Raw genomic sequence first — 64007 nt, forward strand, 5'->3', positions numbered from 1 at the left:
GGGATGCTCTGTGACTAGCAGGGATGTGCTGTGAATTAGAAGGGATGCCCTGTGACTAGAAGGGATGCTCTGTGACTAGCAGGGATGCTCTGTGACTAGAAGGGATGCCCTATGACTAGGACCGGTGCTCTGTGACTAGCAGGGATGCCCTGTGACTAGGAGCGGTGCTCTGTGACTAGCAGGGATGCCCTGTGACTAGGAGCGGTGCTAATTCACAGCGCATCCCTGCTAGTCACAGAGCACCCCTGCTAGTCACAGAGCATCCCTGCTAGTCACATCATAATAGGCTGGGACAGCAGCTATGTGAAATGGAGAATTTTGTTATTTACTTTGTGACAGGGTCAGCAGAATTCCAGATGAGGTAAATGTGGAATGTTCAGCCTATTATGATGTGGAACTAATTTCACGCTCCATATTTCCTGGGACATGTTTTTCCGTAACCCTCGATGACGTCACTTCCGGTTGACGACTCGAACTTCCGGTTTGACGCTATAAACAAGCGTTCATAGAAAATAAATAAAGGGAATCTTCGAAATAAACAAGAACATGTCTACATGCTGCTTTCAAGCTGGGAGGATATACAGAATGTTTTAGAGGGACTGCAATTAGAAACGGACGACCACTTCCGGTCCGCGATAACCGGAAGTCATCATCAAAAGGGATATTTAAGAGAGCCCAATCATCTACACCTCCAGGCCTTGATAAAGGTACACGGAGTACCGAAACGCGTTGGCAGGAGGGAGTTAGAACCACTGCAGCACCAGGATTGTGGAGAATCAATGGACCTGTGGATTTGAGGGACCCGGACTACCTCTCCGCAATTTTTTACACCTATGCCCATGACCTGCATAATTCTGGTAAAGCAGCCACCTTATATTATAAATACCGGGATTGGACTTATATGTATTATATATGTCATGCATCTGTGATTTCTTGGTGACATAGGGCCTGATTCAGACCCACTCGCGAGCGGCTGTCCGCTCGCAAGTGGGTCGATGTTATGGACTGAGCATGCGCACGACGGAGGGAGCTCCATCGTGCGCATGCGCCAGACGCGACGAGCGAAGGAAAGTCCTTCGCTCGTTGTGTCCGATCAAAGGGGGCGTGCTGTCAATGTTGATTGACAGCATGCCCCCTTTGGTGGGCGTGCCGGGGGCGTGCCTCCCTGACGGGGGCGTTCCCACGGGAACGCCTCCCGTCAGAAGCCGGCCCACTGACATCACTAGTGATGTCAGTGGGAGTGATTTTGGCTCTGATAGAGCCAAAAACCCCCCCGGAGCTTGCGGTTGAAAACCTCAACCGCAGGCTCCGGCTCGCAAATTCGATGGTCGCGATGGTCTCGACCATCGCGGCCATCACAATGCACGCTCGTATAGCCTGTGGGTGGTGACCCACAGCTATACGAGCGTCCAGGAGGACGCTCCATGAAAATGGAGTCCGGCCCTCATTCAGAGCGTGCGCTCTGCTCAGAGCGTACGGCTCTGAATGAGGGCCATAGTTATTTACATCAGAGTTACCAAGCTGAAGTTTTTATGTGTCATATGTATTGTGTTTTATACTTATATGTTCCATGTCAATAAATAGTGTACACCCTATGATTGTTTTCAATGTACCAGACATAGTTACATAAGTAATTCTACCATCTTTATCATCATCTATCATGATAAAGATAGATGATGATAAAGAGGTAAAAGAGGTAGGTTGGTTAAAGAGGTAGCGCTTGTGTCAGTTTTTCAATCAATTTTTTAGTTCAAAGAATGTAAAAGTAGTTGATGGTAAACCCGTAGACCCTGATAGTCCTTTGTCCTATCTCCACATGGCAATGTGTCAGGGTTTGTTATATCAGGTGACTAAGAAGGGGGAAGATATTGGGGAACAACTAATAGTTCCCAAAGCCTACAGAAGAACAGTGTTGGATCTGGCCCATGGTCATATAACGGCAGGCCATCTAGGGGTAGAGAAAACCACTGAGCGAATAATGCAGAGGTTTTTCTGGCTCGGGCTTCATAAAGAGATATCTGACTTTTGCGCATCCTGCCCTGAGTGTCAGTATCATGCTCCCAGACCACGTTTTAAGGGTCCACTAGTTCCATTGCCTATTATAGAGGTGCCGATAGTGAGAGAGCACCTGAAACAGGCTCAACAGGCACAGCAGAGGGTATACAACCGCAATGCTCGGCTACGCAGCTTTGCTCCTGGGGACAGAGTGTTAGTGTTGGTTCCCACTGTGGAAAATAAACTTTTGGCTAAATGGCAAGGCCCCTTTGAAATCTTAGAAAGAGTGGGACAGGTCAATTACAAAGTTTACCAGCCGGGGAAAAGAAAGCCGGAACAGATATACCATATAAATCTATTAAAGCCCTGGAAAGATAGAACGGTACTGTCGGCCGACCGAGCCCCTCCAGTAAATCTAAAGCCCTATAGGTTGCCAGGAGCACAAAGAGAATCGGTGTCGAAAGAAATTAAAAATATGCTAGAGTTAGGGGTTATTGAAGAATCACATAGTGAATGGTCAAGTCCCATTGGGTTGATTCCAAACCCCGACGGGAGTATGCGTTTCTGCAATGACTTCCGAAAGTTGAACAGTGTTTCAAAATTCAATGCCTACCCAATGCCACAGTGGAGAAGGAGGCGTTGGCCATAAAGTGGATGTCCGAAAATAAGGACAGTAATGCGAGAATTACGAGATGGTTCTTGGCGTTACAAACTTTTAAATTTTCAGTGGAACACAGGCCAGGGGGCCTGTTGTCTAAAGCAGACGCGTGGTCACGCGTTCATTGTTTGGTGGCTTCAGTTGTTCCACCCCATAGGTCGAAACAAAGGGGGGGGGATATGTGATAGGATCACTGGTAAAGTGGTCTGTGACAGGGACATTTATCCCAGATTCCTGTCTTATGTGTTTTAAATCCCCAGGAGAAAGTCTGCAGTGTAGCAGGCTTGAGTCTCGGCTTTTTGAAAAGCCGGTTTGGGACCTGGGGGTTGTGGGTGAGAGGAGAGGGAGGGCTCCACCCACGGCCACTCCAGGTTTTGGTTCTCGCAGCCTGGTAACAGGCTTGTCAGGGTTTCCACCTGAGAGTGGCCAATATAAGCCTAGTGTGTTTAGGGCTGATTGTCTCACCTGGGAGAGCAGACAGGGAGTTTGCTCAGAGACACTAGAAAAACCCTATTTGTAAGTACTGTGCTGTGCTTTGTTGCTGGTGGGGGCATTAGGCCCTGCCAGGTTCTGGTAGTGAGGGAACTACCTGTGAAGTTAGTGCCCCGACAGGGCTAGGATTTATGTTTATGTTTTCTTTGTGTTATTTCTGACATTGTACAATAAAGACTGGCGCGGACGACCAGCTTGTACTCGCATCCAGACTGGTGTGCTGCTTCCCTGCTGCTGTGTGTGTGTGTAAGGAAGGAGTCCCCTACCCAGGAGAGGGACCTCCTAATCTGACTGTGTCACAATATATATATTACACACCTGACAACGAGCGTAAAACCCCTGGAAACAAATGACCATGAGACCCCTGACAACGAGCAGGTAATTTAAAAGTAATTAGAAGCCTTACTGTGGGGCATAAAATGGTGTCAGGGGGCGAATATGTAAGCGGCACTTTGGTAATAGGCATTACAGTGTGTGGCATAATGTGTAATGGGCATTATGGTGTGTAGGACCGCTAGCATCTGTCTCCTCCGAGGCGGCGGACATTTTTGGAGGGCCTTTTTCTGGCGATTTCATGCGGATGGCTAGTCCGCATGGAATCTGCAACCACAGTGCCCCACAAGCCCCCGCGCCCCCAAGCCACCGCAGGGGCTGCGGGGGTGGTAGTTACGCTACTGCTGACACTTGCTGTTTGCTGTGGAGACCCGGAGATTCGGCTGCTCTATTGTGCGGCTGGACACGCTGCCACTGTCCCAGTGGAAACTGGGCACATCAGGAGATCTACAAGATCGTGCACACCTGACTATTGTGGAGCCCTGGAGACATAGACATTGTACAGATGATACATTGTTGCAGTTACGGTTGAGGCTGGGCACAACACATGAGTTACAGGACTGTACTTATCTGACAGAAAGTTGAGGCCTGGTACCTCGGTTTGGAAAAGTGCCTCCCTTTGTCTCCCCCTGTCCATTTATTGTGTGCACAGCGTATGATTATACCTCAAAGCCAGCATCGCTATTACGGATGTCCACAGAACTCCACATAACCTTGATTGAGTTCTATTGAACTAGCTACGGGACTTCAAATATATTGCATCAATTGATGTAAAATTACATTCTTCGAGTGTCACACAATACAATCCTTATACTGGTAATACCAGGTTTTTTAGGATCCACCTCTTTTCGGTTTTATTATACATTGTAGTGTATTATTGATTTATTTAGTTTATATTAATTTTCTGTAGCTAATTAATTATTGTTTTATATGTGATATTCTATGACCGGTCATATTGTTGTTTCAGGATATTAAATTTCCTTTTATATTTTGATAAATTATATTGTGTTTTATTTTCAGTCAGGTCTTCTTTTCATCCCAATTAGCGCAGATAATACAATTATTAGTTTTGTGTTCCACCTGTTTTTCAGGTATATATTGTGCCTTCACATGCACATATCATTTTCTGCTGCTGTATTCAATTTATTCTAAATGTACATTCTTATTTTTTATTACTGTTTAAATTAATTATTTTTAAGTTTATTAGTGCTTGGGTATTTTTTGTTTCAGTTAATCTTTTTCCCTGCAGACATGTTATCTTTAGAATATTCACTTCAAAAGGAGTCTCACACTGGGATTTTCACACCTATACAATAGGAATGGCTGCTAACACCTTTCCACAAGCCTGCTTTGCCCTGGAATAATTTTTAAGTGTGACTCTAAAGCTGCGTACACACGTTCCGATAAAGTGCACGATTTAAACGATAACGATAAGGATCTTATCATTATCGTTCAAATCGTTCACTTTAATGCCCCTGCAAACGACCAAACGATGGTCGATGCGAGGGCACGAATGGTCGTTATTGACCATCGTCCGTCGCCCGGGAAAACCGGCATACATGGTCGATTTCAACCATGTTAGCCTGTTTACTATAGGGACCCGCGATTAACGATCGCGAGTCCCTATAGTAAACAGGTTATAGGTTAATGCATGCGTTGGATGTTCGATAACGATCATCTAACACATGCAGAACAATCAGATAACGATCATTATCGTTATCTGATCGTCGTGCAGTCGTCCCGTGTGTACGCACTTTAAGGGGTAAATTTACTAAGATGGGAGTTCTATTCAGAAGTGATGTTGCCCATAGCAACCAATCAGATTCTACTTCTCATTTATCTAGCACCTTATAGAAGATAACACCTGGAATCTGATTGGTTGCTATGGGCAACATCACTTCTTAATTGAACTCCCATCTTAGTAAATTTACCCCTAAAGCTGCATACACATACAACGATTTTGTTACCAACGATTTTGTGAACGATTTTATGAACGATTTTCTGTCAGATTTTTTAAAATGTAATAAACGATTTTTTTGAACTACAAACGATTTTTGCATATTCCCTTAATGAAAATCGTTCAGTTGACAAGTCTGACTGAACTACAAACTACAAACGTGAACGCGCATGAACGATAATCATTCATCCTTTGACTCAGAAAGTGGACAATTTTTCCAAACGATTATCGTTAAACGATATTGTTTAACGATAAACGTTCAAAAAATCGTTGTGTGTGTATGCAGCTTAAATCATCAACTGAAAAGACAAGTTAGGTTATTTAGATAGTCCTTGTTCAAAATGTAACTGGACAAAGCAATAGCCAAATTAAATTAGACTGTTCATGAATCCCATTATAACTTCTGGATCACACACAAAATTGAGAAAAAGAAAAAAAAAATTGCTTGATCTTCTCTCATCATCAAATGCAATTAATTGATGACCCAATGTATTTTTCAACACCTCCAGCTTTATGCTTTCACTTCACCCACCACGAGCAGCAGTTCCTATTGATCCAGCATAGGTTTCCCTTCTTAAATCTCTTGGCATTTTCAAAAATCTCAACGGGGCAGTCGTGGGAAGCGAGGACGAAAATCTCTTTTCCGCTGTAACCACCTAATTTCCTTGCCTTCAGGCTCACCAGTTTCATATAGGAGAGAAATAGAAGTGGTACCTAACAAACGGCTCTGTGCTAGGAAGAAAAGATCTGTAAATTCTTGCTCTGTGACTGACATCCCCAGAGCCCCCACACTCAATATAAAGAAAACTACATGCCCTCCCCAGAGTCCCCACACTCAATATAAAGAAAACTACATGCCCTCCCCAGAGCCCCCACACTCAATATAAAGAAAACTACAGGCCCTCTGGTATGACCAATCAGGTTCGTCCTTTGTAATGCCAGATCTATAAGAAACAAGACTGCTACAATTGCTGACCTTATTGAATCTTCAGATCTTACCTGTATTACAGAGACCTGGCTAGACGAAAATGCAGCACCTATCTTGGAAGCTGCAATTCCAACTAATTATTCTGTCATTCACAACCCAAGACTTAACCGCAGGGAAGGGGTAGTGGACATCTGCTTTAAAAAAAACACTTAAACTTAGGGTCCACCCAATGGAAATTACTCACTCATTTCAGTGCATCGCTGCTCGGAGTTCTACAGAATTGGGATTCAGAGTACTTCTCATTTACCGCCCCCCCCTGGAGATGGAAAGTTATTTCTACAAGTATTTGCAGATATTGTTGCTGGACTAGTTCTGGAGCATCAAAAATTGCTAATCCTTGGGGATTTCAATGAATGGGCTGATGATGAGCTCTCACGCCTTGGCCAAGACCTCCTGTGCACAATGAATGCTCTGGGCCTAACACAAGTCATTCCTTCTGCTACACATATAAGTGGTCACACTCCTGATCTTGTCTTCCAGATTGGATTAGAAGTCTCTGACCTAAATATAAACCCAGTCACGTGGTCAGACCGCAACTCAATTCGCTTCTCAGTCGCAACCCCTCTAAATAGAACTTTTCCCATGGAGTTGACAAGGTATCGTCCAAGGAGAGGCATGACCCCCCAGGTTCTTGCAGCAAACCTGGATTTCTCTGTGGTAATGGAGGCCTGTGAAGATCCTTCTTCCCTAGTCCATTACTATAACAGGGATGTGACAGCTGCAATGGATATTTTCGCCCCTGTGCATATACGACCGCGCATACCACACCATCAAGCTCCTTGGTTTGACAGTAGTGTTTGTGAAGTCAAGAAAAGGGGTCATAGACTTAAAAGACGATGGAGGAAGACGAACCTGGTAGAGGATAAGTTAACACTAAGCAAACATATTTGAGAATATCAGTAAACAATCACCCATAAGAAAACAGAGTTCCTTTCAAATGAGATCAAGGCAGCAAACAGTAGTCCAACTGCACTTTTCCATACAGTGAAGATGCTTTGCAAACCAGAATGCCTGCAGCTTGATGAAACCCTCACCCAGTCAAGATGCAATGAGTTTGCAAAATTCTTTGCAGATAAAGTATCCTCCATCTGGGGCTGGAATCCCCCACAGTGCCATCAAAGGAGTGCCAAACTACCAAGCTTGCCAAGGTAAGCCATCTGTCTTCATGGAACAGCTTTGACATAATGGATGTAAAAGACATTGCTAAAATTATCAGAATGTTGTGACCCACCACCTCTGATCTGGACCCTGCCTCAACCAAACTTCTCATAGGGTGTATGGACATGATTGGCCCTGTAATTGCAAATATAGTTCAATGCTCTTTGCAGACAGGTGTTTTCCAGAACCACTAAAGGAAGCAATTATTAGGCCCCTTCTTAAAAGACCTAGTTCAGACTCCGACTGCATGACCAACTACAGACCGGTATCAAACCTTCCTTTTCTAGGAAAGGTCATTGAGAAAGTGGTGGCAATGCAACTGGAAACCTGCCTGTCTACCCTTGATATTTATCATTCTAGTCAGGATTCAGGAGAAGACATAGCACTGAAACAGCCCTGGTATGAGTGCTAAATGATCTTCTGATGGCAAGAGACAGAGGTGACTGTTCAATCTTAATCCTTCTGGATCTCTCTGCAGCATTTGATACCGTGGACCATGGGATTCTAATTGAGCGCCTGAAAAATTTCTGTGGACTGGATGGCACAGTCCTTAGTTGTTTCAAATCATTTGTGACCGGCAGGTCGTAGAGAGTTTCTATAGGAGTAAACGCTTCATCACCAGTACCACTTCCATGTGGCCTCCCACAGGGTTCTATACTATCTATCTCCCATGCTTTTTGCAGTATACATGCTACCACTGGGTAAAATAATCAGACGTCATGGCCTGGTCTACCACTGCTATGCAGATGATACACAACTGTACCTGTCCTTTGCTCCAGGTACTAAGAACCCAATAACAACTCTAAATGACTACCTAGCTGAGCTCCAGGAGTGGATGAGTGCCAGTTGGCTGTGACTGAATCCTGATAAAACAGAGGACCTTATGATAGGTCATAGGACAAGGCCACAGCAAAGCCATCCAACAGGACTTACGCTTGGAGGCTCAGAGTTACAAAACACTGAACATGTGTGGAATCTTGGTGTTGTCCTGGATAGTGGCTTGACACTTAAACATCAGATATCAGCCACAATCAAATCCTCATTCTTTCATCTGAGGAATATAGCCAGAATTAAACACTTAATTCCCTCAGTCATACATGCATTTATATCATCACGCCTAGACTACTGCAACGCCCTCTATCTTGGTCTCCCAGCAAAAGAATTGCATCGCTTGCAGATTGTACAAAATGCAGCTGCCAGGCTATTAACCAATCAGCCCCGTTCCAGCCACATAACACCCATTCTCTACTCCCTTCACTGGCTGCCTGTCAGATGGCGAATTGTTTTCAAGATTGGCTTACTAATTATCAAAGCCCTATATAACCAGGGCTCAAGTTACCTGAAGCAGCTTCTGATTCCTTAATGTCCCACTTGATTACTGCGATCCATTGATGAAAGACTATTAACAGTACCTAGAATCTCCCAGATTTCGACTGGGGGTCGAGCTTTCAGTTTTGTGGCTCCGACTCTATAGGACTCACTTCCCCGCACAGTTCGAGAGGCCTCCACTCTACAGTCCTTCAAAAATAGACTCAAGATTCACCTATTCACCCAAGCATGTCCATTGTTAAGCTTGTTAAGCTTGTTTTGTATTTTGTACCGTAAGCAAATATAAAGCACTTTGAGTCCTTTTAGGAGAAAAGCGCTATATAAATAACATTATTATTATTATTAATAATGATGGCGGCTGGGTTGGACTACCACATGCAGGTGCATGGGATTCTTCCATTTGTGTAGGGTAGTAAGTAGGTAAAAATTTGCTAAATATGGAGACTTTAGTTGAGTTTGGCATAAAAACTGATGCCAATGTGACAGGTTACAGTTTCAGATTGGCCATTTGTAAAATTGTTTTCTAAGTGGAAGGAGATATTTATTAAGCTATATATATATATATAGATATATATATACACATACAGTCAGGTGCATAAATATTGGGACATTGACAGAATTTTCATATTTGGGCCTCTATTCACCACCACAATGGCTTTGAAATGAAACAAACAAGATGTGCTTTAACTTCAGACTTTCAGATTTAATTTGAGGGTAATTACATCCAAATCAGGTGAACGGTGTAGGAATTACAACGGTTTCTATATGTGCCTGCCACTTTTTAAGGGGCCAAAAGTAATGAGACAAACTAAACAATTCTAAATCTAACTTTCACTTTTAACTTTCACTTTTTAATGCTTTGAGCTGGACAGTGTACTGAAACAGCAAAAGTGCATTTGAAACTTGAGACTTGGAATGAAGCAAGTCACAGAAAAAACTGTTGTGCTGTGTGACTGCTGCTGCAAGGCTGAGGGCTGTGCTCTAATTGGCTCTCTGAGACAGTGAGAGCCAATCAAAGAGATCACTATGCCATGTTGCTTAGCATGAGCCTATAGAGGGGAGGGAGGGCCTGATTCAGAGCCGGACGCTCTGACAAGAGCGCTCGCTCTGAATCAGGGCCGTCCTACCTATTATTAGAGTGGCCTCCTGGCCTCTCGCATAACTGTGGGTGACCACCCACAGCTTATGCGAGCGGCCAAAAAGATGGTCGCGATGGTCAAGACCATCGGGCTTGCGACGAGACCCTGCGGTAGGGTCTCGCTGCCGCAAGCCCAGGAGTGCTTTTGGCTCTATCAGAGCCAAAAGCACTCCCACTGACATCAATAGTGATGTCAGTGGGGCCGGCCCCAGACGGTAGGCGTTCCCATGGGAACGCCTCCGTCTGGGCAGCAACACCCCCGGCACGCCCACCAAAGGGGGCGTGCTGTCACTCACCATCGACAGCACGCTCCCTTTGGTGCGAGACCCATAACGACGTCTATTCGGGTCTCGCGCATGCGCACGACGGAGCTCCCTCCGTTGTGTGCATGCGCACTAGGGCACCATCGACCCGCTTGTGAGCGCTCAGCGCTCGCGAGCGGGTCTGAATCAGGCCCGGAGTCAGGATAGAGCAGGGTAATATCTAAGGCAGACAGGAGTGAGAGACAGCCTTCAAATAACACAGGTAGGTGCCCTGATGCAGACACAGTGGCCAGGAGGGAGCCAGGAGAGACAAAGCTATCAGGAATAAAAAAAAACAACAACAATGGCACACCATTGAATTATTTCCATTTGATGGTGGCAAACATTGGACCATCAAATGGTAAAAATATTATCATCGTAACAAAAATATTGATGTTAGTAACTATTAGATTCTGATGTACATCCATACGCTGAAGCTGAGGGGTGGACTCCGGCCATTAATCCTCCACCATGAAGTGCTCCCTCTCCAGCATGATGTTTCTGCTCAGCCACACGCCCCCAGTGAACAGAAGGCACCTGCCATGGAAGTCAGCACCGTTCTCAGACAGGGGCACCATGGCAAGGAAGCTCACAGGAAATACAGGGTATATTGTGCAAAGAGGACATTGCTCATCACCATGTTCGGCAGCTGGGGAGGGGTGCGCTTGGAGGCAGTGGAAAATGCACAGGTCCTTCTGCCCTTCTCAGCACATCCCAGTAGCCAGGCCCCAGCAGTGTCGGACTGGAGCATAAAGGGCCCACCGGGGGAATGCAATGGTAGGGGCCCATACTTTGGGGTGTGGTCAGTTGCTACAGGGGATGAGGCCAGCCCCCACAGAGGTTTGGACAGACATTAGAGACCATGTAACTGACCCTCTAATGGAGTAACAATGCTTAATTCAAGTGCACAGTCTGGAACCCACCGGGGCTTTCCCCTGTACCCCTGTGGGCCAGTCCAACCCTGGGCCCCAACCAGCTGCAGGGCAGCAGCAGTGGGGGTTGTGGTAACACTTGTGAGATGTAGGAGGCAGGAGTGAGAAGCAGTGGGTTGTGGTGAGATGCAGGGGCCTGGGGAAATTACTCTCATGCGAAGCCGGGGCGGGTTGCTAGTATTAAAATTAAAAATGTGATGGCGTTCAAACACACTGGCACGTTTGCGTTTCGATGAGCCCCCCCTGTCACCACCCCCAAACGGTCACTTCCTGTCAATCACTCTGCGATGGGTCTGCATAGTCCCGATCGCAGTGGAGTCTTCGCACACGTGCACTGCGATGCATGCGCAGAGCGCAACAATCAGATGTTAGCGCGCGTAATCGCAGATGCGGTTGGTAATGAATCAGGCCCACTGCCCACCTACACTATTCTTTCCATACCAGGCCAGCAGTTTCCTCTTGCTCTCTCATCCATCATCCTCTGCTTACTTTATGACGGTGAGAATATAGAAGCATAAGCGATTAGGCATACTTAACTTTTACATTAGTGTTTGACACTTTAATATTTACAATTGAGAGTACATACTGTTGAAAATGTAGGATATAGACATCAAATGTTGTCAAGCTAGTTGATTGTATTACTTGAAACTACAGTATATACCAGTAAATGTTCATGCTGATTTCATTTGTTGCACTGTTTGATAAAATACCATCTGCCAAAGGATTGATATAAAAAAAGGATTATAGTTTTTACACACAGGGTATTGCCTGTCCATGTATTGCACTGCTCAAGCAACAAAAATCTGTTTCAGGACTAAAAGCTAAGTAGTCCTACTTGGCTACACACATGCACTCATTCAATAAGAAAAGTTTTTTGCATATGATGTGGTTTTGATTTAAATAACCAAGTGAACATCATTACTGCATCATCGGTCCCAGTCCGTTATCATCATCTCCAGTTCTCATTCTAACCCGCTGTTTAATAAACACATTTAATTCCTGTCCTTGCCTTTTGGCCCATCATCCTCTACAGTTCCTTTACCTCCTCACAGTAATACATGAGGAAGCCCTGGCTCAAGCCACCCAGTTTCATCCACGCCTCCCAAGTCTCCTCTTCAGCCTCTCATGCCTGTTCCAACCAACCTCAACCCTCAGGCGTGACAGTTTGTACTGGCCCCATGGATCCAGCTGAGCATCAAGCACAAGCGGCTGGATTTACACCTGATCTTGTTGCTCGCCTCGAACACCTAGAGGCATCACAGGGTCAAGTGGTTCAGTTCCTCCAAGAACATCCAATCCACTCTTAGAGGCTCAGGAGCTGCCGCTACATCTATTCCGATCCCTCTGGTTTCAGATTACTCAGCGGCACCTCATCAGCACATTCCTAATCCTGCAAAATTTGATGGGAACCCCAAAAGTTGCAGGGGTTTCTTGAATCAATGCGAAATCCAGTTTGCGCTCCAACCCAGCAATTTTCCTTCAGACCATACCTTTGTGGCATATATCATCTCCCTATTATCAGGATCTGCCTTCGACTGGTCTTCACCCTTATGAGAAAGATCTGATCCCATCCTAACATCTTACAAAGAATTCATCACAGCATTCCGCCATATCTTCGACAGTCTGGGAGAGTGTCATCTGCATCTGTGGACCTTCTACTTATGCACCAGGGTTCAAATTCTGTAGGCCAGTATCTGGTGCAGTTTCAAATACAGACATGAGAACTCTCTTGGAATAACGGAGCATTCTATGCAGCCTTTTGGAATGGCTTATCAGATAAAATTAAAGATGTTTTTGTTACCCGTGATCTTCCAGAAAAGTTAGAGAACTTGATCTCTCTGTTCCCCAAGGTGGACGTACGAATGAGCCATTGAGAGAGGGAGATTCGTTTATCCTAAGCCTCGGGCGACAGTCTTGCCTCAGTCAGTTTCTCCTCCGAAAGAGGAACCGATGCAAATCAACCATTTTTGCCTATCACATGAAGAACACCGGAGACGACAGTCCAAGAATCTCTGTCTCATCAGCTTAACAATTGTCCCAAGCATCCAGGAAACTCCCGCTCCTATCTCGGCAAGGAGAGGCTAAGTTAGGAGTAGTTCATTCCTCTCCAAATAAAACCGATTGCATTCTCTCAGTTTCTCTTCACGTGGAAAAGTGCTTTAGCAAATTTCTGCTCTGTTGATTTCAGGCGCAGCTGGCAACTTTGTCACATCTGAATTAATCCAGCGATGGGCATTACCAACCGAGAGTCTGCTTCATCCTATGTACCTCACAGAGGTTGTTGGAAACCGATCCAGTTCTTCAATTCATCAACTTTGGTCTCAAACCGATCCAGCTCTTCAATTCAACATCATCGGTCTCAAAACCGACCCTGTTCTTCATTTAGCATCAACGGGCTCAAACCGGCACTACTTATCAATTCAGCATCATCATCCCAATCCGATTCTGCTCATCTTTCCAGTATCATCAACTCCAGTTATATTCTATTCAGCTCATCATCAGTACATCATCAGTCCCAGTCCGATATCATCATCTCCAGTTCTCATTCCAACCTGCTGTTTAATAAAGACATTTCAATGGGACCATTATCCTCTACAGTTCCTTTACCTCCTCATACTAATATATAAGGAAGTCCTGGTTCAAGCCACCCAGTTTCATCCACGCCTCCCAAGTCTCCTCTTCAACCTCCCACACCTGTTTCGACCAACCTCAACCCTCAGACATGACAGTCAAGATCAGCAGCGGCTCCTACTTTCTTGAATGAGGGGGCTACCTGTGCTGCACTGCAGTCCGGAGAGGAGGTAAAATTTGCCACTGATCACAATTATTCTTTTTAGTTTGTTTCAAAAAAACATACATCTAATACTCTATATATGCTATCTTAGCATAGTAGAGTACAGTAGAAGTATCCTGTATGGAATCCAGCCCATACTTTGTCCAGATTTAAATTATACAGATAGATTTTAGATGTGAGAGGGGTGTGTCAAAACTCAAATCTAAATTGCAGTGTAAAATAAAGCTCCCCAATATTTTTGTGGGCCACATGCAAAAGCAGCCAGTATTTACCCTGTTCTTGCACCCATTGCACAACATGGTTTATTCCAGATACAAAGTTACATGCATTTTTTGCTTTGCTTTTAACTCACAGTCAGCCCCATAATGTGATATCTATACACTCACACCCACACATCATAATAACACCAGAAAGTGTGGGTACCAGCAATTAAACAAATAATAATGTAATTGTAGGTAAGTTGGCAGTGTCTGTGTGGGCAGTTTATAATAAAAAACAAAAATAAGACAATAAAACATATATATTTATATATATATATATATATATATATATATATATATATATATATATATATTGTGAGAATGGGAGAACACAGCGTCAAAAGATAACACAACCCCTTACTAAATTCAGTGAAAAGTAGAAAAATATATTTCAATTATAAATTTATATAAAGATGTAAGAAATATATCCAGTTCTAAAAAGTGCAACAGTGGTAGTCTGTTGTTAATGAAAATGTATAAAAATTGGATCTGTATTGGAGTGCCTTATGTGCTAGTACAACTGGTTTTCTGTTTTTATTTATTTAAGCAATGTGGTCACAGGCCACTTGCACCCCAGTCCTGGGAATGGCAAGTGCATGTCTGCACCCCAAATCTAGGAGTGGCGAGTGCAGTGGATTTCTGACTTTATATATATATAAATTATATATATATATATATATATATATATATATAATTATAGTGCATGTAAAGTATTAAAAATTAGTATTCAGAGTGCTGTGCATCAAAAAATAATAATATCAGCATAGTGTAATGCGTGAGTAAAACAGGTATTAGTATTACATTCATACCATAAAGTGCATAGCGCAAGAAAAAAAACAATTGTTAGCCTCCAATATTTAGTATACAATAGTAATGTCCCATAAATAAAAGTAGGAACTATGTGAACCATGGACATAAGATATTTACATTTTTGAAACGATAATTTATTTAAGACAAATTAAAAGCACACAAGGTAGGGTTACCATTCAGTAATCAAGTACTGAACATGATATTTTTTTAGAAACAAAAACTATAAGTAAATATGCATAAATTACGAAAAGGTAAGAGGATGCTCTTCTTACCTTTCATGAACTTACTATCGCTATACCAGATAAGCCTCATAGTCTTATTTTATGTAATGGTTTTTTTTGTAATTTATGCATATTTATTTATAATTTTTGTTTCTAAAAAAAACATCATGTTCAGTACCAGACTAACCCTACCTTGTGTGCTTTTAATTTGTCTTAAATAAATTATTAAGAAATTACTTGTTTGAGCACTCAAGTGGGTCTTTTCACTGGTGTGACAATGTCCCATCATTTTGACGGGCTGCTAACTAGTAATAATAATATAGTAAATAAAAATGTTATGTTCCTTTTGCCAGCAAAATTGGTAAAATGTGTCTTGTGATAAAAGTATTAAGTACCCTTGGTCATTAATGGGTTAAACATCTTGCTTCTGTATTCGTGCAGAGCACAGAGTTATACCATATTAGATCCAGGACTGGTAATACTATTAGGCAAATCTATGTGATCCCCTAGAGTGCCAGTGGTTATGGGGCATCTAAATCACTGAATTAGTGACATATTGTCACTAATCAATTGCTGTTAAAACCGACATGTTTTTACCTGTGAAGCTTTTGGCTGTTGCTCCTCCACTGGGCTATGGTGATGTTGCCCATCGCCAGTCAACACGGGGGGGATGCATGTGCTATGCCGAGGATAGACTTGTAATCCTGAGAGGAGGGAGGTGCCAGATACCGATTAGGAGGGGAAGGTCACATACACTCCCTGCTTGGATCAGCATGTTTTATTGGAATACTTAGGTTATATGTAGGTGTATGACCATATGCCCATTTGTTCTGAAGCTCACATGTAGTTTGTGCTGTTCTGCCTTGAACCATCCTTCATAAATTACCATGACAAACCTTAAACGATAGCTTTACTTGTAACTAAAAAACATTTGGATGGAGAATGATAAAATAAGTTGTTTTTGTATTTCAACTCTGTTGGCTAATCCAGTGAAGGAAAGTGTAGTGTGGTATAGGAACTAATGGTAGTGGCCATAGTATGTAAATAAATAAACTGAAGGATACAGATTAAACAGTAATCTAACTTCACTATCAACTGTCCTTAGTTTCCAGTGATAGGGCCTGATTCAGGAAGGATCGCAGTTGCTAATGTGCTCACAATTGGACAAGTGTGGCGTTCTGTGTATGCATATCCACCGTAGTGCGCGTGCGTGAACTAGCTATTGCTATCGGGACTGCGATTGCAAAGGCTAAGCAGACTCATCGGAGAGTGATTGACAGGAAGCACCGTTTGTGGATGGTGATGGGGGGGGTGGTCGGGGAAACGCAGATGTGCCAGTGCGTTCGCACACCGTTGCAGGGGTGTGCATAAATTAGCCACTGCACTGCCATACGCAGTCTGAGGTCTCATAGCGTGCGTGGTTGTTAGCAATTCCTGAGTAAAGTCAGGGCTTGTGCAAGTGTGCGTGAGGCTGCGATGGTACTCTATTGTACCGATGGTTTTGCTATTCTGCTAAGTATTACGGATGTGTGCAATGTAAAGTGGGCGTCCTTATGTAGTGCTGAATTTGCATTGCGATCAATGGATTAGCATGCTATCGCAGTTGAACTACGTGTGTACACAGCATTGCGATCCGTAGTGAATCAGACCCATAGTGTACAGTTATTAAGATGTCTTCATGGAATTCTTTATATTTATAAGTATACTGTTTCTGTATATTAGATGGAATTCTTGCTATCCATTTTTATGTTATTATCTCAACTACATGAGTTGATATTTGGTACACAACACACACCTTTCTTCTGTGGGCCGGGCACTGCTGATTCCTTTCCCTATGCCAAGCAGTCACATAGGGCCTGATTCAGACCCACTCGCGAGCGGGTCGATGTTCTGCACTGAGCATGCGCACGACGGAGGGAGCTCCGTCGTGCGCATGCGCCAGACGCGACGAGCGAAGGACTTTCCTTCGCTCGTTGTGTCTGATCAAAGGGGGCGTGCTGTCGATGTTGATTGACAGCACGCCCCCTTTGGTGGGCGTGCCGGGGGCGTGCCTCCCTGACGGGGGCGTTCCTAAGGGAACGCCTACCGTCAGAAGCCGGCCCACTGACATCACTAGTGATGTCAGTGGGAGTGATTTTGGCTCTGATAGAGCCAAAATCACTCCGGGCCTTGCGGTTGAAAACCTCAACCGCAGGCTCCGGCTCGCAGTTTCGATGGTCGCGATGGTCACGACCATCGCGGCCATCAAACTGCACGCTCGTATAGGCTGTGGGTGGTGACCCACAGCTATACGAGCGTCCAGAAGGACGCTCCATAGTTATGGAGGACGGCCCTCATTCAGAGCGTGCGCTCTGCTCAGAGCGTACGGCTCTGAATGAGGGCCATAGTCTTTTGATACTCACATCTAAGGGGTATATTTACTAAAGTGCAGGTTTTTAGAAGTGGAGGTGTTGTCCATAGCAACCAATCAGATTCTACTTAACATTTATCCAGCACCTTCTACAAGATAATAGCTAGAATCTGATTGGTTGCTAGGGGCAAAATCTCCACTTCTTAAAACCCACACTTCAGTAAATATCCCCCCTAGAGGCTATACAAAACCTCACTTTCTACATATTACCAATGGGGTGAATAAAAGCACAAATAGTAAATGTCAGCCACAGCGATTGTCTTTAGGAATTAAAGATATTGCAGATAACAACTAAATTACATTTTAAGGTTTTATTATTTTAACTTTAATTATATAATTTTTTGCATCTTTCAGGTTCAATCAAAGGCAAAATACTGCTACAAAAATAGGAGTGAAGTGCATGCTCTGAACAGGGGACATAAAGCATGAGGCAACAGGGGCACAAGGCAATTTAAGGAGAAAAACAGGCGATAGATTAAAGCAAGAATTCAGGCAATATGGCAGAAGGTGTAGAAGTCATAAGAGGTAAAGACATGTTAAGATGGGGAAGCACTGGATAAGGATCTAATAAAAGGGATGCAGGAAAGGGGAGCGCATATCAGTGAGGCTTGGTTTGGAGGCTGTAATAGGAATTTAGGTAGAATATTCTACTGCAATGGAAAATTAAGCTTGCAAATATACTGAACAGGATCATCACATTCCTTAAAAGCATACTCAATAGGGAGAGAGAAGAGAAAGAAATAGTACATGAGTGAAATAGTGGAGCATTGTAAGAAACAGGAAGGAAGGATAGTAATAAAACAATTGGTAGATGGATTTCAACAGTCATAGTCCATTGTGTTATTTTACTGGGATTGATGGAATCTCCAATATTAAAGCTGGCGATACATTCAACGATTTACGTTGCCCAATTTGGTCAGTTTACAGCAAGGCGGTGCTCTTGTGGCAGATGTGACTTTAATCCGCATGATATAAATGTGATCTAATTACAGAAGGTAATATAAAGCAGATGACCACATTGGTGTACGTGTGTGGTCATCAACATCTGCATTGGCCACCCATGATCAATTTATTCAGCTCTGCTCCTGAACGATTGAATTTGCCCTTCCAGTTACGTGGTCAATTTAAGGATGCAGTTGTTGGGGGGAAGCGCTAAACCATCAGATTGTGACATGTGTCGCCAGCAAAAATGAGATGGAGAAAGAATGACGGTATTAGACACAGGGAGAGTATGAGAGACAAGAAAAAGGAAGAGAGAAAAGCCCTTTTTATGTAAACATTAGGGGTAGAGAGGTAGAGAAGGACGGACAGGTAGAAGAGACTTTGTGAGAGTGTAAAAAGGAACACTTTTCATCTCATGTCAGAAAATACGAGATGAGGAATGCGAGCGAAACATCAAGAAACAGCACGACAGCCACCACACGAGGGTCAGCATCCTGCAGAAGAGGAAGATTAATATCAGCCAGAGAAACAAGGACAGAAAATGTGTACAAAGAAGAAATTTGTAAAAACAGACCACAGATACCAGATTGATATGGAAATCTTACCATTTGCATACAAGATTTTTTGGGGGGCTCAATTGTCCCCCCTGCATCCACAGGTTCTTCCATGCATTCTATGCTAGGTGAAGGTTCAGTTAGTCCTATTTCAGGGGTGAATTCAATGGGTCCTTGCTCCTCTGAGTGGTCAAACATGTGTGTGGGGGTTCCCACCTGAGAAGGACTATCTTCTTCCTGGATGGGGGGGCATGGAGTCCCTTCTCTCAGATGGCAGCATGAAAGACTTGGCGGGGTGTTAGGGTGGCTGGGAGGCAAGCTTGGTTCTGGGGTTTGGTCAGACAAAGGTGTCCCATCATTACAAATCTCAGTGGGACACTGCCTAAGCCACGGTATGTCACCCTCAGCAATGTGTTCCTCCTCATCCTGCACACACTGTGAGCCTGCCGAAATATGGTAAGAAACGTGGTTATGTGTTTGTGTCAAAAACAAACAAACAAATGAAACATTTTCCTTATCATTACAGTCATACGACAACTGAACTACATCTAATTTTATGTAATGAATGTTCAGACTGGACCTACCACCAGAGGCTATAAATTTACTAATGTAAGGTGCACCTTACCTACTAGTTGTGTCCTTTATTGTCTAAATGACCCATTCTTTATGTCCCTCACCTAATGGCGTGATATCTTCCTCCCTGGTTAAATGTTGGAGAGCCTAGGATCCAATAGACCAAGCTGAGGTTTCCAGCACTTGTAGAATGCAACAGCTGATCCTCTTTTGTAATAATATTGCATAAACTTATAGCCTAGCCTGGGCTATGACTCTCACACAGACACATTCAACACTAAACTGAAAATCACAAACCATTATGATACTCTATGTACTATTTCTAAGACTACTCTTCTGGACCTCTGCAGATGCAGAACTCACCCTTCCCAAGGCGGTCACAGCCACTTCTCCAAAGCTAATACCCTGGAAAAGTTTGAAAAGATAACTTCCATATCTCAGTGAGGCTTGCATAGATGTGTGTGATACATTAAAATGGGAATTAGGCTAATTCAGAGGATATTAGACCCACGTGAATTCAGTCTTTCATTAATAATATATTTAATGTATTTCCCTACTTTTAATTTGTTTGTCCGGCCTCAATTTGTAATATTTATAAGTCACTCTAACCCTGATTTTTTTATATTAAGATATAAATGTACAATCTATTGTGTGATATTTAACAACTGTGGGCCTGATTCAGAGATGTACGCTAATGCTATCGCACCTGATCCCGTACGCAGCTGCTGTGCGAAAATATGCAAATGCTGCAGACCCTGAGGAATGTATTGAGACGCCCACCTGTGGCTTTGCAAATCCAAGCATTGGACGCAGCATCGGTCGCAGATCCTTCGATAATCGGACTTCTGAATAGCCAGAATAGCTGCATGTACTGAGATGCCGGAGCCACTTTAAATGCAAATGAGATCACAGACGCAGACTTTGATGTCCTGAAAATGCACGCAACACGCCTGCGTTCTTTGCCGCCACTTCTCGTTACCTTCCCTAAACGCTCCCTAACTGTCAATCAAACTGAGAGTAAATAGACAAAGCAAGAAACTATGGTAATGTATCTTGAAGCATGCGCCGTGCAACTTGGGATGCATTCGCAGATTGCTATTAATCACTGAACTGCGTAAACATCAGAACACTGTACTTCACTAAATCAGACCCTTTGTAAAAAGAGGATAATAAGATTCAATATTTTCATAAGATGCCACGTTAAGAATGCATGGATTAATCAGACAGAGGGGCATAGTTACTAATTATTCTGTCTTAGACCTGGTAATTAGAAATTATTATCACGAAGGACCTCTCCTGGTAATTTGAGTGAAATATAGCCCATAGCTTACTATAGGGTAATGCCATCTGGAGATGGCATTATATTATTGAGGCCAAGCTCCGGAATGCGAAGGTAAATCCGGCAGCGCAGCAGCCCCCATAGAAACCTATGGGGGCCAGGGCTGCTATCGGAAATAGAGATGTAGCATTGGATCACTCTGCTTGAGTATTTTTAATGCAGCTGAAGCCAGTGAAGCTGCGTACAAGGACGCAGCCACTGGCTTCAGCAAGCCCAAGAATCTGGACCAACATGGCCCCATTTTCTTGGTTGCTGTCTGACACCACCCCCGATCCGCCCCCAAATGGCTGCAGCTTGATTGACATCCGGGCAGTGCGACTTAGCTTGCAATAGGAGATCTGCACATGCGCAGTACAGATCCTGCGCATACGCAGATCTTCAAACATCGTAGTTGTGTGGAATCAGACCCATAGTGCCTACCCTCCTGGAATTGCCGGGAGGTTGCCGAAAATTGGGTGCCACTCCCGGCCACCCATAACAAGTCTTGCGGGGGCTGGGGCCACCCAGCCATGGCTGCCCACTTTCCCAATGTAGTAGGCCGCACATGCGGCCAATAATGCGATATGCAATGAATCTTGAATCGCGTCATCGGAGCTCTGCCCCCCACTCCACACTGCTGGTAATCTGGGCATTGCATATAATGACATGATTGCAGGTTCACGCCCCCAGACCCGCCCTGCCGAGACCCCCCTTCACCTCCAGTGTCGACCTGGCAGCCAAAAGGTTGGCAACTATGACAGAACTGGTTAGAGTCATAGACCAGCTGTTATTGGAGCATGATAAATTGCTCCAATAGCCAGTACAGAAAATTGGAGCAAATAGCAGCGAAGAATGACAGGTATCGGCTAATTTATTATTATTTGTTTTTTCATTAATAGAACCCTATGGTCAGATGTATTAAACATAAGGCCCTCCAATTGCTGAGGAACTACACATCCCGACATGCCCTGCCACAGTTTTAGCATGTCCTAATAGCAAAACTGTGGCAGGGCATGCTGTGATGTTTAGTTCCACAGCAACTGGAGGGTTGCATGTTGAATACCCCTGCCCTTTGTGATTTAAGTGTACTGCACAATCAGATTCATATTAGACACAAGTGTTAAGATCATCTTAATTTTGAGCAATGAAAGTGGCAGTTTTATCAGGCATTTGGACAAGGAATGGGTTATATAATATACTGACAATCATGCTTGAAAGTACAATTTACACTTATTTGATGACATTGGGGTGTTTTGGTAGACAGCATGTGCATAGAAGTTGCAATTATGTTTCAACTTTGTGGTGGTCCTTGGAATATCCCATTCTGCTGTTTGTATACCATTGATACCTTTGAGAACCAAGGGCCTGATTCAGCTTCGGACGGAATTGCAAAGCTACTCGCAAGCAGCTTTACAATTCCATCTGTGCATATATGCTAATACTCAGGAGTTATCACGCCTCCTGCTGCATTACTTGTCCAACGCAGCATCGGATAATCTGCGGAACAACAGCCAGCTAAGGTGACCCATGGGGTCACGCAGCCGGCCGTCGCAGCTGCGAGGAAGAAGCCAGGAAATCTCTGTCAGCCGATGGAGATCCTGGCCTCTTCCCTCCCTCCCCCCAACAGCGGTGTCACTCCTCCATTTCAGGAAACGGAAGCCATCGCTGCACCCTTCCCGCCCACAAACGGCAGCAGAATGTCAATCACTGACAGTTTGCTGCCAGTGTCCGTGCGAGATCGCAGACCTGTTCTGCACACGTTCAGAACGGGTCAGACGCCTGCACAGATTCACGATCACCGGGAGTCTGTTGATGAGGACTCTAGTACACAGTTGCGTGGAATTCACAAAAGTTTGACAGCAAAATAAATAAATAAAGCGATAAGGATGTTTTTTTTTATCTTCATGGGGATACAAAATCATTTATCGCTACAATTTATTAAGAGAATTTCCCCTGGGGCATAGTCAGCTGCCCCAGTAATACTGGCCTGGAACAGTAAGCATCAATGCTTCTCTAGATTCATGCATGTGCAGTGGAACTGCATGACCAGTTATAATAATAAAGCTGGGTACACATACACACGTAAAGATTTTCTGTCCAACCATCCAACTAGTTGATTGGTTGGAATGAAAATCTGGTAACGTATGGGAGTAAATGATGATCAGCAATTTGCTCCTAAATGCCAGAAAACAGATGAAAATGGCGTCCGACAAGTTTGTTAAATGTTTGATCTAAACAATTTGTTCAAACAACAGTTTTTGTCCATTTTCCGGCGTTTGGGAGCAAATTGCTGATTGTCATTTGCTTTCATCCCATACCAGATTTTCATTCCAACCAATCAACTAGTTGGCTGGTTGGACAGAAACTCTTTAGTTGTGTACCCAGCCTTAAATTGTAAAAAATAGATAAAGAATATGTATATGTATATAAATAATAATAAAACGAGAAATAAAGTTTTCTTTTAAAACCAGTTTTAAGTCCGAGATGGCGATAAAAGGACAAGCAGTGTGGCATCTCATATACTGCACACAGGGGCAGGTGAAGGCCTGGGCTAACAGGGCTGTAGTCTAAAGGGCACAGCCCTGCACCCCAGCCGTTGGCTGCACTGTGTTATGCCTGCTGGAGACCACCTTTTCCTACTCTTGAAAGACCTCCTTAGCAACAGGTGTGAAACAGAGTTGGGGGTGGGGCCACAGGCAGCGGCGAACCGAGGGAGTGAGAGTGGTGTGATGACTGGTGGAAAGGACAGAAATAATCTAAGATGCTGGGTGCTTCGGGGTGTCTGTGCTGTGTGGTCTGGTCATGGAATATCAGGGGGAAACTGGCATGGGGTTCCCACTATTTTCCATTAACCAGCACCAGTCTGAACCAGCCTTTAATGCCAAAGCAGAAGGACACACAGCGTGTGGTCCTCCTGCCAAAGCATTATGCAGCCCCAAACTGGTCAGCCCAGGTGCTGCCTGGTTAGTTCTACAAGTGCCATAGGGCAGGCTGGCTAGTACCTGTAGTTCCACTGTGAACAACAATATCATTACATAATTTAACCCATTACTGATTAATGCTCGGGAGGGGGGACCCCATTATTGCCAGCCCTGGGCTGGTTTAACACTTTGGCAGGAGGACCCCACGCTGTGTGCCCTCCTGCTGTTGCATTACAGGCTGGTTCAGCCTGGTGCTAATTAATGGAAAATAGTGGCCAGACCAGGCTAAAAGTTCCAGAGCTGATTTTGGATTTAGGGGGGACCCCACGCCATTTTAAATTATTTTTTTTCTTTTAACCCTTTTTTAAGCCCTAAGAAACATTATTTAGAGCAAAATTTACTAACTTTAGAACGCTAAAATACACCAACATAAACATCGATTTGAACATGGCACCTAACATTGACTCATAGTAAATGAGCTATTTGGACATACAAAATCGATTTTATATCGATTTTAAATCATTAAAAAAATCGACCTTTAGTATATTTTGCCCCAGGTGTCATTTTATACTTCAGTGTAATGTCTGTTTCAAACCTACAGGTGCGCTTTATGGGTAAAAGTGTATTTTTCTGTACATAAATTCCAATGTAATCAAGACATTGGGCTCTATTTATTAACATTATTTTTACTAAAATAAAGTGAAAAAGGGTGTTTTCACACCCTTTTCACATTATTTTAGTTTCACCTGTAGTTACTATAGGGCAATTGGAGTAGAATTAGTAAAATTCTACTCCAACCCCTAATTATCACTTATTTTTAGTAAAGCAGATCGCATTTCCCATAATTGTAATGGGAAATGTGATCCGACCATAGTTACTAAAAATAAATTGTAAAAAAATACCGGGGGAAGCCCTGTGATAATAACGCCACCTGGAGGTGGAGTTATTCAGGGTCTCCCCCGGTTACCGGGCTCCCACTCTGCTCTAACGGGGAGAGCAGAGGCGGGAGTCGGTACCAGTAATCAGCTATGTGGTCTAAATAGACCGCAAGCTGATTGCTGTAAAAAAAAGAAAAAAGAAAAACTTTTTTTTTTTACTTACCTGACTCCAGGGACCGGTGATCGGGCATCCGGTGATGGCTCCTCTCTGGTCAGCTGGTCTCCCACAGTACACTGCTGCCCGGTCATCAGGTGATCGGGCCCCAGTGCAGTATGGGAGATCACCTGATCGGGAAGCCCGGAGAAGATCACCGGAGGCTAGAAGGATGCAGGTAAGTGTAATGAAGGGAGGGGGGGTTGCGGGGGTCCGCGATCGCGGGGGTGGGGCTTAGCGGCGGGGCTTAGCACCGGTGGGGGGGCAGCAGCGGCGGTGGATCGGCGCATGCGCGGGCTCTTAGTCGCGGTATTTTTTCCGAAAATACCGCGACTAGAGTGCGGATGGGATCCGCAGGGACAGAGCTTTATCGCAAGCTCTGTCCCTGCAAGGGATTTATAGTAAATCCATGTGATATTGCCTGAATTCGCAATGCGAATTCACTCGGTAATATCACACTACAATCCGCATTCAATATGCGGATTGTAGTAAATAGAGCCCATTAAAACATACAATGACTAACCTGATGGCCCATTTATCAATAATCACATACTCAATGCGATCTGGACGTGCTATTAGCATGCATGGTCTATTGGAGATATCTGCTGCAGTCCCTCTATAATACATCTTGGAGACTTAATATTTGCAGCTATCCCCCCTTGTCTTTTCGTGGAATATGCTGCAAATAGTTAATGATAAATGGGCCCCTTAATAAAATATAGAGTTCAGTAAAATATCAAAAAGTTTAAATGAACTAGTGCGGTGCTAGTAATGTTACGGTAGACAAAGATTTGAAGTGACTTCTTCCATTCTGTAAATTCCCATATGGACGCACAATTCTACAAATTCTGCAGGCACTAGAAATATTGGGAAGTAGGAGTGCACCAATGTATGCGCTAAACGTGTCTGCAGAACCTAGAGAATACACGCCGGCACTTTTGCAATGCTCGTGAGACCCCACAGTTTCCAGACTAGGCCACTCAACTAAAACTTGCTTCTGCTTCTTGTAAAGTGAACAGAGTAAGGCCATCATGACGCAATGGGACACGTCAGGTCCTCCCTCACATTTTTCTAGGAAGCAGTTTGCGTAATTCGACAATGGTGGCCCGGAATATGCAAACTGCATCATTTCACTGTGAAGTGTGGGGTCTTGGTGACGTGACCCACATTATTGCATTTGCCTCTTGTACTTTCCATCTAAGAAGACTACAAATGTACTAGGCATGTATGATCTTGAGGTCAGTATATGGGTTTTGCTCTCTGGCTTTACCATCCTCACAGATTTGCTACATACAGCACACATTTACTAAAGTATGTACTTTTACTATACATAAATATATCATCTACATATACTCACTTGATGCCTCCAGCAGTTCCTCCAGGTCATGGGAAAGGATCCGAGCAGCACGAGAGGCCTCCAGTGCCTGTTGAGCAGCTACAGAAGCAGAATCCGCCTGAAGACGAGCATCAGCAGCACTGCCAGACAGAGAGAAAGAGACACCTCATTTCAACCCTTGGCTGTAAGAGGGAACAAAGTTACAGAAGCTGAATCTTTCATTGTGTGATACACAGAGAAATACACAGAATGTAGTGCTGGAGAAATCCCATGTACTGTAGATAACTCAGATATGGTAACAGGGGGGATCGAACCTGTCAGCATGGACAATGCTCTATCAGATAATAATCCTTCAATGTTAAAAAGGTTTTACACCTTCAGATAACTAATGTATTGGCCAGTCCAGGCACCTAGAGGGTTGGGGGTCGGGTAGGGATTACCTGGGTCTGGGCTTGTTGGGGGGCTCCCGTGTCAGCTGCTGATGGAGACAAATGTCCTCCTTTGCATTGCGTATATAGTATTTTTTCTGGAGGGGACATGGCCCCCCAGTACCTGGGCCCCGATCAGCTCTCGACGGCCCTGTGGCTATTATTATAATGATAGTGTCATATTTCTAGATTACTCCTGTGCTTTTCAGCCATGTCTAAATCATCAAACATAATAGTTTATTTTTTGCCACAGAGACGACACAATTTTTTTTTTTATTAGGTACAATTTTACCAGATGCTATAAACAAATGTTAGTACCAAAGGAAGCCAACAAGCTAAAGTAATGTATCTAGCAAAAGTTACAACTAAAAAACGAAGGGCCTGATTCAGACCCGGTGGCAAGGCTGCGTTTGCACGCAGCTGTCCGCATCCAAAGTATGCAAATCCTGCGATCGCTAGAAAGACATTAGCACGCCCAATATGTTTTGCCGTGCGATCACGGTATGAAATTAGAAGCCCACCAGCCTGACACAAGATGCCCACTTTCCCTTGGTAACATGCGTCATCTCCAGGAAGTGTATTAAACAATCGGTAACATCTCCTGACATCGGACCCACACCCACCACTTGTGGCTGACCATACCCTACCGCAAGCACTGCGAGTGCTGCTGTGTTTAATTCAGCCATGTGACGTGTATGCTGACGATGCATCTTAATTATGCATGCCCCTGAAATGGAGTTCCAACACACCGACACGCCTGCGTTCGCACCACCACACCCTCATTACCATCGACCAACCCCTGTCACCACCCACAAATGGCACGTCCTGTCACTCATGCTTGCGGTGCATCTGTGTACAGGTTGCGAACACTTCCTGATCACATTGACTGGTTCGCGCATGCGCACTGTGGGTCTCATTCAGACCCGCTCGCGAGCACAGGACGCTCGCAAGCGGGTCGTTGGTACCCAAATGCGCATGCACACACATGGTCACCCACAGCTATGCGAGCGGCCAGGAGGCCGCTCCATTTTTAGGTAGGAGGGCCCTGATTCAGAGTGAGCGCTCTGGTCAGAGCGTCCGGCTCTGAATCAGACCCTGTGTCTTGTATTCATGCGTAGATTGCAAACATCGGCAGGCTACGTGCGAACGCAGCCTTGCGACCAGGTCTGAATCAGGCCCTAAAGTCCTATAAATATGTGAAATTATGAACCTTATCATAGATGCCTGGTAGGGTTTTACAGCCATTACTCCTTTACTTGCCTTTTCAGTATATGGCCCACTGTCATAACCAAGTACAAAATGTGATGTAACTGTACATAGACTCAGTAATTGTACAGGTATGTTAGGGAACCTTTTCACATAACAGTACAAGTCCAGTGTCCATAACTTCCAGTGAGCTTCCTTTTCCAATGGTAGGCATTCTAATTCAGAAGGCTTAATTCCAAAGGTAAATGACTGACCTCGGAATGCTAGAAATCCCTCTCTGCATGGTCCAACTATATGCACATTGGCAAACATATAGAGATTGTAGGCCCAATATAACTGGTACACAGGCTAACATCCACTAATAAGAATTTACATAATAAGACTATTGTTTTCAGAAATAGGGAAAATAACAGGCTATCTAGAAAATTCTACAAAAGAAACCCAAAATTATTGAAGTTATCTAGACAAGTAATACAAGAAGACAAAAATGGGTTTATTTCTATATCATAACTGTTGGAAATTATGTGTGTGCAGGTGTTGATATTGCAGAGTTATGTAGGTACACATCAGCGGATGACTCAAACTATGAACAGTCCAGTTTCTGAACCAGTGGTGTAGGTTTATTGAAGTGTAGCAGGTACTCAATGTTACATGTACACTGGTACTGGAGCAGATCTTAAGTGAAGTGGGGATCCATACAGCTCAACAGCCAGTGAGTGTATGCTGCTTTTTGGTAGCGATGCAGGATGCTGAACAGCTTTAAATGCAGGTATTAGCCAGGTCTCTATGGGGGAGATAGAGGCCTGGCTAAGTGATAAATTGGAAAGTGATAAACTACCAGCCATTCAGCTCATAGCTGTCATTTTACAGATTGTGTTTGAAAAATAATAGTTAAGAGCTGATTGGTTGATACTTTATCACCCTCCAATTTATCACTTTCCAGAGTACATCTGCCTTGGGGCCTATTCATGATGTTAATTATCCCCCCGATAATTCACATTCTAACTCGCCACAGAATCCGGAGCAATTCATCATTGCTCTGGTACGGTGACAGCTGATGCGAAATCAGCTGTCCCCGCAAGCGGCTTCTTGTGCACATGCGTGACCTACAGGTCACGCATGCGCACAAGAACCCCGACATCCGGCGGAAGGAGCCGGACATGGGCGGAGGGATCTGAAAGGATCCCTCTTCGTGACCCGGGACTCCTTCGCCTAGGGAAGGAGCGGATATCGGGAGCATTCGCCATTTGAAGATTGCAAGTGCTACCGCACTCAAGCTCCGAAAATATTGTATTTTCGAAGCGTGATGAATTCTGTCCCCATAATAGTGTATGGGGACAGCGGGCCATTCCGCAAAAGGAAGGTAAGTAGGAGATATCTGTGATACTAGTGTATGGGGACAGCAGGCCATTCCGCAAAAGGAAGGTAAGTAGGAGATATCTCTGATATCTCATGCTTTACCTTCTTGATGAATGGCCCGATAACTTAATTTTTACAATTGCAGGTGAAAATGTTAATTTTCATCTGCTTTTGTAAAAATTAAGTGATGATGAATAGGCCCCTATATGAGCTAAGCAGGAGACTTCTGTCTCCCACCATGCCACTCTACACAGTAAAAATAAATGGCCCCTGCACATGTCAGTAGTGAGCTCAGCGAACATTGTGGACAGGACATGAAACCTGGAGTACAGGAAGACTGGAGTCTGGGTAGTAGTGCACTCCTCTTAAGTTTAAACTAATCTTTCCACAAATGTAATATTACTGTCACCCTTGTATCCAGCCCATCTGTGTCACCCCTGTCGGTCTGCCCCCTCCCCTTAGAATGTAAGCTCTCACGAGCAGGGCCCTCTTCTCTCATGTGCTTCTCCTTCACTTGATTATACTTTAATATACAACAGTACCCCACCCTTGGTTGCTGACACCATGCTGCTTATCTAAGTGTTATGCAGCAATGTATTAATCATGTATCTGTCCTGCATTGTTTGTACTGTTAATTTCTGTTTTCTTGTGTGCTCATTTGATTATGTACATTGTAAGGTGCTGCGGAACTCTTGTGGCGCCATATAAATAAAGGATAATAATAATAATAATAACAACTTAAAAGCTTGCGCACATTTTGACACTTTAATATTATTGACTTTACATGCACTCAATCAAATTTTAGTATCTACATAGTTTATATGTATAGCTTTTTCTGAGTTGCCTAGTATACAAAGCTAATCTGGGATGTAATTTACATTGGATACAATTGTGTTCTGTGAGAACCTTTGTCACATATCCACTGCAATAGTACTATAAATACATGTGGTGCCTAAGCAGGGTGATTTTGCACCCTGTGCTGGCACCACCCCCAGAACACATGACGTAATGACATTACTCCGTAGTGGTGGGCAATAGTGATGGGAAATCTAGTCAGTTTTGGAAATGAGGGCCTGATTCAGAGCCGGACGCTCTGACCAGAGCGCTCGCTCTGAATCAGGGCCCTCCTACCTAAAAATGGAGCGGCCTCCTGGCCGCTCGCATAGCTGTGGGTGACCACAGCTTATGCGAGCGGCCAAAAAGATGGTCTTGCGACGAGACCCTGCGGTAGGGTCTCGTTGCCGCAAGCCCTGGAGTGATTTTGGCTCTATCAGAGCCAACATCACTCCCACTGACATCACTAGGGAACGCCTCCGTCTGGCAGCCACGCCCCCGGCACGCTCACCAAAGGGGGCGTGCTGTCAATCACTGTCGACAGCACGCCCCCTTTGGTGCGAGACCCGGAGCAACAGCTTGGCTGTCGCTAGCCGGGTCTCGCGCATGTGCACGACGGAGCTCCCTCCGTCGTGCGCATGCGCATTTGGGAACCATCGACCCGCTTGCGAGCGTCCTGCGCTCGCGAGCGGGTCTGAATGAGACCCTGAGTTCTTTATGATGTAGATCACTCAAAATATTAATTCAAAAGGTTAGTTCATTTAGTTCATTATATTGCTGGATCTGGAACCCTGCTGAGAGAAACGGTTGGAAACACAGATCTACTCTATTACACATACCATATAGGCACTACTAACTACTATTAGCTCATTGGATGAGGTTATAGCCCTGTTAAAATGATCAGATATGTTGCTTAATATGTCTGATCATTTTTAACACTGAGCTCTGCAAAGTTAATTTACTTTATTTACTGTTTTTTACTTACATAATATGCAAATTCAGAGTATTTTTAAAATGTCTTTTTTTTTCTTTTCAAATATACAGTAATTAAAAAACTAGTGACAAGCATTATAGATTGTCACTACAAAAAAAAAATCAGAACAAGCTTAAGAGATCTGGTGGAATAAACAGAACTACAATATATAGAGTATAGCATGCAGTACTCTGCACTGTGTCCTGAGGAGGCTGACAGGGAGTGTATCATCTGAGTTGTCCTAAATTAACTAGTGAACTAATATGCAGCTTGGAGAATGACTCATGACAGTCTAGTTCAATCAGGGCCACACAATACATGTGTCTGAAAGCAGCAGTGCCACCCATGGCAGTATAGAAGTACTGATTTAGGATAACTGTATGAGAGAGCTGATAGGGAATGTATCATGTGACTTGTGAACTAATTTAATTAGTGAACTAATATGCCAGGAGAATGACTCATGACAATCAAATTCAATCAGCTCCACACAATACATGTGTCAGAGTACAGCAGTGCCATCTGTGGTAGTTTAGAGGTACTAACTCGATGAACATATGAGAGCTAATGGGCAGTGTATCATGTGACTTGTGAACTAATTGAACTAGTGAACTAATATGTCAGGAGAATGACTCATGACAACCTAATTCAATCAGCTCCACTCAACAGGTGTCAGTGGTCAGAGTACAACAGTGCAATCTGTGGTAGTTTAGAGATACTGCTGACTCAGGATGAATGTATGAGAGAGTTGAATAGCAGTGCAGGTGCAGTAGCCCCCACAAACCCAGTAACATATTTAGCACAGTGGGGGTCCAGCATCAAGAGTTTTTTTTACCTCTGGACTAACAGGACAGTGATTTTATTACAAAATGGATGAGTAGCATGAATAAACACACGCACGCATGCACACACAGATTTTATGCTATATATTTTGGACTAATAAGCAAGTGGGAGTGAGACAGTACGGGAGCCTGCTGGAGCTACTGTGTTTGAGTCTAGCTCACTGTGTCTAACTCCTCCCACTTGCTTTAGTTCTTGATAAACTAATCATTAACAGAGCTAAATGAACTATTCACTTTGAAGATTAGTTAATTTCTTGATCTACCCATCACTAGCCGGCACCAGGAACCAAAGCACTGGACGTTACAGACGGCTGTACACGCTGTCAGCTGAATGCAAATACAGGCTGCAGGGTACCAGTCCAGGGATCCGGCAAGCTTAATGCAGGTGCCATGGACTGCAGGAGCAATGGTGCTGCTTGCACACTCCTAGTTATGGCCTGGAATCGTTTCCTTCTGTGCAATTTCTACTTTGAATCATTTGGTTTGTGTTAAGCGTTCTAGGAAATGGCCCTAGTAAATACAAGCAACAGATATAGAGGCATGACCAGGGTCGGATTGGAAACTTAAAGTGGCCCTGGAAAAAATTCTGAGAGTGGACAACTTTGGCGCCCCAAAACAGTCATAAGTTGTGCTATCAAACAGCCAACTTGACAGCCATACAATACAGAGAGTAGCTTTGTGTCTGCCATACAGCACAAACAGCTGCAGGGTATCTGGGCCCAGAGATGATCCAAGCTACAGCCATCACTAGCTGCTGCCTGCATGCATTGTGATGTCACAATGCAGGTCACAGCCCTGTATTAAGGATGCCCAGCTACTGGCAGCCATTTTGTGGTGACATTTTGTCCTACATTGATACTTTCTGAGTAGTTCCTTTTTATGTAGGCAACTTTGGATAACGACTACTGATATGGACTTTGGATTATATCTCCCAATAAGGTCCTGAACAGCAACATATTTAGAAAAATAATCTGAATAACATACAGACTTTATAATACATTTTGGCCTGTCACCCTTACCCCCCCTCCATTTTACCTGCAATTTTAATTTAGAAACAATGGATAAAGCAAATTATTTATCTGATATAACACTGCATTACTTAAGATGCATATACACTTGTCTAAGTGGAGGATTCAACTCCAAGCCAGACTGTTAACACAATCCTACTTGAGACCTGGATGCAGATTCAACATCCAGTATATGCCATTGCCTACACACCTGTCCAATTTTGCAGCAAATCTCAGACAGTAGGTACAAAGAATGGGGCTGCTATGGGGCCCAGGCGGCCTTTGAGTGTTGCTGCAGAGCATCTGCTGCCATTAGCCCAGTCATCTCTGCCTCATTCTCTCTTCATTAACTGATTTATTAGTGAATCATAGCCTTCTTATATAGCATGTCGTTTCAGAAACATTTAGGATTAGGGAGACAATATATATTGTGATGTTGTGGGGTAATTAGCTCGGTAGATTAGGGTCAGTGGTGCTGTGATTAGGTGCAGAATTACAGTCCACAAATTGCGTTCCAGTAAATATAAATGAAAATGGTGCTTTACTGCCAGCATGGAAACCAGTAAACAGAAATAGAAAATAATAAACAATCTAGCCCTCTCTTAGGGCACTAGCTCACTTCTTGAACCCTCTCTGCAGAAGCAGCTAATCTACATGAAAGTCTCTCACAGTCTCTGAGATTGGTGGTCCTTCCTGCCACATGCAGGACTGGACGCTGGCCTCCTGGCCTGGTATAGCTTCCTTAGCTTGTTGGCTGCTGCTTCTCACAAGGACAGTATCAGAGGTATAGGGAGCTCCCTGCCTCCTTGCAGGTATGATCCTGACCACCTGGTCTGCTTCACTCACACTGCAGCCACACCTGGACTGTCTGACTGTGTCCACCAGTAGCCTCCCTCGGGGTCTGGTCATATGGCAGCCATTAGGCATCTTCCCACAATGCTTTTCTACTCTGTGTGTGAGCGGATCTGTCCTGCCACACACAGAATCAGCTGCTCACCAGCACCACCTCTGGTGATACTGCCACTATATATATATATATATATATATATATATATATATATATATATTTTATTTATTTTTTTAATTTCTTTTAATAATGCTTACTATATGCTAATTACAAATTCTATAATCTTGCATGTCAGCTAAGTAGGTAGAAATTAGGTCATTTACAATCAAAATTTGCCCGGAGTGGGGGGCTTTGGTAATTTTGGTATTTTGCCCCCATAGGTCTTGCTTGCGATCCCAGTTAACATCTTACAGTACAAAGAGCATCTCAATCACCACCAACAGCTTGGGTACCACCATAAGGTACATAGATCATTCCAGGGACTGGCACACATTTAATTGAGAACCTGCCCGCTCAGCCAGCCAGTCATCCTGCCCGCTCTGCCCACCGGCCTGCCCACTCAGCCAGCCAGTCATCCCGCTCACTCCACTAGCCGGCCCTCAGTCTGCTGTGCTGACAGCCCTGCACTGTCAGCCGATAAGGCACAGGTAGGTGCCAAAAAAAATGATATTTATTCTTGTGTGAGCCAATGTGACTTGCTGGATTTTTTTGGGGGGAGGACAATGTGGGAGCAATATGGGTTTTTTTCTGTAGGGGTCAGCCAGTGTTTTTTTTGTGTGGGGAGCAATGTGGTTTATAATTATTCTGTGAGGCCAGCCAATGTAATTATTTTCCCTGTGGGGGCAATGTTTTTTTTTCTGAGGGGGCCAGCCAATGTTATATTTTTCTGTGGGGGGGCAATGTATGTGTTTTATTCCTACGGAGGCCAATGTATGTGTGTTTTATTCCTGCGGAGGTAAATGTATGTGTTTTATTCCTGCGGAGGTCAATGTATGTGTGTTTTATTTCTCTGGGGCCAATGTGTGTGTTTTATTCCTGCGGAGGCCAATGTATGTGTGTTTTATTTCTCTGGGGCCAATGTGTGTGGCGGAGGCCAATGTATGTGTGTTTTATTTCTCTGGGGCCAATGTGTGTGTTTTATTCCTGTGGAGGCCAATGTAGTTTGTTTTTTTTATGTGGGAGCTAATGTGTATGTTTTTTCATCGGTCGCGAACACTGCATCGCCGGATGGTGTGCCTTGGCAATTTTAAAATCTTGCGCTGTGTGCCTCAAGTTGAAAAAGGTTGAAAATCACTGATATAGAGGTATGTTTTCTCATAACCTGCCACTAGTTACAGTTAGTATTCTGCAGACTAGAGTACGAGAATGCCACATTATGTATGCTTGAGTTGATTTATTCACAATTGTATTTTAATTGCTGGCAATCTAAATAACGTGTGTTTCTGTTAGTTTGATAAAGGGATCTTCATATGTGCACTGTGTGTTTATACAATTATGTAATATTTCCCTCACCACATTTATGAGAGAGGAGGAGTCAATTAAATGTTGAGGAGGGGAGGTCTTGTTGTCTGGGACCCACTCTCTTAATGCCCAGAGGTGAATCCTCAAGCTGATTGGTAACCGAGTAGACAGGACATTCCTCTCTGTGAGGGAGTTTCCCAGCTGCTGGACTTGGGGTGATTGTTCTCCTCCTATCAGCAGGGCCAGATTAACAATGGAGCCGATGGAGCTAAGGCCTCCACATAAAAATAGGTCTATCATCATGGCAGCATGATGGTGATCAGCTGCATCAAATAGTCATCCATAAATCCTAACTATTAAAATGGTATTTCTATTTTTTTCACAAAATTCTGCAACTTTCCTCTTTTTATGTAGGGAGAAGGGGGGCTGAGCGTGTAGGGGGTTGCCACACCCACAGCACTGGCCACACCCACAGCACTGGTCACACCCACACAGCACTGGTTACAGATTTTCCCCTTCTCAATATAAGCCATTGTACATTTACAGCCCCAGGCCCATGTAGCCCTTAATGCAATCCTGCCTGTCAGCCATGGTTAGGAGCGACAAGGCTGCTTATTCTTCAAAGGGGGAAGGACAAGTGGTGGAATTTCAGCTGGGTGGCAGAGACATTTGCACAGTACACAGTAAGTGCAGACTGTGTTATGTAGCCTATTTGAATGGCTGCACATAGGGAAGTTACACCACCGGGCAATGTAAAAATATTATTTACAGTTTATACAAAATAAAAACACAAAACAGTACACTGGGAATTACTGGAGAAGCTATGGCCAATCCTCCCTTGCCCTCAGCAGTGAGTGTACAGGGGCCAAACCCTAGTGTAGTTACCCCCTCAGCAGTGAGTGTTCAGGGGGCTGGCCCCAGTGTAGGTGCCCCCTCAACAATGAGTGCTCATGGCTGCCCCCAGTATAGGTGTCCCCTCAGCAGTGAGTGCCCAGAGTGCTAACCGCAGTGTAGGTCCGGGTTGCCTACCTTTAACATTCTCTTCCCGGGAGAAGCCCGGGTAAGAGATGCAGCAGGGGGCCGACGGGGGCGGGGCTTGACGATTCGCGTCATTAAGCCCCGCCCCCTCGCTGTAAAATTGCCGCGATTGGGCACAATTTACATAGGGGGCGGGGCCAAATGCTGTGAGTCATGCAGAATGCTGTGATTCACGGAGACCCGCGATTGCCGCGGGTATTCTCCTAATTCTGCCCACTTCACTAGGAAGTGGGCAGAATGCGGGAGAAATGCCTACCCTTCCGGGGGTGCGGGGGGTTACCCGAAAAATTGGGAGCCTCCCGCGAAAACCGGGAGGGTAGGCATGTATGATGTAGGTACCCTCTCAGCCAGAGCCGGCCCTAGGCATAGGCATTCTAAGCAAATGCCTAGGGGCGACTGGAATGCCTTGGGGCATTCCAGGGCTCTGACTGCCCCAGCCCCCTCTGCAATGCTGCCCCCTTCGCAATGCTGCCCCCCTGTGCATGCCCAGCCGCAGCCATCCTCCCATGTGCCTTTGCGGAGCAGAGCATGAGTGACTTCACGGCTCTGCTTCCAGACTAGCCGCCGGCCCACCACCCGCCGCCCACTGCACGCCACTGGAGCGCCCAGCCATGATTGGACCAGGCGTGAAGAGCAGCAGCATTAGCTGCAACAAAAACGTAGGTGAACCTGCTCAGGCAGGTAGGCACTGTGGGCATAGGGGGGGCTGAGCAGCTGTGTCATGTATATATATCTATATATATATTATAGATATATATATAGTACATATCTACAATACTGTATATATATGTCAAATGCAGAAGAGTGGCAGCAGTCCGTGGACTTCAAGGAACTAACCATAGCACAAGGCTTAATGTTGGTAATATTATGCATTGTGGTGTGGTCATCTCCTTGAAGTCCATGGAGTGCCGCACTTCTGCGCTTGTTTAAAGGGGTCAGCTTTGGTCTCTGGATGTGCATCTCTCTATATATATATATATATATATATATATATATAGTGTGTGTGTATATGTATATAAGTGTATATGTGTATAATATGTGTGTGTATATGTATATAAGTGTATATGTGTATGTATATATATGTGTGTGTGTATATATATGTGCATGTGCGTCAGGTACCACAGGTCTTTAGAACCAATGACCCCCTCAAATATATATATATATATATATATATATATATATATAATTATATATTTACATCTACGACATGGGCAGCACTTCTCAGATTTCACATAAATAAAAGCTTATATCAATGTTTCAGATGGTTTTTATTGCACCTTTGGTATATACATATATATATATATATATATATGTATGTGTGTATATATATATATATATATATATATATATATGTGTATGCCACTGTGAAATTTTTGGAGTCCACATATAAACACTTAGGCCCCCATTTGTCGATGATGGTACTAAACACCAGTGCAATTTTTCGTTTAGTATCACTGCGATACAAACTAAAAATGTACTGGTATTTACCAATACTTACCCCTCCAGCGAGGTCCTGTGAAGTCCTTCTCCGCTGGGCTGCTGGCTGCCTAACGCTGCCAGTGTCAGGGCTCTGGTGTTATGTGCATGCGCAACGGTCCGTCTGCGCACGTGCATAATACGGGGACCCGACAGAACACGAAAGGCTTCGCCGAAGCCATAAAGGCACCACTGGGTCTCATTACAGGCAATGGGGACCGCATTACACTCGCCATCTAAAAGATAGCAAGAGCAATGTTTGACAAACAGCGGTAATCTTTGATTACCGCTGATTGTTAAATCCAGAAAAGAAGGCATAATTCCTTTAACGATCGCTAAAGGGTTTATGCTTCATTGATAAATGGGGGCCTTAGATTGGTGGTGGTATTATCTGCTAGGGGGTACCACTCTAAATTTTGCCTAGGGCACCAAATTGACTAGGGCCGGCTCTGCTCTCAGCAGTTAGTCCAGTATGTTGGGCCCAGTGTAGGTACACCTTCAGCAGTGAGTGCCCAAGGGGCTGGCCCCACTGTAGGTACCACCTTTAACAGTGAGTACCCATGGGGCTGTCCCCAGATACACTAACAACAAGAGTCACAACTTGTTCATACGTTTGCAGACACTACATGAGTTGGATTACCAGGAGTAGAGGGCACCGAGCTCCAGAGCCTCAAAGTTTGACCAGGTCCTGTAAGGGCAGACAGGGGAACACATAAACTGCCAGCCTATACCCTACCATGCTTCCAGTCTGCCTGGCTATATACCCTGGCATACTTCCAGGGGCCTGTAATACAATGCAATGAAAGATGCTGCAGCCCTCACAGACAACCAGGTGGGTAAACTCCCAGCAGCGCCCCAGACAGCAGCCCCCCAGGTGCACACTCCGGAATTCCCCCCTGCGGTAGGCATTGCTTCGTGTCCACTGCTGGATAACTCATGCCCGGTGATGAAAAAGAAGATGATCTCCGGGGGTCTGCAGGCAGGGGAGCCAAAGTGACGGGTGACCTCTGCCGCAGCGACCGGGAGGGGCAGAAGCCGCCAATCCCAGCATCCACAGAATAGATCGACAGGCAGTCAGTGTATATGTGTGACCCCGGCTTTGAGACGCTGTCTGTGCTGCTCACTTCACATCCCTACTTTCCAGCACCTGACGCCCATAGTGGGTAACCAAGGGAGGGTGAGTAGTGGATCAGGAAGGGGTGGACTGATCTGCAAAGCACAGCCATAGGTGGCTGGTACCTGGGGAGGGGTCAGCCACCATGAACAAATCATTCAGCCATTAATATGCCGGGGCTGACTCTCATTAGGTAGGTTGGGTCACATATTTAAAAAAATAAATAAATCAGAAATATAATATGTTTACAGTGGCCCCAAAACTGTCCAGCCCACCGGGAAAACTCCCTGTGAGGTCTATGGCCAATGCGCCTCTGGGCATGACCATGCGGCACCCGTTTACCTTAGACAGAAGTCAGGTGGGTGTAACAGACAGTTGGGATGTATATATTACCTGAGCCTATTGCTCCAGTAAGAATAACTATTTTCCATAATTTAGGAGGAGGTGGTGATCTGTGCCTATAGAAAAATAAGGGAATCCTAAGAGAGAAGCCCCTGTTTGGATCATGTGGGACAATGAGGGTGCACATACAGTATGTTAGCCCACCAGCTGTTTGAACCTAAGGAACAGTATGTCAGCCAGGCCTTCCAATCAGCTCAGAAACACCTTTGTGTATAATATATATCCATGCCTGCTGGTGTCTTGGCCTAAATCAGAGGTGGACGCTAACCCCGTCATGGCTGTGACTTTATTCTGCAAAAATATGCAAATGCTGCAGCTGCCGGGATTCGTGTCGAGATGCCCACTGGTAACGTCTCTGATACACTGCTTGCTTACAAAGACGCGCCAACGGTCTCACCATCAATCCTCTGAACAACCCTATGGTTGCTCAGAATGTTCTTAGGAAGACACGCCCCTGAAACAGTTGGGACACGCCTACGTTTGACTCACCACACACCCCTTCCCGTTACCTCCCACAAATGCTCACTGTCAATCACTCTGCACCCAAATCCTCACTGCAACTGCTGTCTGTAATCCATCCGGATGCATGTGCAGTATGACACAGGCGCATAGGCTGTACCAGTGGCGTCACTATGGGGGGTGCGGGCTGCCGAGGGTGACACCAAAATGTGGACTCCTCCTCAGTGACAGGCCTCCTCAGTGCTGCAGGGTGCTATTATGCTGCACCACTCGGCTCCTGTCAGAGAGGAAATGCCGGCAGTGCAGGCACTAGTCTCCGTGGGAAGCCCAGCATCAGCGAGGATGCTGGTCACGCCCTCAGAGTAACGAGTTCAGGAGGTAACACGAGGACACGCCCCCTTATGTAGACCATGCCCCCTTTTTGGGCGCATGTGGGGAGGATTTAAAGTGCACACCAGGTGTCACCAGACCGGGTGACGCCTCTGCGCCGTACAAACATAATCGCTCAACTCTGCAACATCGCCATTGCGTCCATCTCTGAATCAGACCCTTTGTATCTAAAACCTTTATGGCAGTCTCCATTCCCAAATTCCTGTGGAATAATAGTTTGGTGCTGGGATTGGGACTATCAGTTACGATATATATATTACTATATTACTATATATACTATATACTATATTACTATATATATTACATTAAGGGTTAATTGAAAATTACTCCTATTTATTGACCTAACACTGTTTTGGTAGACAAGGAAAATTCTGTTTTAATAATATTTCAATAATTGTTTTTCAACAGCTCCTCTTTATCGGTGTCTAGATGTTTAATTAAATAAATCCAGACTCATTTTTCCACTCTAACATTTCAAATGCAGCACCGCTCAAGCAATGATCTATTTGCTTGCTGCAGCGGCATGCAGACATTATTTCCAGGGTTCTGCCTCTTCTATACCACAGAACCTGCAATTTGTCTGATGATGGAAGAGGTGTGAGCAACAGGATGAATCACATGTGACAGGTTTTGACTGGGGATGTAAGCTCATATACACCAAAAATTAGGAATACAGAGAAGGTCATTGCAAGTACAAAATAGTCACTTGGCATTGTAATAGCAGCTTTGTATCTACTATGTGGGGTATATTTACTAAAATGAGGGTTTTTAGAAGTGGATATGTTTACCATAGCAACCAATCAGATTCTACTTATCATTTATCTAGCACCTTATGGTAGATAATAACTAGAATCTGATTGGTTGAAGTACTGAGTATGCACACTGATGGATTTTGTTTTTCATGAAAAAAAAAATTAACTGAAAAGTAGAGATGTGCCGGTTCGGTTTTATTTGGTTATGTTCAGATCTCAAAAACAGCATAATATTGGCTATCCGGCTGTCATGTGTGTTGGATAGCCAGTAAAATAAATCTGAATTAAGCTTGTGCTAATTTGGCAAAAAGAACTGAATAAAACCAAACTCGCACATCTCTACTGAAAGGTTTCTTTGCAAAAAGTGGTGGCACTAAAGTGGGGGAGGTTGGACTTTGCAACATTTATGGTGGGTACACACTACACGATATGCTCCCTGAGCGATATCGTGTAGTGTTGTCCCCGGCAGGCTGTGCTCAATGTCGTTCATGACATTGAGCACAGCCGCTGAACAATATCATTAACGATATCGTTCAGCACCGGGCTCTCTCCCCCATTCCCTGACATGCAGCAACCTGACGAGATCGTCAGGTTGGCCTGCATTTCAGCCCGATGAACGATAATGACGAACGACCCGCGGGAACGCGCGTCGTCGTTATCGTTCATCTTTTTGGGGTTAAAAATGGACAATATAGTGGACGACTGAACGATAACGATATCGTTATCGTTCAGTCGTCCACTTTATCGCCCAGTGTGTACGCACCTTAAAACTATTAAAAAGTGCTCCTCTCCATCTGGATCCCAGTAATAGGTAGGCACACTCGTGGTGGCTCCGATTGAAGATGCTCGCCGTTAAGAAGCAGCAGCATTCACCAATGGGGGCATGGTCATGCCACCTGTGGGAAATTGGTTACGCCTCTCTTGCACAGTACTCCCGTCCTTGGCACTCCTGCTCATCACACACATCTATCCAAGCTTGTAGTTTGCAGAGGCCTCTGCGGAGTATGGAGAGTACTCATGCACGTTGATGTACACTGGGAACATCAACCAAGCACAACATTGCAAAACCAAAGTGGTGAGCATCAGGTCTGCTTCATAAGTCACCTGCAGAATTTTCCTTACTATGTGTCAGCAAACACAGGTGATAAATGATGAATCTAAAGCATCAGTACACAAAACACTACTGTGACACTATCCTAACAATGATAACACAGCAGAGAGAGAAGGAGAGTGACATTGCTATGTAGAAACTGAAACAATAAATCTAAATTCCATAGCACACACCTCCCAAATGTCCAGATTTGTGGCCTCTGTCCCTCCCTCCTGTTAGGCACACATTTGTCTTTATCGGGAATGTCCCGTTCACTACTGCTCTAAAATCACTGATTTCTATTGTGTTCCCTCTATTCCCTCTGCAGTTTACCACATCCCCCATAGCTTGCTCAATTTGTCAAGCTTGATAATGGTGTTACGTATACCCGGAAAATCGGGTGCCGCTCCCGACCTCCCAGGAAGGCAGGCAATCTCTCGGCTGCCGCCCACCCCTTCTATCCGCAATAGCCCCTGCAACCCCCGCAGTGGGGGGCCGGTGATGTGATTCACGTCATTTTGGCCCCGCCCCCTGCTTAACAATGCCTATTTTATCGGCATTGTGTAGTGGGGGCGGGGCCAAACTGATGTGATCGCGTGACCCCGCCACGGCCACAAGTGATGTCACCCAGCCGCTCCCCCTTTTCCCGGCCACGCCCCCTACCCCGTGCTGACGATCTGGCTGCTCCCTCCCGGAAGGAGTAGCCAGAAAGTCGGCAGGTATGCATTAAGTCGATGAGGGGGAGAAAACCCCCTCAGTTTTTGGAATTAGCGCGGGGGGAGGTGCGGACACATCGCCGGGGCCGGGAGGATTGCCTGCCTTCCCGGGAGATCGGGAGCGGCACCCGATTTTCGGGAGGCTCCTGACCAAATCGGGAGGGTAGGCAAGTATGTATGTGTTTGCGCGGGTTTCCTCCCACACTCCAAAAATATACCGGTAGGTTAATTGTGTATGTCTGTGTACATGTGATAGAGAACATAGGGCCTGATTTAGAGCTGTAAGCTTATATTGCTGCTGCGAATGTGTACTGCTGTGATGGGAAAATATGCAAATACTGCCGCCGCCAGGAGATGTATTGAGACACTCACCTACGGCTTTGCAAATCCAAGCAGCCTTGAGTAACTCTATGGTTGCACAGAATGACCACTTGAACTGAGATGCCAGAGCGATGTTTTGTGCGTATGGGATCACAGATGCAGGCAGCGACACTCCCCGAAAAACGGTTGCGACATGCCTGCATTTCTGGCGGCATACCCTGTAACTTCTCCCAAATGGCCCTCCACTGTCAATCACTGTGCGAGTTAAGAATCGCTGCTTGCGACTATAGTAATGAACTTTGATGCATGTGCAGTGTGACTCAGATGCATGCACAAATAGCTGATAATCGCCCAACACATACTTGCCGGCTCTCACAAAAAAGGGGTGACGTTTCCTCCCGGTCTGGCCGAGGTCACAGCATCGGATCACCAAGCTTACTCAGAATGGGCAACGGAACTGCCCAGCCAGGGCAAAGAAATCTGCACCCTCCCTGCTCCTAAACGGCCACAGCATGCCAATCATGCTGCGGCTTAGGGGCACTACCACCGTACTTGCAGATAGAGAACCATGCTTGCTGACTATCTGGCTGCCCCTTCCGGGAGTGAGCAGCCAGATCGGCTTGAGTGGGGGGGGGCGTGGCCAGCAGACGGGGGCGGGGCCGGCCAGACTACAAGAGTTTGCGGGCGGAGCCACGCGATCGCGTCATTTCGGCCCCGCCCCTGCTACACACTGCCGATATTACAGGCAGTGTGAAGCAGGGGGTGGGGCCAAAATGATGCGATTCTGCGTGAATCGCGTCACAGGCCCCCCGCTGCCGGGGAGCTTCTTGTAATTGCGGTGGGGGGTAGGAAGGGTCGGCAGCTGACGGGAGACTTGCATGCCTTCCCAGGAGGTCGGGAGCGGCACCCGATTTTCGGGAGGCTCCCGACCAAATCAGGAGGGTAGGCAAGTATGTAGAGAACATGCTGTACAGACCCTGCAAATGCGCAGATATTTAACAGTCAGACTTATACGTAAACCATCAGGCTTGCATACAGGTCTCAATCAGACCCAATATCCCTGTTCGTGCTGGCTATCACCTAAGACCTCAGTGATGTGAGGAAATAATGCTAACCGTCCATTACACCATTAAGGCAAAGTGAGTCAATTCTTATCACCAGCAAACAAAAATCCAATTTTTAATAGTAAATGGTTAACCACTAAATGTCCATTCCCACTCAGAAGAGCAGATCAGGGGGCATCTTCTGAGCATTTGAAATAAAATAAAGCCCTGGCTGGGGCCTTGGGAGATGACCTAGAATTGCTGTGTTCCTGGGCCCCACTCCCTGCAGTGGTGGTACGTCCACCACTGTTCAGATATAAAGGGCCTGATTCAGAGCCACACAAAAACCTTACGCAATGCTGATGTTCATGTAGTTAAACGATCTTTTGCAACTGCACTTGCGCCACAATTCCTTAAAACTCCTTTGGTGCATGCGTGACACAAAATGTATGCACAAAGGCGCTTTAGACAATTGAGATACACGGTATCAGAAATGGAGCGGAAAAGTGATGGGTGATCCTGAGCAGTGACTGGGAGGTGGCTAGTAGTGCATACAAAAATGGTCTGTTAAGGGGGGGTGTTAAGGGAGTGTTGCAAATGTATCAATGCAAACGGCTGCGTACACAGATGCACAACTGCATGCATAGGAGGCCATAGTCAGACGGAGAAAGTGCACCTGCCATGCAAGTTTCAATGGTGTGACCGATGGTGGCATCAGTCGTTATTACTGCGTGTACAGACTCTGAAAATGTGCGTCTCAGACCTTGCACATTTGGCCGCATGGATATACACAAGGGAAGAACTTTGTATCGGCATTTGCACAGAATCGCAGACAGACGGCTGCCAGTAGATTCTGCTGCGTTCGCGTCTTTATCCGACTCAGAACCAGGCCCAAAATGTCTTGATACATTCTGGAAGCATTAATACTCTGGTACTCCCTATTTAATCAGCTTGGTCAAACTGTTCTCCTTTTACTCCACTCAACGAATTGGTCAATTGATCTCCCATCACAACTGGAGAAATTAGGTGTCACAGGGCCTAATTCAGAGATGGGCACAATGCCAATGTTTCCGTAGTTGTGCGATTATCGGTGGTCTGCGCAGGTGTCTTATTCGCAGTGCGCATGTGCAGTAATTGTGTGCCGATAGCGGTCGCAGTAAGGATTTAGCCGCAGTGTGATTGACAGTCAGGGGACGTTTGTGGGAGGTCACAGGGGAGTGGGGGCCCAAGCGCAGGCGTGTTTTGACCGTTTTGGGATCAGGTCACAGACTTCTATTGCAATCCATATACAGATAAGATGGCTCCAACATCTCGGTTTCTGCGGCCATTCTGTACGACCATTGGGTTACTCGGAAGGCTGATTATCGACAGATGTGCACTGTATGCAAGTCGCGGATCTGCGATGCCACCAGTGGTCGTCTCAATACAATTCTTGGCGGCTGCAACATTTTCCTATTTTGGCAAATTCGCTACATACAATCAGCAGCAGTGCAATTAGCGGCCATTTCTGGATCAGACCCACTGTTCTCTATAAGAAACTGCATATATCTAGGACACCACACCTTTGATGAAATAGGAATAGTGGGCTCCTATATCAGATCTCCAAAATAACTGGCAGCAGCTTTGGGCAGACGTTCACCACACCACTCTCCGCAAGTAACTTCTGGTTACAAATGTGTCTCTCTCTTTGCAAGAATTTTCTATCCAGAAAAGGCTATGGGGAGAAGTACTACTCTGCAACCTGCAGGCATCGGCGAAATTCCGGAGGGTCTGCCTGATGCTTCAAATTGGCATTCATTTAAATGGCAAAATGATTGCCACTTTAAAACATTGGGCAGACTTGCCGAAAACTAAATGTAACAGGCTATTACATTTACTCCTACAGTATGTCTTTTATATCAATATAAAAGTTATTTAGTCACACAAAATAAAGTTGCATGTTATTATACCCTATAGGGGTCATTTTTAGAACTTTATATTATCTGCAGGAACTGAGGACCTGATTCAGAGGTGGACTCATAGTCCTTCGCTGATGTGTCTAAAGTTCACAGTGGAAGTTATGCAAATGTTGCAGCCGCCGTATTTTACACAGAGACGCCCACGGCCAGCTTCTCAGATCCGCCACTTGCATACAAAGATGCAGCGCCAGATGAACATCGATCTCACCATCGGACCACAGAGCAACCCTACGGTTGCTTAAGTTGTCTATTGCACGTAAGACGCCGGGGCCAGAACCGTTGCGTAAGAAGATGCAGACGCTGGCTGCGACATGCCCTTGAAATGGATATGACACACTTGCGTTTTAGTCACCATAACCCCTTGCCACCCCCAAGTGGTCGCTTTCAGTCAATCACTCTGCGTTCTAATCCAAAGTACGACCGCCATCACAAAACCATCGCGGCACATGCACATTGTGGCTCAGACACATGTGCAGTATAGAACACATCGGACATTTGCGAAAAAAATCAAAACTACATCAACCTCTGAATCAAGCCCTGAGCTGGGCCGAAACTAGGATATCTGTCACCCGGTGCAAGGCAGCAATTTTGCGCCCCCTCCCTTCCTGTACCTGAAGTTTGTCTTTGCTCGTCCTTGTGGATGGCTGGCATAAACCCCCTGGCAATGAGCATAAACCCCCCTGGCCAGTAAGGACCTCTAGCATTTGTCCCCTCTTTGGCGGCGGCCATTTTTGGATTGCCGTTTTCTGAGTCTGTAGCCCCCAAGCCACCTTGAGTCAGCTTTTTTCACCCCCTGCAATCTGGCACCCGGTGCACGTGCACCTCTAGCCCCCCCCCTAGTTGCGGCCCTGCCCTGAGTGAGAAGCCATGAGAATCACTCATGAATATGCAGACATGCATGCTTTCATTAATGTAAATGTATGCAGTTATAATCCACTAGTGATCTGCGGTCAATAGTGGATTATGATCAAGCTGGTTTTTCCTTTTAAATGACTGCTACATTAAAACATTGGGCAGTCTCGCAGGGGACCCTCCGATGCCTGCAGTCCGCAGGTTTTTACATATACCCCTATTTGTGCCCTCCCCATGTCTTCTATCCAGATTTTTAAGTTGAATGCTTACTGAGATGGTGATGCTTAGAGAGGACAGCAGTTGGTGCTGCCCCTACCAGTCCATTGAATCATGTCACTGTGCCACTGTCATCCTGACAGGTGGTAAACAAGTGAAATTATGGAAGCTCTTAACTTCGCTGTATGCCAATGGACTACAGTGGAAGTCATTTACAAAGTGCAACTTATTTGCACAGCAACACTTCTTGGTTTTGCTCTAGGCTCATAGATAGTGACAGTCTGCCCAGCACACAGGGGTATATTTACTAAAGTGCAGGTTTATAAAAGTGGAGGTGTTGCCCATAGCAACCAATCAGATTTTACTTTTCATTTATCTAGCACTTTCTGAATCGAGGGGCCTATTCATCAACACTAAAATAAAGTTTTTAAGGGTCTTAGTTGCCATGTCCATTCTGCGGGACCACAGACTCACTCAGGACTACAACAATGGAATAATCTGCGACTGATGCTGCGTCTTTGTATGCAGATGCTGCAACATTTTATGTAGGTGCTTGGTTAAGCAAAGCTGCAGGTTGGTGTCTTAATACATCTCCCGGCGGCTGCGACATTTGCATATAGTCACATAGCAGCTGTGTACACATATGCAGCATCGGCGGCGGCATTAGCTTATAGTCACATAGCAGATGTGTACACATATGCAGCAGCGGCGGCGGCATTAGCTTATAGTCACATAGCAGCTGTGTACACATATGCAGCAGCGGCGGCGGCATTAGCTTATAGTCACATAGCAGCTGTGTACACATATGAAGCAGCGGCGGCGGCATTAGCTTATAGTCACATAGCAGCTGTGTACACATATGCAGCAGCGGCGGCGGCATTAGCTTATAGTCACATAGCAGCTGTGTACACATATGCAGCAGCGGCGGCGGCATTAGCTTATAGTCACATAGCAGCTGTGTACACACATGAAGTAGCGGCGGCGGCAGCATTAGTTTATAGTCACATAGCAGCTGTGTACACACATGCAGTAGCGGCGGCAGCAGCATTAGTTTATAGTCACATAGGAGCTGTGTACACATATGCAGCAGCGGCATTAGTTTATAGTCACATAGCAGCTGTGTACACATATGCAGCAGCGGTGGCGGCATTAGCTTATAGTCACATAGCAGCTGTGTACACATATGCAGCAGCGGCATTAGCTTATAGTCACATAGCAGCTGTGTACACATATGCAGCAATGGCGGCGGCATTAGCTTATAGTCACATAGCAGCTGTGTACACATATGCAGCAGCGGCATTAGCTTATAGTCACATAGCAGCTGTGAGCACATATGCAGCAGCGGTGGCGGCATTAGCTTATAGTCACATAGCAGCTGTGTACACATATGCAGCAGCAGCGGCATTAGCTTATAGTCACATAGCAGCTGTGAGCAAATATGCAGCAGCGGTGGCGGCATTAGCTTATAGTCACATAGCAGCTGTGTACACATATGCAGCAGCGGCATTAGCTTATAGTCACATAGCAGCTGTGTACACATATGCAGCAACGGCGGCGGCATTAGCTTATAGTCACATAGCAGCTGTGTACACATATGCAGCAGCGGCATTAGCTTATAGTCACATAGCAGCTGTGAGCACATATGCAGCAGCGGTGGCGGCATTAGCTTATAGTCACATAGCAGCTGTGTACACATATGCAGCAGCAGCGGCATTAGCTTATAGTCACATAGCAGCTGTGAGCACATATGCAGCAGCGGTGACGGCATTAGCTTATAGTCACATAGCAGCTGTGTACACATATGCAGCAGCGGCATTAGCTTATAGTCACATAGCAGCTGTGTACACATATGCAGCAACTGCGGCGGCATTAGCTTATAGTCACGTGGCAGCTGTGTACACATATGCAGCAGCGGCATTAGCTTATAGTCACATAGCAGCTGTGTACACATATGCAGCAGCGGCGGCATTAGCTTATAGTCACATAGCAGCTGTGTACACACATGCAGTAGCGGCGGCGGCGGCATTAGTTTATAGTCACATAGGAGCTGTGTACACATATGCAGCAGCGGCATTAGCTTATAGTCACATAGGAGCTGTGTACACATATGCAGCAGCGGTGGCGGCATTAGCTAATAGTCACATAGCAGCTGTGAGCACATATGCAGCAGCGGTGGCGGCATTAGCTTATAGTCACATAGCAGCTGTGTACACATATGCAGCAGCGGCATTAGCTTATAGTCACATAGCAGCTGTGTACACATATGCAGCAACGGCGGCGGCATTAGCTTATAGTCACGTGGCAGCTGTGTACACAATGCAGCAGCGGCATTAGTTTATAGTCACATAGCAGCTGTGTACACATATGCAGCAGCGGCGGCATTAGCTTATAGTCACATAGCAGCTGTGTACACATATGCAGCAGCGGCATTAGCTTATAGTCACATAGCAGCTGTGTACACATATGCAGCAGCGGTGGCGGCATTAGCTTATAGTCACATAGCAGCTGTGTACACATATGCAGCAGCGGCGGCGGCATTAGCTTATAGTCACATAGCAGCTGTGTACACATATGCAGCAACGGCATTAGCTTATAGTCACATAGCAGCTGTGTACACATATGCAGCAGCGGCGGCATCAGCTTATATTCACATAGCAGCTGTGTACACATATACAGCAGAGGCGGCATTAGCTTATAGTCACATAGCAGCTCTGTACACATATGCAGCAGTGGCATTAGCTTATAGTCACATAGCAGCTGTGTACACATATGTAGCAGCGGCATTAGCTTATAGTCACATAGCAGCTGTGTACACATATGCAGCAGCGGCATTGGCTTATAGTCACATAGCAGCTGTGTACACATATGCAGCAGCGGCGGCGGCATTAGGTTATAGTCACATAGCAGCTGTGTACACATATGCAGCAGCGGCGGCATCAGCTTATATTCACATAGCAGCTGTGTACACATATACAGCAGAGGCGGCATTAGCTTATAGTCACATAGCAGCTCTGTACACATATGCAGCAGCGGCGGCGGCATTAGCTTATATTCACATAGCAGCTGTGTACACATATACAGCAGAGGCGGCATTAGCTTATAGTCACATAGCAGCTGTGTACACATATGCAGCAGCGGCGGCGGCATTAGCTTATAGTCACGTGGCAGCTGTGTACACATATGCAGCAACGGCATTAGCTTATAGTCACATAGCAGCTGTGTACACATATGTAGCAGCGGCATTAGCTTATAGTCACATAGCAGCTGTGTACACATATGCAGCAGCGGCATTGGCTTATAGTCACATAGCAGCTGTGTACACATATGCAGCAGCGGCGGCGGCATTAGGTTATAGTCACAAAGCAGCTGTGTACACATATGCAGCAGCGGCGGTGGCATTAGCTTATAGTCACATAGCAGCTGTGTACACATATGCAGCAGCGGCATTAGCTTATAGTCACATAGCAGCTGTGTATACATATGCAGCAGCAGTGGCGTCATTCGCTTATAGTCACATAGCAGCTGTGTACACATATGCAGCAGCGGCGGCATTAGGTTATAGTCACAAAGCAGCTGTGTACACATATGCAGCAGCGGCGGTGGCATTAGCTTATAGTCACATAGCAGCTGTGTACACATATGCAGCAGCGGCATTAGCTTATAGTCACATAGCAGCTGTGTATACATATGCAGCAGCGGTGGCGTCATTAGCTTATAGTCACATAGCAGCTTTGTACACATATGCAGCAGCGGCATTAGCTTATATTCACATAGCAGCTGTGTACACATATGCAGCAACTGCGGCGGCATTAGCTTATAGTCACGTGGCAGCTGTGTACACATATGCAGCAGCGGCATTAGCTTATAGTCACATAGCAGCTGTGTACACATATGCAGCAGCGGCGGCATTAGCTTATAGTCACATAGCAGCTGTGTACACACATGCAGTAGCGGCGGCAGCATTAGTTTATAGTCACATAGGAGCTGTGTACACATATGCAGCAGCGGCATTAGCTTATAGTCACATAGGAGCTGTGTACACATATGCAGCAGCGGTGGCGGCATTAGCTAATAGTCACATAGCAGCTGTGAGCACATATGCAGCAGCGGTGGCGGCATTAGCTTATAGTCACATAGCAGCTGTGTACACATATGCAGCAGCGGCATTAGCTTATAGTCACATAGCAGCTGTGTACACATATGCAGCAACGGTGGCGGCATTAGCTTATAGTCACGTGGCAGCTGTGTACACATATGCAGCAGCGGCATTAGCTTATAGTCACATAGCAGCTGTGTACACATATGCAGCAGCAGCGGCATTAGCTTATAGTCACATAGCAGCTGTGTACACATATGCAGCAGCGGCATTAGCTTATAGTCACATAGCAGCTGTGTACACATATGCAGCAGCGGTGGCGGCATTAGCTTATAGTCACATAGCAGCTGTGTACACATATGCAGCAGCGGCGGCATTAGCTTATAGTCACATAGCAGCTGTGTACACATATGCAGCAACGGCATTAGCTTATAGTCACATAGCAGCTGTGTACACATATGCAGCAGCGGCGGCATTAGCTTATAGTCACATAGCAGCTGTGTACACATATGCAGCAGCGGTGGCGGCATCAGCTTATATTCACATAGCAGCTGTGTACACATATACAGCAGAGGCGGCATTAGCTTATAGTCACATGGCAGCTCTGTACACATATGCAGCAGCGGCATTTTATAGTCACATAGCAGCTGTGTACACATATGCAGCAGCGGCAGCGGCATTAGCTTATAGTCACGTGGCAGCTGTGTACACATATGCAGCAGCGGCATTAGCTTATAGTCACATAGCAGCTGTGTACACATATGCAGCAGCGGCATTAGCTTATAGTCACATAGCAGCTGTGTACACATATGCAGCAGCGGCATTGGCTTATAGTCACATAGCGGCTGTGTACACATATGCAGCAGCGGCGGCGGCATTAGGTTATAGTCACATAGCAGCTGTGTACACATATGTAGCAGCGGCGGCGGCATTAGCTTATAGTCACATAGCAGCTGTGTACACATATGCAGCAGCGGCATTAGCTTATAGTCACATAGCAGCTGTGTATACATATGCAGCAGCGGTGGCGGCATTAGCTTATAGTCACATAGCAGCTGTGTACACATATGCAGCAGCGGTGGCGTCATTAGCTTATAGTCACATAGCAGCTTTGTACACATATGCAGCAGCGGCGGCATTCGCTTATAGTCACATAGCAGCTGTGTACACATATGCAGCAGAGGCGGCTTTAGCTTATAGTCACATAGCAGCTGTGTACATATATGCAGCAGTGGCGGCATTAGTTTATAGTCACATAGCAGCTGTGTACACATATGCAGCAGCGGTGGCGGCATTAGCTTATAGTCACATAGCAGCTGTGTACACATATGCAGCAGCGGCGGTGTCATTGGCTTATAGTCACATAGCAGCTGTGTACACATATGCAGCAGCGGTGGCGGCATTAGCTTATAGTCACATAGCAGCTGTGTACACATATGCAGCAGCGGTGGCGTCATTAGCTTATAGTCACATAGCAGCTTTGTACACATATGCAGCAGCGGCGGCATTCGCTTACAGTCACATAGCAGCTGTGTACACATATGCAGCAGAGGCGGCTTTAGCTTATAGTCACATAGCAGCTGTGTACATATATGCAGCAGTGGCGGCATTAGCTTATAGTCACATAGCAGCTGTGTACACATATGCAGCAGCGGTGGCGGCATTAGCTTATAGTCACATAGCAGCTGTGTACACATATGCAGCAGCGGCATTAGCTTATAGTCACATAGCAGCTGTGTACACATATGCAGCAACGGTGGCGGCATTAGCTTATAGTCACGTGGCAGCTGTGTACACATATGCAGCAGCGGCATTAGCTTATAGTCACATAGCAGCTGTGTACACATATGCAGCAGCAGCGGCATTAGCTTATAGTCACATAGCAGCTGTGTACACATATGCAGCAGCGGCATTAGCTTATAGTCACATAGCAGCTGTGTACACGTATGCAGCAGCGGCGGCGGCATTGGCTTATAGTCACATAGCAGCTGTGTTCACATATGCAGCAGCGGCGGCGGCGGCATTGGCTTATAGTCACATAGCAGCTGTGTACACATATGCAGCAGCGGTGGCGGCATTAGCTTATAGTCACATAGCAGCTGTGTACACATATGCAGCAGAGGCAGCATTAGCTTATAGTCACATAGCAGCTGTGTACACATATGCAGCAGCAGCGGCGGCATTAGCTTATAGTCACATGGCAGCTGTGTACACATATGCAGCAACGGCATTAGCATATAGTCACATAGCAGCTGTGTACACATATGCAGCAGCGGTGGCGGCATTTGCTTATAGTCACATAGCAGCTGTGTACACATATGCAGCAGCGGCGGCGGCATTAGCTTATAGTCACATAGCAGCTGTGTACACATATGCAGCAACTGCATTAGCTTATAGTCACATAGCAGCTGTGTACACATATTCAGCAGCGGTGGCGGCATTAGCTTATAGTCACATAGCAGCTGTGTACACATATGCAGCAGCGGCGGCGGCATTAGCTTATAGTCACATAGCAGCTGTGTACACATATGCAGCAGCGGTGGCGGCATTATCTTATAGTCACATAGCAGCTGTGTACATATATGCAGCAGCAGCGGCATTAGCTTATAGTCACATAGCAGCTGTGTACACATATGCAGCAGCGGTGGCGTCATTAGGTTATAGTCACATAGCAGCTGTGTACACATATGTAGCAGCGGCGGCGGCATTAGCTTATAGTCACATAGCAGCTGTGTACACATATGCAGCAGCGGCATTAGCTTATAGTCACATAGCAGCTGTGTATACATATGCAGCAGCGGTGGCGGCATTAGCTTATAGTCACATAGCAGCTGTGTACACATATGCAGCAGCGGTGGCGTCATTAGCTTATAGTCACATAGCAGCTTTGTACACATATGCAGCAGCGGCGGCATTCGCTTATAGTCACATAGCAGCTGTGTACACATATGCAGCAGAGGCGGCTTTAGCTTATAGTCACATAGCAGCTGTGTACATATATGCAGCAGTGGCGGCATTAGTTTATAGTCACATAGCAGCTGTGTACACATATGCAGCAGCGGTGGCGGCATTAGCTTATAGTCACATAGCAGCTGTGTACACATATGCAGCAGCGGCGGTGTCATTGGCTTATAGTCACATAGCAGCTGTGTACACATATGCAGCAGCGGTGGCGGCATTAGCTTATAGTCACATAGCAGCTGTGTACACATATGCAGCAGCGGTGGCGTCATTAGCTTATAGTCACATAGCAGCTTTGTACACATATGCAGCAGCGGCGGCATTCGCTTACAGTCACATAGCAGCTGTGTACACATATGCAGCAGAGGCGGCTTTAGCTTATAGTCACATAGCAGCTGTGTACATATATGCAGCAGTGGCGGCATTAGCTTATAGTCACATAGCAGCTGTGTACACATATGCAGCAGCGGTGGCGGCATTAGCTTATAGTCACATAGCAGCTGTGTACACATATGCAGCAGCGGCATTAGCTTATAGTCACATAGCAGCTGTGTACACATATGCAGCAACGGTGGCGGCATTAGCTTATAGTCACGTGGCAGCTGTGTACACATATGCAGCAGCGGCATTAGCTTATAGTCACATAGCAGCTGTGTACACATATGCAGCAGCAGCGGCATTAGCTTATAGTCACATAGCAGCTGTGTACACATATGCAGCAGCGGCATTAGCTTATAGTCACATAGCAGCTGTGTACACGTATGCAGCAGCGGCGGCGGCATTGGCTTATAGTCACATAGCAGCTGTGTTCACATATGCAGCAGCGGCGGCGGCGGCATTGGCTTATAGTCACATAGCAGCTGTGTACACATATGCAGCAGCGGTGGCGGCATTAGCTTATAGTCACATAGCAGCTGTGTACACATATGCAGCAGAGGCAGCATTAGCTTATAGTCACATAGCAGCTGTGTACACATATGCAGCAGCAGCGGCGGCATTAGCTTATAGTCACATGGCAGCTGTGTACACATATGCAGCAACGGCATTAGCATATAGTCACATAGCAGCTGTGTACACATATGCAGCAGCGGTGGCGGCATTTGCTTATAGTCACATAGCAGCTGTGTACACATATGCAGCAGCGGCGGCGGCATTAGCTTATAGTCACATAGCAGCTGTGTACACATATGCAGCAACTGCATTAGCTTATAGTCACATAGCAGCTGTGTACACATATTCAGCAGCGGTGGCGGCATTAGCTTATAGTCACATAGCAGCTGTGTACACATATGCAGCAGCGGCGGCGGCATTAGCTTATAGTCACATAGCAGCTGTGTACACATATGCAGCAGCGGTGGCGGCATTATCTTATAGTCACATAGCAGCTGTGTACATATATGCAGCAGCAGCGGCATTAGCTTATAGTCACATAGCAGCTGTGTACACATATGCAGCAGCGGTGGCGTCATTAGCTTATAGTCACATAGCAGCTGTGTACACATATGCAGCAGCGGCGGCGGCATTCGCTTATAGTCACATAGCAGCTGTGTACACATATGTAGCAGAGGCGGCATTAGCTTATAGTCACATAGCAGCTGTGTACACATATGCAGCAGCGGCGGCGGCATTCGCTTATAGTCACATAGCAGCTGTGTACACATATGCAGCAGCGGCGGCGGCATTCGCTTATAGTCACATAGCAGCTGTGTACATATATGCAGCAGCGGCGGCATTAGTTTATAGTCACATAGCAGCTGTGTACACGTATGCAGCAGCGGCGGCATTAGCTTATGACTCGGGCCCAAAGTTATGAACTACATTCTAAACAAAACATTAGGCAAAATACTGTCATTATAAATGGCATTAAATAATGAACTGCTGATAGGTAGTGTATCCCAAAAAACTTATTTATTTTGTGCCAGAAGAATTGGTGATATTATTTTACTATTGCAGCAAAGCATTTACAGCAAAAAAGAAAGATGTTGGTGCTCTTGTCTTGTATAGCTAATAAACTGTTGTGGTACGTAGAGAAAAATAAGCAAAAGGAAAGGCAAAAACAGCCGGAGGCCTCCTGTGTGTTTCCTTCTTTCCTTTTGCCTAGTAACCATCTATGCAGCTCATTGACAGAATGAAGTATAGGAATATGAAAATGGTAACATAATATTTGGTTGTACTGTACTGCAAGTAACTTGTTCCTGTCATTCTTACCTGGCCAGTGCCATCTCTTGTTTCTGCTTGGCAGTTCCCTCTGCTCTTCTTGCAGCCTCTACTGCTCTTTCCACCTTCTCCCTCCCTTTACCTCTGCGCAGTGGGAACAGGCTCTTCACCTTACCACTGGCCAACATGTTCATCTTGTACTTGCCTTCCTCTCGAGAACCATCAGGATAAGTGGTCCTACCATAACCATGTCGTCGATTCCTCAGCCATTCTCCTTCATAACAAAGCCCATTAGATCTTCGGCTGACGCCATGCCCACTTCGTCGGTCACCTTTCCACTCTCCAGCATAAGTCTCGGTTTCCCAGGCAGCAATTGGCAACTCAGACTCTATTTCTGCTACGCTAGCATTTGATCCATCTTGACTAGCACTAGATCCCAAGGATCCTCCAGCTCCCCGTGTCTCACTTCTCAAAGAACTACGTTGGCTGTCTCGACCACTTGAATGACCTTTGTTGTCGGATCCACGATGAAGTCTGAACCCGCTGAGTATGAGTGATCGAGTGAAGAAAAAGCCTCTTTTTTTTGGCTTGCCACTACTTCCAGGTCCTGGGGTTTCTGATCCAACTCCTCTAACTTTCAGAACAAAACCTCCACGAGATCCAGAGGCAGGGCTTCCTGGAAGGAATCCTGGAGTAGTGTGGGAGAGGGCATCAGGGGAGTTAGGCAAAGAATTGAGAGTTGGTGTTCGAGGAGAACGAAGCAGAGCAGCTTGATGATATGGGACACTCTGACGTACCCCATATCCATGACGCTTACCGGACTGCCACTGGCCTTGATATGTACCTGCAGAGATGACATGGCATGTGGGCAATGTGTGTAAAGCATGGAGTGTAAATATAAGGAAAGAGACAAGGAAGACTGCCATTAAATGATTATATAACTCTTGCTTTAAAAAAAATATATATAAAAGAAAAAAAAGAAAACACTACAACCTTTCCATGCTAGCAAGAAAGTGGATATGTTTCTTTAACATGTTATATTATATGTGATAAACAATCAAATCGCACAATTAGTATTATCGATTAATGTCTTACCTCCATCTGAATAAGTCTCCACACCATAACCATCTTGCTGTCCATCTGTCCAAAGACCTTCGTATCGTGCTCCAGACAGGCTCTCTCTCACACCAAGCTTTCCCTTTAGCCCGTGAGTCCACTCTCCCCGATACAGCCATCTTCCTTTGTGTTCCTCACCTAACCCATTCCTTTTGCCTTGGTCCCAGTATCCACGATAAGTGTTTCCACTGGGCCAGGTATAAACTCCCAGAGACTCAAATCCATGGTTCCAAAGGCCACTATATTCACCCTGCCTTGTAGGGCCCTTGCATACCCCATATCCATGTGCTCGACCCTCCTGCCAGTCTCCCATGTAACATCCGCCATCTGAAAACCCAAATGTTCCTCCGCTGAACATGCAAGAGCCGGTCTCACATTTATTTCGTCCGACCCCCAGTTTGTCTACTAATTACCTGCTCCACAAACCAGACATTTCTGCCTCTTATTCTTTGCTGGCATTCACAAAGTCATAAAAAAGTGAAGTCCCAATGTCAGGGGACACAACACATGATAGTGTGTCAGGCAGTAGTGTACAATTATTTCTTTTCTGTTTTGCAAAGATTGTTTTCTTCCAAACTGTCTCTCTGAACACAGCAAGTTTTCTATTTCTTATTTCTGATCTCTCATACGAGATTTCCCTGAAATGATCTCTCTGTGATCCAGGGTTCTCAGTTTCAATCAGTCTTTTAAGGAAATTTTAGTTAATAGATGTGGCTGCTAGAATACCTGGAAGAGAGAACATGACAGTTACACCAAATACTATACACGGTTCAGTGAGTTTACACACACTGTTGTCAATGTAGTGAGAAGAGGGATCTATGTTTTTCATTTGTTAAGGGATAACAATTTTGTCCAACAGCTTTTTGCTAATTTACTACCATTTTTTCTTTGCTTGCACATTTTACCAGCTACATCTCACATTATTAATTTGTATACAGTCAGAATGTAATATTTACAAGCCGTATGCCTTTTGACAGATGGAGACCCCAGTAAGGTACAATGGCCATAAATAAATAAATAAAAATAAAACATATATATACACTGTATATATATATATATATATATATATATATATATATATATCAGGTATGGTTTGCAGAACATACAATAAAAATATGCACAGAATCAATAGGCAAAAAAATTGAGACAGTCCACATTTAACATATTACATTGCATCAGTTAATCTTAAAAGAAAATAATAATAGGAAACCTCTGCTGAGAACATTGAGACTCACACAGTATCATTATATGAACGGATACATTAATCTGTCTAATTATAAACAAATGTAACATCACTGTTTATACACGAGCACAAAACATTGGAACGATACTGTATATTATACATTGACATGCACCTGCCGAGCAAGTGTGCAAACATATACACAGGATCTGTACGGAAAGGGGAAACGTTTATTCCTGTGTATGAAGCCAGATAAACAAGGCATATAATAGTAATACATATGGAGGGTTTAGAGCAAACGTACAGTACAGTATGAAATGTAAACAAAAACACACATATGTATGTCAGACAGACACATACATCACAATCTGCTCACACGTAGGTCTTTACTCACCCCAGTGCTTATAGATGCAGGTTTGAGACGGCTGAAAGGGGTGGAGGATGGAAAGGGGGAGGAGAGATAATCGTGGAGGGGCTTCTCCCAGGGTGGAGGAGATGTGAAAAGAAGGCGCTAGGGTGTGAGAGTGGTGGTGGTGGGCATCATGGAGTGTGAATGGTGGTGGTGGTGGGTGGGCATCACGGAGTGAGAGTGGTGAGGGGCATCACAGAGTAAGAGTGGTGGTGGGCATCATGGAGTGACAGTGGTGGGGGCATGATGGAGTGAGGGTTGTGGGGGGCATAATGGAGTGAAGGTGGGCATAATGGAATGAGACGTGCTGAAAGTTACACGATTATGAGGCGTAATATAATAGCCTTATGGTATCAATGTGCTCCTGAGGGAGGGACTGAGAAGTTGTGAGTACAGGGGAGAGGCTGGGTGTGGATAAAGGACACATGGATGCAGCGGGGGCGAGATGCATGGGAAAGTTGGGTACAGTTCAGGGGCTCTGGGACATGGGGGTGGGGATTTGCCTAGGAGGCTGGGGAGATTTACAAGCTGAACACACGATTTTACTATGTAAATGCTGCAAATGATACATCTGTACCTGGAAATGAGAGTGCATATATATTTTCAGGAACACTTAGTCAAGGTGTATCTCTTTCCATGATTTATACAGTAAGCTATGTACACACGCACTATAGAGTATACTGTATACAGATCTGCTCATTAGCATACAGTGCTTTCAGTGTTCAGTCTTCATTTTCTCCCTAGCAACATCCTGCAGATGGGCCATGACTATGGTTACCATGGCAGCAGGAGGATGAGAGGCAGTCCCATGGAAACAGTTGCCATGGTGAAGAGGGCTGCAATATCCCCTGCTATAATTTTACATGCACACAAGCATGGATACAGCTAAACAGTCTCCTAAATTATAATCAAGCCTCCTTGGTTTCTATGATCTATTTAGGTTTTGTAGAAGAAGGGATTCACCTATTCAGTAAATCCTGGTATTATAGTTTGTTTTTGTAAAGGGTGACATAATGCAATTGGAGAAATGGATCCACTATATGTATACTCCTAATTTTTAAACCTCAATTTAATTATTTCATGTCTTTGAGTTTAATCCTTATTGACTTGTAATAACATTATATTTTTTATTTCTTTATGCTATATATAAATGTAAATTTAAAGGCAACAGTGGGGTAGTAGGCAATTTTGCATATTGTATAGGAATGTATATAATACTGCCGCATCAGCAATTCAACATCAGATGCTAATAAAAAGAGGTGCATAGTTAAATAATTAAATGGCTGCACTAGTTAAATGTAGCTTGTAGGGGCCAATCCAATTAGGTGCGAGTTGGGTCCTGCAAGCTGTTCTCAATGCAAACTCACACTACGAATTTAATTTGCAAACCAGTTCAAAACTCAAATTGATTTTTCTGGGGAAATTCGTTTTTTGTTTCTGCTTGCAGCAGATGAAAATGAAGTAAATTGTTATTTTTTTTTTAAGGTAAAAATGTCAGGACACTGCGCAAAACCTCTGGTACACCATTCCCAATGAGGGGAAAAAGCATAATTCAGCCAATAAAGACATGTCAGTTTTCAGGTTAATTTCTGTAAATCTCAATAATGGGTTAAATGATGTTGGGCAGGTACGAGGAGGTGTTGTATTGATGGGAGATGTTTTATTTTTGTATTTGCAGATTAGAGGTAAAAGTGTTTATTCCAATTTATTTGAAACTTAAAAAAAAAAAAAACACTGAAAAAATACTCTGCAGATATTGTTATGTAGCCCAAAATGCTGGAAAGACTTTAATTTCCTGATAAGCACTTACCTGCTATCATTTTTCCACCATTAATAAAAAGTGCAAAAATCAGCCATTTGACACATTTTAAGAACCTCCAGTTCTTTCCTTATGGCCAATAACAGCATTCTATATGGTCCTGCTAGCTCAGTTACCTCTATTTGGGGGGTCCAGGGTGGTCCCCACTTTTTCATGCAGTTCTTCCAGGTCGCATTTTGTAGAAAAGTCGCACAACCTCGTCAAAACGATCATGAATTGGCATTTGTGATTGTATCTCGGATTTCTTCGGTGCACGCATTTGTGCGATGTATCATCACTGCCCACCTGCTTCTCCGCCCCGTGCTTCTCCCGAGGAGGAAAAACTTAAAGTAGGCAAGTATGGACCAACGTCATTCACAGACAAATCTTCTGTACACACGTACAGATGTACTATGCGATATGTCAGCAGACTGAATGCTATAGCGCATAGCGTGTACCCAGCATAAGACTGTTATCTCCTACTAACAACAGTGACTGGTGACTACACTCCTGTTCCCATCATTACTGTATCAGTAGTAACTGCACTGGTTGCTGTTGGGAATATGCTGCTGCTGCAGCTGCAGAATAATCAGTAGTCCCAAAGAGAAAAAGTATATAAAGAACAAATCAGACAATATGATGTTGTAGATATTTATATTAAGAGAAAAACTATTTACATTAAATTAAAAAAGTTAAGAAAATCTACAAAAAAAATTATTAGATATAAGTTAATTAAGGAATAATTATCTATAATTTTTTTTATTATATATAATTATATATAGCCAAGTGTTGGACCGGCACTCTGTATGCTGGTATCCTTGCCTGTGTGCCTTTGCGAGCAAATAATAAAATATAAAGTAGTGTTCACCCTCTGAGGTAAGTAACACTGCACAGCACTACAGGACTTATTTTTACTTATTCAAGTCCTGTAGTGCCATGCAGTGCTACTCACCCCGGAGGGCGAACACTACTATATATATATATATATATATATATATATATATGAATGAAATTAAATCCGCAGCCATAAAAATAAGCACTCTTGTGTTCTTCTATCTTTTTGCTCACCAGTATTGGCCCTCTCTTGATGTATTTGTAGGCCTCTCGCTCCCTCTCCTTCTGGGCTTTCCTCTTCAGATCATTTATTTTTTCTCTTTTCTCCTGTGTAATTGGTGGGAAAATTTCCAGCTCCAGATAGCTGGTCGGTTTGGTGAAGCAACTGAATGGACCTCAGTTATTATTTGGTAAATGTTATGCAAACAAAAATCATAAAATGAGTTTAGCCATTTTTATACTGTTTGTAACAATATTATCTTGAAGGAGTTTCAAAACTCAGAGAGATAAAACTAGGCCAATAAATTAGAAAAGGAGGAATGGAACTTTCTACAGGTTTACATTGATGCCCAGAGAAGTGATGAGATACTGTGGTGTTGTATGGGTGATTTATTATTTTATTATTTTACTTAATTTTATTATTTCCTTGTCCTACTTCCCAAAATGATTTTGAGCATGAATGGAAGAAGTGAGCTTGCTGCGGAGAAGCCTGACATTGTGGTTACACAACTCGGTTTCAGGTAAGGACACCTATCAGCTTCTTATTGGTCCCTCTTGGTGACCAGTGGAAACTACTGGTGAGCATTGTCATGTTATGTGTGATAGGTTCATAAGTCCTAAGATGTTTGTATGTAGATTGGAAAAAAATATAAAATTTGAGCTACTGTTTGTCACCTACCATCGCATGCTATCTTTATGTATTCAATTTTTATTTTTTTCATCTTTTACACCTGCCATGATACAGATGTAAGGTACAGATGGGTAATATCGCTGATCAGGGCTACAGTCTCTCAGACGAGTTGTCCTCTGAACTGACCATAAACTGACATTAGCTCAAACCAAATGTAAACAATCTGTAACTGTCTATTTCCTGCAGTCTCTATGTTGTGTGATGTCACAGTGGAACACTGGCTCTATCATCACCTTCAGCTGACTATCATAAACTTCTAAAGGAAAATTCCTTGTCAGCGTATTTCATTTTGTAGTTTGTTTTTCTATGGCTTTTGCATTAAAGGAATGAACTAATGTTAAAATGCATATATTATCATATGTCTTTCTGCAGCCAGGGTAAAATTAGAAACCTATTAAAAAGTGTTCCTATATACTATCATATGATGTCCTCACAGTTCCTATAGGTTTTAGTAAAAGTTGGGGTACACTAACCTAACATATGTAAACCTGTAATATAACCTAACATATAACCATACTTGCCTACCCTCCCGATTTGGTCGGGAGCCTCCCGAAAATGGGGTGCCGCTCCCGACCTCCCGGGAAGGCAGGCAATCCTCCCGGCCCCGGCGATGTGCCCGCACCCCCCCGCACTTTTAGGTAAAAACACCGGCAGCAGGGGGGCCGGTGACGCGATTCGCGCTGAATCGCGTCATCGTGGCTCCGCCCCCGGCTGCACAATGCCATTAATCACGGCATTGTGCAGAGGGGGCAGAGCCACGATGACGCGATCGCGCTGTCATGCCCCATGCTCCGCCCCCAACAACACGTCAGGTGCCGGGCCCCGCCCCCTTTTGCCACGTCATGCCCCCAGCCCTGTAAGCCCGACAGCTCCCTCCCGGAAGGAGGGAGCTAAAAGTCGGCAAGCCTGCATATAACATCTCAAGACTCACTACTTCATCAAAGCCTTCCAGCTCTCATCCTAACTTTCTGCTACATGCTCCTTCCTCCCTGTCTACCCCATCTGTGTCTCACCTGTTTGTCTGACCCTCCCCTTTAGAATGTAAGCTCTTAAGAGCAGGGCCCTCTACCCTCTTGTGCTTCTCCTTACATTACTTTCATCTACTTCTTACTCCCCGCTAGGACACCTAACACTTGGTTGCTTATGCTCAGTTGCTTAGTTGGGTGTTATGGTCGCTAATGTAGCAATGTATATTATCTATGTCCTTGTCCTGCATTGTATTGTACTGTACTGTAAGTCACTGGTCACCTAT

General features: G+C 45.0%; 1 protein-coding gene across 1 annotated transcript; it reads right to left on the reverse strand.

Annotated features, from left to right (window-relative positions):
* Nucleotides 1-18122: 18122 nt before the first annotated feature.
* JPH4 (junctophilin 4) lies at nucleotides 18123-59391 on the reverse strand. Its single transcript, XM_088469985.1, has 6 exons — nucleotides 59199-59391; nucleotides 57604-58350; nucleotides 56560-57352; nucleotides 26535-26653; nucleotides 19325-19716; nucleotides 18123-19213 (listed from the first exon to the last, which is right to left on the reverse strand). Exons 2-6 carry the CDS (start codon nucleotides 57980-57982, stop codon nucleotides 19133-19135), a joined length of 1764 nt encoding a protein of 587 aa, XP_088326111.1. The 5' UTR covers nucleotides 57983-58350; nucleotides 59199-59391; the 3' UTR covers nucleotides 18123-19132.
* Between the last annotated feature and the right edge of the window lie 4616 nt (nucleotides 59392-64007).

The sequence above is a fragment of the Taudactylus pleione genome, unplaced genomic scaffold, assembly GCF_031769625.1.
Source record: "Taudactylus pleione unplaced genomic scaffold, aTauple2 ptg000095l, whole genome shotgun sequence".
Taxonomy (NCBI): Eukaryota; Metazoa; Chordata; class Amphibia; order Anura; family Myobatrachidae; genus Taudactylus; species Taudactylus pleione.

What these genes read in the sequence shown, in the direction of transcription:
- JPH4 (XM_088469985.1), bottom strand. Translation starts at nt 57,982, where the DNA reads ATGTTCAGCGGAGGAACATTTGGGTTTTCAGATGGCGGATGTTACATG. An exon ending in CAAGAGATGGCACTGGCCAG is followed by an intron (nt 26,654 to 56,559) that starts GTAAGAATGACA and finishes TCTGTCTGGCAG; the next exon opens with TGCTGCTGATGCTCGTCTTC. An exon ending in GGAACTGCTGGAGGCATCAA is followed by an intron (nt 19,717 to 26,534) that starts GTGAGTATATGT and finishes ATATTTCGGCAG; the next exon opens with GCTCACAGTGTGTGCAGGAT.